Here is a 71511-nt window from a genome sequence, read left to right on the forward strand (position 1 = left end):
ATATCTGAAATCAAAAATTTTGTTAAGTGTCAGGCCAGTGGCAGTAAAAGCGAAAGACAAAGAATGAAAATAACGTAGCCGCCCTTACCCTCGGGGCGCGCCGAGCTCAGACCCACGCTCGCCAGGGCGCCCTCCCGCAGGAGCTCGGTCAGGTCGTTGCCCCTCCCGAGGGCTCGCACAGAGTCTAGGATCCTCAGCTCCCTCCCCATGGGCTCGGAGAGTCTGTTGAGGGCCTTCAGCCGTGGGTGTCCCCACCTCGGCTCAAACCCCCAAGGCGCCGCGGACGCCAGGAAGAAAAACTTCACCTTCCACTCGTGGATCGAGGAAGGGGCGCCCCGGAAGAGTGACATACCGCCCCGAAAGGCGAAATATAGCCACCCTGCGTCCGCCGGGTTCTTCTTTAACAGAAAACACCGGCGGAAAAGGCCTACCGTGATCGGGATCCCGTGCCCGAGGCACAGGGACAAAAACCCGATTATGGTCCTCCATGAGTTCGGAGCCAATTGCGCCGGGACGAGCTGGTACTCGGCCAGCAAGCTGCTCACGAACTCATGGGTGGGAAAACGCAGGCCCGCCCAGAGTGTCTCGCGGTAAACCGCGATCCGACCTGGGGGCGGCTGCGTCACCCTGTCCCCCGGCCCTGCGGTTTCAAGACGAAACCCGGGCTGGAAGAAGAAACGGGAGCGGATTGTCTCCAGTTCCTCCTCTGACATATTCGACCCAACTTCTTCGGGACCGAGACTCATTCTCACAGAAGAATGGAGTAAAAATTAAGAGCAGAAAATGGAAGTTGGCAAGGAGAAGAAAAGAGGAAACTCTAGAGAAAACAGGAAGAAAACCTACTGGACATTGCCAGAAATTGCTCCGAGCACCGCCGGCAAAATTCGGTTGAGGGAGAAAACAAGGGAAAAAAGACGACGAAAATGAGGGGAAGCCAAACAAGACCTTTAGGGCAGACTCGTGGGGTTTATATAGACCCCCCTGACGGCCCAGATCGATGGGGTCGGTTCCCATCCCCCGATCGGGCTGCGCCACGTGGCGACCTCTGAGGCCGAGGCACTGCATCCACTCCGGATCAATAAATCGAACACGAAATCAAGGTGTTGTCCCATCGGATCTCGGGACCTCATTATGGGTCCACAGAACCCCATCGCCTCGAAGAATGAGCGGACGGCACCCCCGCTCCCCTCGTTTAATAAAATCTGGGACACGTGGAGCCCCGGTGTGGCCTCCACCCCTCCGAAATTATGACCCGGTAACACGAAATCGGAAGCGTCCGACCCCTGGTCATGCCGCGTGTCCGTTTTGAAACCCAAAATGGCACGCTCATTGATGAGCGGGAATTCTCGATTGTGGGGCCGAGGCGCCACCCCGTCGAACCCGAGGACCCTCATCCTGGGTCCGCCTCACAAACCAACCTCGGTAATCCAAGAGACACCGCCCCCGCTATAGTCGCCTCGAAAGACGTAGGGATATGGACCCCATCATTAATTCGCCGAACAAAGTAACCTCGAAACGCCCAAGGGCGCAGGTCCTACCACGAAAATTCCAAGAAACATGAGGGTGCGGACGAAGTTTGCCCCCCAACTTTAACGATGGACTTTACTTCCTACGTCCGAGCCCACAAGCCGCTCGAACTCGGAAGTCGGGGGGTAGTGTTGGGGGAATAAGGTTTTTCCCCCAAATGACACGAATGCCCCAAAGAAGCCGCACAATCGTCGACCCTGGAAGGCCGAAGTCGGCACCCGAACTCGGAACCTCCGACCTAAGAGAAACCCCAATGCCCGAGGCCTACTTTTGTCAGCCACCTACTACGGCTATACGTCTCCGAGGTCCGGCCAGAGACCGTACTATGACGCCCCTCCGGCATTTATTGCGCATGACCGCTGTGATCCTCCGGCACACTCCACAATAAATATGGATCTCCAGCTTACTCCACAATAAATATGGATCTCCGGCTTACTCCACAATGAATGCGGATCTCCGGCTTACTCCACAATAAATGCGGATCTCCGGCTCACTCAACAATTAATGCACGTGACTCCTGTCATCTACGGACTCCCAGCTCTCCACGGCAAATAAGCCCAGCAGAGTCTAGTCAACTGTGATAAGTCTCTGATCTCGGCCATACCTCCGACACTGATGCAATAAATTCGCCTGGTAGCGTGCTAGTTCGGGTTGTACAACGCCCTCATCGCCGACATCAGTGCAATTATTCGCCTGACCAAGCGCCGACCTGAACGACATGCCGAGCCGTACTACGGCTTCGCCCCGTTACATCGCAGGTAAACCGACCCCCGGTCTATAAAAGGGGGTTGGAAAATCGATACTGAACACAGGCACCGTTTACCTCTACTCTACACGATTTGCCCCCTCCCTGACTTGAGCGTCGGAGGGCCGGCGCCGGGAGACCCGGCCACCGGCTCGTGTGCAGGCACCCAGACGGAGGACGCCGCCCACTGTTGGATCGTCGCCCAGCCGCGGGAACCAGCCGCTCCTTCTCGCCGATCGCCCCAGACGGAGGACGCCGTCCGTCGACGAACCACCGCCCCGCCGTGAGTAACCACCTCCCGCTCCCTCTCCTCGACCGAAGATTGCCCCCGGGTCCAATTTCCAGCAACAGTATAATTAATATAATATTATAATTAAGGGTATTTTCGTTGAGAGATGACAATTTGAAATTATTTTTATTTGGTAATCCAACATTGAAAAAAATAAATACCAATATATAATAATAATTGTTTTATATTTTTTTTAAAAAATAAATATGAGGTCTATAATTTATTTTATCATCTATTTTACGTACCAAGTATGATAATCGGATAAGTGAATTATTTTTCATATCTCCGATCGGATGGGTCCAAAAGCTAATCGGATTCTTATTTGACGTTTCTCGACCAAGGGGGAAAAAGACTGTTGCGCTCCCAGATGCATTGCATCGGTCGCCAGGACAGCCGAGACGAGGATTCCTCCGCCCAACACGCTATCATTCAACCGTACACGACCTGCTGTCATCCTCCACCGTTGAATTTGTGGCCAACACTGATCAGGAGACTACGTCACGTGCTAATATTCAGGCCCATCGTTGATAGGTATTGTGCATGACGGGTGATTTAATAGGTGAAGCGAAAGTGTGCAAACATAAACAAAAAGCGGGCATTCGAAAATAGAATTTGCTCGCGGACAAAATAGAAGTCAAAGAGGAGAGCAACACGTGGCGACATTTTTTTGTGTGAAGGGTGTCAAATGCTACAAGGATTTTCTAAAGCTTTATTGAAATCATACAATGAAGATTTTCGATGAATTCCCCAAATATTTTTAAAACACAGTAAATTTGTACACGAATATATCTTTTTTCTATCCTTTTTTTGGAAAGAATACAACCTCAACGTCTTAAGTTTGGATGGTTCCCCCGCATACACTTTTTTTATACCTAAAAAATTTTAAAGACTCCCTTCAAATTTCCAAAACAAAATGATCCTACCTTCATCTTCATTAATAAAATGATGTCACATGATCATCATATAATATCATAAATCTATTATTTGACCAAAATACCCTTATTATCATTTCTTAAAAAAATCGAGTCCTGATGTAAGGGTCAATGAAAGTATTTTTAGAAATTCTTTTGCTTCCCAAACAGAAAAACAAAAGTTTAATTATTTTTTTTCTATAGTTTAATCTTTCTTTGGAGCTAAGAATGACTTTTATTGAATCCTAGTATTCTATTTTATCGAAAAAGGCTGAAGAGGATGATGGTATTTTTGTTATTTAAAATGGTTGTTTAATGGCCGTGGATGGTTGACGAGCAGGAGAATCACTTTTAAATACTTTAAAAACTTCAAAAATTATTTAAAAATTTTTAAAAGATGAAAAGATATATGTAAAAATTGCCGAGTTCAAAAAGAGAAAATGGTAATTTTTATTTTTATTTAATATATTATTTTTTATTTATTTATTTTGCGCCTTCTGTCTGTATATGCACCTTATCCGATTAATTAGATACGTGTAAGACATACTTTTTTTTCTCTAATATCTTTTCATAAAAAAATAAGAAAAAAGTAAACAAGAAAAATAAACATAACTTAGACGCCGACATGCAATAAAGATTCTTGGCTATCTTGTATAATTGACGTATGATGCCACTTATCACACAAAAACTGTTGACTCACGTTGTCATATGGTTTCTCATACCAAATAAATTTTATAAATTCCAAGGATAAATATCGGCGCACCACTGATCCGTTCATTCTTTGATATGCTTGCTTGTTTCTTCTCGATGCTTTCCGCGATGCACAAGCATAAGCAAGAGACATTTATTTGCTGAAAAAAAAACAGCGGCCGAACTAAATACACTAAATATCACATGTCTTCGATGGCACGTGTCCGTACAGCATCAAAGAAAGACTGTGTCCGAGGTCCGACATCTTGGATGAGACCGCCGCTCTCAGAAGCGCCATTGGATGGCACGACCGCTCTCCCCCGTCGGCACCCGCGGATTCGCAGGAAGCCGCATGAGACGGCACGTGCGTGCGGTGCCACGCGGGGAGTGCTGCGCTGTGGACCCCTGTGACCACGTGACGAGCGGCCTGCTCGGGGAGCTAGAGCAACGCGGGAAGGCGACGACGCCGAGGAAATGGAACCGCCGCCCTTGTATTAATTAAATTATGATACGGCGGTGAATCCTTGGACCCCACCGGCTATAGCCGGTTGCCCGAAATCCGAGGGTTATAAAGTCGCCTACGCAGGCGAAGGTGCTCGCGGAGTTCATCCTTATTTTTATTTTTATATTTTTCCCTCTCTGTTTTTCTCTTTTTCATGTTCTAATCTGTATCTCCGAGGGAACGGGGGGCAGTCTCGTCGCTGCCCCAGAGGAGCTCTGGAGTCTGGACCCTCCCCCTTGTCGTCCCTCTCCTCATCTCATTCTCCCCACTGTCAGCCAGGGTTTCGATACGGTACGCTTCGCTCTTTCCCCTTCTGTTCTTCTCTTCATAGATCTGGGCCGCCGAACCCTGAATTTCCTTCGATTTTTAGGGTTCTTGGCTGTTCTCTTCTGTTAGCGTGGTGGTGGGATTCGGTTGCATGCTTATTTGTCTGGCACCTTTTAGGAATTCATGATCTTTTTCATTTGCTTCTGCTTTAATTGGAAGGAAAGTTATGAGCTGTGTTTATGATCTGTTTAGGGTTCTTTTGGGGTCAAATTCGTGTTGGTGTTGCAGGATCCAAATTAAATTGCTGATTTGCTGAGATTTTAGGGTCTCTTCTTCTCATCTTGAACGGTGTTCATTTCGATTTTGGTGAAGTTACAACTTCGCATGCTATTATGCTAGTTTTTTCAGAGGTTCTTGATGCATTAGAAGGGTTTTAGCGAACCATATATCTATCTATCTATCTATCTATATATATATCTATATATCAATTTTCAGGTTTTGGGCTGTTTTAGATGTGCATATAAGGAGAATTTCGAGGGGAAGTTGATATTATTAGTGGTTGGGTTAATTAGACGGCCGGAGGTGACCTCGAAACTAGGTTGGAGTAGAAGTTCTTACAGGTCCAGGGTTATGGATCGTCGTGTTAGAGAGTTGTCCGGCATGATGAATGGGTTGACGTATGGTGATTCTTGCTTCAGTCAGAACACCACAAATGGTTCTAGATTAGAACAGTTGCAGCCCTTCTTGTATCATAGTAGCCATATGAACTTCCCCCAAATGTTATCTGGTACCACCAACCCTATAAACCCAAATGACAATCCTTCATCTGCTCATCATACAACTCCCGGGGGGGATAGTCCAGAAGATTGTGAGATCTTCTCGGATGTAGCCCTCAACTACATAAGTCGGATGCTCATGGAAGAGGACATAGATGAGAAGGTCAATAGCTATCAGGAAGAGTCGGCCCTTCAAGCTGCAGAGAAACCCTTCTATGAGATCCTTGGTCAGACGTATCCACCTTCACCTGATCAGCCGCCGCTCGATTCGCAACGCAGCATAGAGAGCCCTGACGAGAGCAGCAACAGTAACTACGGGAACTCCAGCAGCGGTGGTAATAGCAGCAGGGTGGTGGATAATGGCTGGGCCCCTGATTTTCATGGGTACCAGCAATCACAATCTTTCACTGTCTCCCTCGATCACACTTCCCAATCTCCATTGAGCTCCTCCAGTAGTGTTGGTAATGCTGTTGAAGCAGTGGAAGAGGCCCTGATCAGCGGTAGTAGGCTTCCTGATCTGCTGATCGAAAGCCTGCCCGCCTGGCAGTTCAGGAGAGGAGTTGAAGAGGCACGCAAGTTCCTTCCTAGCAATGCTCGGCTGAAGATCGACAGAGAAGCCGATGGGGTTTCATTACCTCAAAAGCCGAGAAATGCTGGTAGATTGGTCGATGTCAAGGCAGAGGAGGAGGAGACAGAATATCCCGTTTACGGGTCCAGAGGTCGAAAGAATCTGCACCGTGAAGACTTGGATCTGGAGGAGGGGAGGAGCAACAAACAGTCGGCTGTTTATTCTGAGGACACTATTCGGTCTGAAATGTTTGACATGGTTTTGCTTTGTCAAGGGGACAAGAGTTTGAAAAAGATATCGGATCTACGAGAAGCAATGCAGAACGAAGCAAACAAGAATTCGCAGAATGGTCATGCTAAAGGATCAGGTGGTGGGAAGGCACGAGGGAAGAAGCAAAGTAAGAAAGAAGTGGTTGATCTTAGAACCATACTGATACATTGTTCTCAAGCAGTGGCAACTGATGACCGCCGGACTGCCGGCGAACTACTAAAACAGATTAGACAGCACTCTTCACCAAATGGAGATGGAACTCAAAGGTTGGCATATTGCTTTGCAGATGGACTTGAGGCCCGCTTGGCTGGCACCGGTAGTCAGATCTATCATACCCTTGTAGCAAAGCGAACAACTGCTACCGATATATTGAAAGCTTACCATCTCTATCTTGCAGCATGCCCTTTCAAGATGGTTTCGCACTTCTTTTCTCATCAGACAATCCTGAATGTTGCAGAGAAGGCATCGAGGGTGCACATCATAGATTTCGGCATTTATTTTGGCTTCCAGTGGCCGTGCCTCATCCAACGCCTTGCTGCCAGGGCTCAAGGCCCCCCAAAGCTTCGGATCACCGGCATCGATTCGCCTCAGCCTGGGTTTCGCCCTACAGAACGAATCGAAGAGTCGGGGAGGCGGCTATCAGATTATGCCAAAAGCTTTAACGTTCCTTTTGAGTACCAAGGCATTGCATCAAAATGGGAGAACATTCGTGTGGAGGATCTCAAAATTGACAGAGATGAGGTGCTTATTGTCAACTGCTTTTACCGCTTCAGGAATCTCGTGGACGAGACCGTCGTCGTCGACAGCCCAAGGAATAAAGTCATCAACACTATAAGAAAGATGAGCCCGGATGTTTTCATCCATGGAGTCGTGAATGGATCCTACAGTGCTCCCTTCTTTGTAACACGCTTCCGCGAGGCTCTGTTTCACTACTCTGCGTTGTTCGACATGCTTGAAACCAATGTGCCGCGGGAGAATGAACAGAGGTTGCTGATTGAAAGGGATCTCTTTGGACGGGAGGCTCTTAATGTGATAGCATGTGAGGGCTCAGAAAGGGTAGAGAGACCAGAGACTTACAAGCAGTGGCAGGTGAGGAATCTGAGGGCCGGGTTCATGCAGCTTCCCCTGAATCCGGACATCATGAAGAAAGCAAAGGATAAAGTGAAAACCAGTTATCACAAGGATTTTCTTATAGATGAAGACAGCCGATGGCTGCTGCAGGGCTGGAAGGGGAGAATCATCTATGCACTGTCCACATGGAGGCCTAACGAATCCTAGTCTATTGCCTGAAAATCCTCCAACCCCTACATGCATTAAGCAATGGTGCCTTGCTTTCTCCTGCCTTGGGACCTTGATTTGTCTCAACTGATTATAAGGTGCGTTACCTTTTTTTTTTCCCCAAGGTTCGGGGCCTTCATAACTTCTATTTTTAAATGTGATTATCGACTGACTCCATGATGAATGACTTGTGGTGGTGCAGATGTCGCGGACCTGACGTTTTTGAAGGAAGGAGGTATACAAGGTCCGTGTATATTGGCAGCTGGAACTCGTCAAGACTGCACTGGTTAAGGTTGACCAAGGTCTTGTGAAGGACCCAAAGTAGGAGCCATAGAATATCAGAGAAGCAATAGGAAAAAATAATGCGTTCTCTGCTGCGGTCTTCCAACGCAGGGAGAATATGCTTTATCTTGTAGTAGTAGGTCGGGTTTGTAAGAAGTTACGTTAATAGCTTTGACAAGTGGTAGCAAGAAATATAGGTGCTCAAGAGTCTATGTTTCTTTCTCATCAGGCTTTTCTCAACATGTATCATCTTCTTTCAACTTTCTAGCTGGTGCAACCCTCATTTATTCAAGCGTGCAATGTATGATGTATCCCGGCCTGTCTATATAAACCACTCTAGTTGATGTCCTCTAAGCTCAACCCTCTGCATTATTCTTTTACAGATTAAATCTTCGTCCCGCTAATGCTTGACCTGTGTGTATGTTGGCATCTTCGTGTCAAACTCTCCAGCATATTCTGGTACAGTTGGTTGAAACAAATAATGACAGACCTTGACATTTCAGCATGGGCTTTCAGATTGATTTCTTAATGTAATCTTATTAAGGTCCTTAAACATGATAGACTTCATTGATTAGAAAAAATTTTACTGTCCTGCTACGAGCCTGGGTTTTGGATTTTCCTTGGAGCAAGAAGCTTGCCGTCGCACTCTTCTTGTGCCTCAGCTAGAGGTCTTCCCACCTGCCATTTTAGCTTCGGCGAGTACCACCCGCAATGGTGCTGCGGATTGCCCACCAAATGTGAGCAGTTATGTAGAGATGGTTCAGTTCAGTCACCATCATCATCTAGTGATGCAGAGAATGGAAGCCAGATGAGTGTCACCAACATCTACATGAGCAACTGCACCGCAGAAAAGATATTGGTGTCCACCTCGCCTAATTCTTTAATGCAAGGTTCAAGTGTACAATTACCTTATCCCTCCCATAATCTGCTGTCTAAATAGTAGCCAATCATTAACCTCTTTGCTCAGCCATTTGTCGCATCGGGAAACTTTTCAACTTGCGTGTTGGATGGAGATGCTTGTTGTCTTCTAGAATCGGGCAAAAGGGAAAAATTCCGGAAAAAAAAGGAAACAAAATAAACAACGATGGGAGTCATCATCCACTACAACAATGACAGCACTCTCGTAGTCCTTTACAACCAAAAACAGATTGAGATATTATCATGTCTGAGGCAATCCTGAAAGCGCGCACGAGGAAGATGACATAAACCGGGGTGGACATGCTCGCGGCTCACCACTTACATGCATGCTACAGCACAAAGGCATTTCACGTTGGCAATTTTTCAAGCAAGCGACGTACATATCATGACAACACCAAAAAGGAAAGAATAGCAAAACGAAAATGTACGCATCATGATAATGAAGCAAGCACTGGGGGATTATTTAATTGTGAACCAAGGAGGCTGCTATCTAGAAATATGCTCGGCATCTCAGTTGGTTTTAATGGTAGTCCTTGGTTCACGTTCCTTGCAAGCCTCTGGCGTCGTGTCGCCTGATCATGATCTCTTTAGCCAACTAAGGACAGATCTTCACTAAGTTTAGACACAAGTCACAAGATAGATACCAAGTGCGGCATGATTCACAAATAAGCATTCAATTGTTACCTGATCTCCCAACTTTAGGTTCATAAAAATATAAGCGTGATAATGTTTCATCGCCTTATCCGTGCATTATGCAGTCGACAAGAAGTTTGTTTGCATGCGGAAAGAGCTAAGCTACCTTATCCAAACCTGCTGTAATGAATGGATGAGAAACAGGGGGTAATGTCATATTTGATCAAAAAGAAATATTCGCATGCAAGTAACTTTGGCACAAACGACAGGCCTGAAATGTTATGTCAATATTCTCAGGCCAAATTCAAATCCCTGATTTAACCCATATTTATTTTGTATCTATTTCTTCTGTTTCTCTACATGGCAAGATGCGGACTAAGAAATCTTAGAATCAATACCGTTGAAAAACATTTTTCCGAAAATACAATAAGAAAAAGACCTTCCAGAGTCGCAGAAATTTTTGGAACCATCAGCGAGAAAAGAACCAAGTCCGCAACAGAAGGATCTTGGTGCGAGTGGAAGATTACTTCATAGCATTTATTGAGATATGGCCATTTGTAGAACAGATTTTGGTAAGCAAGTTACAACCATCTATACGGTATACAGCAGTATGAGAACACAAACCTGCTTTCCTTTTGGCACCTATGTGTACTGGTTTTCAGATGGACCTCCCTTGCCAAACTGGTTTTCAGATGGACCTCCCTTGCCAAATACTATGGGTTGCCTCCAGAACCACCTGCAACTTGAGAAACAAGACAAAAGTTTAGGTATATGACTAACATCATGATGCATACTCAATCCATCTACTGGGATTAACAAGTAGCAGTTTTCAGACCTTTAACAGAGAAAATCATAACCACAAAAGCAGTTGCAACATGAAAGATTTTAACCTTCTTTTTTTAAAAAAATGCTTGGCCTGAAAATCAGCCTTCTGGCTTTTCACCATCTCATAATTATTGTCAATTTAATCACATGTTGATAAGAAGCTTCTAACAGGCAATATGCTGATTTACATTTGTGAAATTTGCAAAACCAGAGATATGTTAAAGAAAAGCCCTCCAATTCTAGCATATACCTTCCTTTTACATTTTTCACTTTTAAATAAAAATACGAGATTGAATGAAAAGATCAACTATCAAAACAACAATTTAATTATATTTCCAAGCATGCAGTTACCCATGACTAATACTAAATAAATGACAGGTTATTTATGCTAATGTTCCAAGCATGCAGTCAAACTTGAAATGAGGAAATTACCAGCAGGATTGCAACATCATAGAAACCAAACTATCAAGATCATACCCTCAATGGTACTGTATTATTTGCATGACTCCATTGAATCTCAGCCCATATTGCGATGTACCAATCCCATTAACAAAGTATACAATAACAGGCAAATGAGGATTAAGCATGAATGTAGTAATTGGTGAAGGCATAATATTCTAGCTTATATCATGTTCTAGGAAAATTAAAATGATAAAAAAGGATATTACCCAGTTATGGTCCTAGCAATCCGGGGTCAGGGGCAAAATGCGGACAGTCTTAACCTTTAGCATTTGTTTGCACAAACTGGCTATCTCAAGACTGAACTTGCACCATTGCGCTTGTCGGCCCAAACTTTTTACCATTGCACCCAGCAATGACCCTGAAATATAAAGAAAAGAAATATAACATAGCTGTGCAGGATTTCAGCACATAGAAATGTAGCTCCCACACTCGAATATCTCACTTTTCTCTTTTCATAAAATGTTTGATAAATGGGGCCTTCAGCAGAAGATCAAAACGCCAGGACTTTTATAGGAAAAGAATAATAAAAAAAAGAATAGGTGAATAGCAGCAAAACAGAATAACAGGGAAAATTCATCTGAGAAAAGAGTTAAGAGTAGGAGAAATTGACCTTAAGTTTCTCAGAAGTAGCATGGATCTATGAGCAGAAGTGCAATCTGGGTTTCAAATAGAAACAAAAAAGTCCTCTTTGCTTAGTTGTTCAGAGACTTCAGAGATAAAATTTGGGAGAGGGAGAAGGTCCCTTGATCTGGCATGACAGAGATGACAGCTGGATGGCAGGAGCAGAAATAGGCCTTGAGATAGAGACTTTGGAACTGTATATTATACTGCATTGAGAAATGGTTTTTATGGATTCTGTCTCATCTGGGGCTATGTTTAAAGCCGGAGGACTGAGAAGCTCATATTTGTGACTCATGAGTACAATTGTGTATACACCAAAACCAAAGACACTATCGAAGAATAGAAGAACCTTTTAACAATTCAACTCCAACAAACATTTTCCTAGTTCATCTCCTCAGGCTTTGCCAGATAATGGACCATGAGATATAGCAAACTGAATTTACCTAAAGAATAAGTCAAACCCAGCTCTATGTGGAATGAGCCCTCACAATATTGATCTACTCAGATAAAGTTATGAAATCCTACCTACTACTTATCCAAGCGAAAAAGAAAAGTGCAGAAAAACGCCAACTATGCACAGCTCTAGAGAACATTTACAACCAAATCAGATAGAAGAGAGCTCTCAGGCATAGATGAAGTCTAAGCATCAAAGAGTAGCCAAGAGCACCTCAACTGAACCATCTGAATTTTTCAACAAATTGTAACCATCACATGAAACAACTTCAAGATATAGACTGCCAACCCACCAAGGATTATGTATGCAATAGATCCCATCCCGAGGGCTTGATTGCAGAAGGATATATTGCTGAATAGTGTTGGACATTTTATTCAAGATATCTTGAAGATGTTTGGGTGGAGGGGGGGGGGGGGGGGGGGGGGGAATAAGGAAAGAAAAATACATTGAACTAAATCCAACCATATAGGAGGTGAAAAGGGTCCTTTTGAAGCTTAGCTTAACCACCCTGCAAAAGAAGAAAAAGTGGAGGAAGAAGCTGTGGAGATTCTGCTGGCTATGGAACTCCCGTGATGGAGTACAAGAAAGTTTCAAGACTTACCAAAGGGGTCAATAAAGGAATGCATGCTTAAGAACGCAAGATCATTAGATTTTAGATTATATTATAGAAACAAATTTGTCATTATTTAGTCTTTCGCTTTGTTTCTTTTGGTTTTATTTTAGTGGGAGCTATCTATGAATTCTAGGCTTGAGGGACTTGATTAAAATTTCAGAGACTTTATTGCAATTGTTTTTGTTAGAAGAGCTTTTTTAACAAAAGCACCACTTTTATGTTATAAATAGTGGTCAACCCTAGTGTTTTTTATTATGATGGTTGAAAAAGACCGCTGTTCCTTTTTTCTTCTTCTTGCGTATGTTGCAAGGCCTCCTCCACAGCAAGTCTGGTAGCTATCCCTTCTCCATCTCTCCTTCTTCTACTTCTTCCTACATTAGATCTGCATCTCTCCTTTATTCTCTACGGTCTATTTGTTCCTCTATTGCTGCTGTGATTTAATCTGAAGCAAAAACTCCAATAGTTCCTCGCATCTTGAAGCTCTAAAAATAGCTACAACTTCCCTTCCACATCTGGTAATTCTAGGAACCCTCACAGACTTTCATTGCATCCAGATCTTGGCTCTCGAATGCTTGCCCCTGCAGAGCGTACAAATTTCTGAAACACATTTGATAGCATCAGAAAATGATTTTGCTGCTATTCTTTGGTTATATCTTTTCATAGATTTGTCCAGAAACTCTGATCCAAACCAATCCCTTGCAGCCTTAATCACAATATATTGTTTTGCTGTGATATCAACCCTAAGCCAGTCTTCCATCTATATTGTTACAACACTACCGCTCTCCTATTGCCTAAGGAAAGTCACGGCATAGTTGATTACTAAGTCTTCAGCATGAGGTTGTTTGGGAATGCGGGATTGTTGCGTAGACTCATATCAGGGTACATAGGAGCATTAAAGGAAGTGGATACGCTCATAGCATAGCAACTAGCTTGAAACTTGTGCAAACATTCTGAAATCTGTATAGTTATACCCTCTTATAAGTTTTAATTTCTGATTTGATCGCAGCTGAATGCCATATTTGTTGCGTACATACTTTACATCATTCCTAGGTTTAGTTTAGAAGACTATTTACATCCTGCTGCATTCATATTTCTGTTCTTAACTAGATCGTGCATTTTTTCACAAGGAATATACAGTCTCTTATATTTAAAGTTTGTCCTAGGTTTAGCTTTCAGATTTATTCATATTGCTTGGTGTTTTACATTGGAATCATATTAGGACAAACTTTTAGAGCCTTTCTTATGTGGCCCTGCTGTCATCCCATATGTCAGAATTCATGCCTCCTGCTTCAGACCAGCATTAGGTTCAAGCATCACATTCCACCACTTGGTTGCAGTCTAATCCCTAAGACACCAGCTAGTATCTAAGTTGTCTGCAATATTCCAATCTGGACCGAGAAGTCAAGTTACCATATTCTTAAATTATTTGAAATGCTATTATTAAGCTTCCTCATCAGCTTCATATATTATACATCCATTTCATACACATAGATCAAGCATTGTCTCGCAAACATATCCATGGAATATAACCCTCCTCAATGCTACCCAAGCAACCCCCCCTCCCCCTTCCTAACCCCATCAAATCCCACACACACATAAAAGAGAAAGGGTAATTATATCTTACTCATGGAGTGAAGACTTGAACATAAGTAAGCAACTGTCTTGGAACCATCCAGCACAGAGAATGTCTTTAATCTGGAAAAAAAGTTTTTTGACTATGAAAATTGTTAACCAAAATCATTAGAATTAAACATCCATGATAAACGAGTGTCACATCAGCTGTAACTAAGCACTGATTTTAGCTAAAGAACAGGCAACGCAATGGGAGAGAACCAACACTGGTTATAAAGTACACGTCAGATACAAGAAGCAACTTACATTGTGCCAACCCTTATTTGTAGCTTTTGGTGGTCTGAGAACATTCCGGTCCAGCATTTCATGCTTCTGCTGCTTATGAGAACCTTTCCTACTGATGATCTGGGAGGATGCTTGTCCATCACCATCCCCAGTTACACTTTTCAGCATCTTATGAGGTGATGATGTTTCCATTTCTATTTCTCGCATCTTCCTTTTGATGTCTACATCAGAAAAGTTTTCTTGGCTAGTTACAGTTGAATCCCAAATCTGATTGCAGAGACTCCATCCACTCTGTGTTGTAAAAAAGAGACCCTAGAAGTTCATGATTTATGGGCGATCTGCTTGTATCCAAGTTTCAAATGCAGACATGTGAAGTGTAAACGTGCTTTTTATATCAAAACTTAAGTACATCAAACTAGAGCTAACTTATAGAGAACATTCATTTGCTTATGCTTGTGATTATAGGCTTATTAAAGCTGAGCAGAATTGCAAATTTGTCATCCTGGATATGGCAGATGTCTGTGAAACTATCAGATGAAAGAAAAAAAATTTACAGCCAATTTGGCTCGAACTCCAGTGAAACCAAAAATAATTTTGACAGATTAAATAAACTTGAGATTTTTTTCCTGCATTAGATTTTTTCCCCCTCTTACAATTGGATATGCCAGGAAATTAGAGACAGATTCCTTGGCAAATTTATGTTGCTGATCTTATTACTGGTTCTAATCTCTGAAGAAGTCTTGATATTATTTAGAAAATATATTCTTCAAATTAAAATTTTAATTTAAAAAACCACCAGTAAATACCACCTTTGCTTGGCTCATTCTCAGGTTCATATCATCACCCATTAATGTGTTGTAAAAAATGGTAGGTAGAACATCAATGAACTGAGGCTTCTAGTTGATTTAAGTGCAACGCATGGATAATATTGCCATTCAGGGAGACCCAAGAATCTCTATACTAACACTTCCTGTCTGGTATTGGATTGGTGTCCTTTAGATTTTTCATTCTAGTTGCTTTCAGTTACATTTTTCTTAATAAAAGACAAGTTCTATAGAAAAAGATAAAAACAAAGAGCACTTTTCATAGAAGATACGATCAAGTTTTTGAGGATGAATTATATGAATATGCTAAATGCTGACCAACCCAATCAATTATCTCATCACAAACACAACTGAAGGCTGTGTTTTTCCCCCTCATATTTATATTTATACTTCCAAGTCCTTTTTTATTTTTGTGCTTATAACTCCTATAGTGTTGTCAAGAGCAACTATGTTGAGAAGACAATTACTAAGCAAGCTAATTACAGCATGATAAAAGAAAGGATTTTGGATTATTTCAAAAAAATACTAGCTTCCCCTGAAAAATTTTGGACATGTAACTTAAACTCCATTGCTTGCTTTATGTTTTTCCTGGATGGTTTATAGCAAGAAACCTAACTCAAAATCATAAGTCCGTTGTAGATACATTTTAAACTTTACACTAAATTGCCAAAGCAGCATCTGATATCTCTTACTATTATGGTCCAAACTAGTTCCAAAATAACTTATCCATTTGTCAATAGCAGGGGCACCTCACCATAAAAACATGAACCTCCCCAATACCAAACATGGATCCATATATTCTATTCCACCCAGCACCAATCTTGCTCCCATCTTCCCTCATCCTCTAAATTCCTCGCTAAGGTTAAATTGGTATTAGAGCCATTAAATATCGATGGATGCATTTAACACAAGGCAAAGGCTGCGTCTGAGCCGATGCCTTGCATATTCATTCTATATTTCTAGAAACTCGGTATCCTATTAATTTTTGCAGCAAAAGAAAGAGAAGCTCAGCTGGTTGGTGCAAATGGGATAAGCTCCACTTCGTCAAGCTCTTCATCATCTCAGCCTTCAAGAAAACTTGTGGTGTTCGGCAAACAGCAAGGATTCAAATTTCGAAGGAGAGAAAAAAGTAAATTTTGTTGATGAAAGTTCATCAACAGATAAGAACGTGAGATCTTACTAATGATGTTTAGCATGTGGTTTCTATATTATGTGGCCGTGCGGTGCTGAAGATTCTTGTTCATGGCCTCGTTCTTCAACATCCAGACCAATGTGGTTCACAGCATTTTCTAAATCCATGAATAACTCGTGACAGCTCTTAAATTTTGGGTGAATGATGCCATATTTGCGATTGTTCTCCACTGGTCTTTTTAATTATGCTGCTACACAAGGATGAATAACCAAAGTTCGATTCGGTGCGTTCGCTTGGAGGAGACATTTATTAGAAGGACGATCCTAAAGTTACAGCACTTTGCCATCATCTATATATCTCATCCTCCGGTGGCATTCTCTGGGACCTCCATGCTCTTAGAACTTCAGTGTCAAGAAACTCATGGCTGAAAGCTGGTGAAAGTCCCTCCTGTAGACCTTATTTCGTGTTCTTGTCAGTTAATTTATTCGCTCACTGTGCATAACGTTCTTAACTCAGTTGCCCTCTAGGAGGTATGTCTAGCTAGTCTTAGCCTTAAATATCTATATCTATATCTATGTTTATCTGTTGATGAAGAGGGAGGCCAGTGCCTCCCGAACTAGATTGGAAGGAAAAAACCTAGAAGAGTAGCTTAAGTAATTGGATCAAGAAGCTTACAGCAGTAGAGAAAACAACAGATGAAGCATAGAACATGAGAAGAGGAAGTTCTAAAAGTACAGACGGAGCAATTCTTATGGAGGGCCAGAGTTGAGAGGAGTGAAGACCTCGAGTGGCCCAATACATTTAAGGGCCCAAGGCGAATTCACTAAGAGAGGCATTTTTTATTTCTGTTTTGTCTTTGAGGCATTTTCTGCAGTGGGCCGGCCTAAGGTGAACGTCGACTCACTAAGAGGGCTTTTTTTCTTTCTGTTTTATTTTTGAGGCATTCCCTACGGTGGGTCTTCTTTGGGTCGGAGTCTGGGTGACCGTCTCAGTCGCTTAAAGGTTGGGCCGGCTCTGCCTAGCGGCTCAATACATATGAGGGCCTAAGGTGAACTCACTAAGAGAGGTCTTTTTCATTTTCGTTTTGTCTTTGAGGTCTTTTCTGCTTTGGGCTGGCCTAAGGCAAACTCATTAAGATTTTTTTCTGTTTTGTCTTTGAGGCTTTTCCTATGGTGAGCCTTCTTTGGGCCGGAGCCTTAGACGACCACCTTAGTCGCCTAAAGATAGGGCCTGCATTGGTGAAGACCTTCCTGCCAGTTATTGCTCTTTTTGCCATTCAAATGCTGTGTTTGATTTAACAGTGTTTCAAAAGGGTCAACTTTTTAAGTGTTGATATCGACGAGTAGCCTCTTAAAAAAATTGAGACCAGGATGTCTCTTCCCTTCCCCTCCCCAGTCATCTTATGGAATAAATTTGATGGTATCAAGGACCAATTTAGAAAGGATATCTCTCGGGTATTTCTATAGTTTTTGTTAGCATAATTTTAAAAATTACATAACAATCTGCATCTTTCATAATATTTTTTTTATTAACGTAATTTTGTATCAATTTATATTATTTTTTTGTTAGTATGATTTTGTTAGAGTGATTTTAAGGATGACGTATCAACCTGTATCATCCATAATATTTTCTTTTGCTAATATGATGATTCATTGGCCTATATTATTTTTTTTTAATATAGAGTCGAGTATATGTAACTTCTAAGATAAACTGAATATGATGAAATAAAAAAATAAAATTACTTTTTTCTTTCTATTTTTGTATATTTTTTCTTTTATAAATATTTTAATAGTTTTCAGTATTTTGCTGGCCACAAGATAAAAACAAAGTCTTCACAATAGGCTACTCGAGCCTATCTTTGGAATGCGACCTAATAGATGTTGGAGTTTTAATTAAGAAAAAATATAAATTTTTCTTATCCCCTAACTTGTAGTTGTTTTAGGTTCTTTAAAATATCTTTTGTGAGACATCTCATTATCTATCTCGGTCTTCGGATCGAGTCTATAAATAGATTCTTTTAGGATTAATCCTAATCCAATCTAATCTCTCTCACTGTCTTCCAAAAATTTCATCTACAAACATAGTTCTTTTATTTTTCAACTTTCTACTTTCTATATTATTTTATTTTCTGAACAACTGAAGAAGTCGATCGAGTCAAGTCTTTCCAAAGATCGTGCTCATTAGAGAAGGATCAGGCTAAGCCGGATTATTGTACCTCAGAGATGAGATCGCTGCAAATCCGCACATAGGGGACGAATCACGTTCTTTGATTCAGTCAGGCTCTTTTCAATTTTCTAAATTTATTTTAATAAATTATTTGTTTATAAAATCATAATATAGTCATTTTTAGATAAATAATTTTTTTCAATAATAAAAGCATCTCTTTAGGCCGCGGCATAGCTCAAAACACTCTCTTTTTTTTTTTTAAAAAAAAAAAAAATCAAACCGGAGGCAAGGGAGTTTCCCCTAGGACTTATTGCTATTTATTATTGGTGATATGACTACGCACATAACAGAGCATTGTCCCCATTGTCATTAGAAGCGTGCGAATGCCTGCAAATATATGCCGGACCGACCTCCCTTTTTGACGTCTGTCATTCCAACGTGCATGCCTTTTAACAATGAGTTGCATGCACGCCTTCCACTTTGAGCGGTGGAGTTTGGTTGAAGTTTTTTTTTTAGATGGAACGGGTTCTCTCAAGTCAACTGCATCTTGGAGCCTCTCATGAAGTAGAAAATATCTTGGCGCACGATGTAGGATGCTAGCTGGTCCCTGTTCTTCACGTTTTCTTTTTAGTACTTAACAAATCTTGAGAGCTTTTGATTGAATTCATACTTCTAGCCCCTAGCTAAGTAACTTCTCTCCAAAGTTGATCCGATTGGAAGGATGATGAGGCAAATTCTTTTAATTTGCTTAACTTTGATTTCTCAAAAACAACATATAGTAGCGAATTGTGAAAGTGGAGTTCTTCGTCCTCTTTTTTTTTTATTATTATTATTAACTTGATTGTAAGATCTGCCCTTATAAGTCCAGTCGAATTTCTTTTTTAGTTGAAAGATATTACAACCTTACTAGAACGGTCATGGCTAGTAAAAATAATTAGAAAAAAGTAAAAATCTTCTTAGAGTTGGATTTTGTGTGTTAAATCAACTTGCTCTCTTTGCCTAACTATTTCTGGATTGATGGTTACACCGAATCAAAATCTCTTTTGAAAAGAACATGTCCAAACCCAAATATCATTGTATGCTCCTGAATGCTATTGCATCCAATCTTTAGAGGTTGTCCCACGCCTACAGTACTCACCGAAAGCTTCATTTTGGTGCTTCAGATATCAAAAACGAATGTCACATGAAAAAATTATGATCTTCAAAAATTCACGTTTGTAATTGAGTTCTAGATATGATGGAGATTGTTTAAGTTATCACAATGAGTTTAGTGGTCCTCTTGAATCAATTTATAAAAATTAATAGGCAGAAAAAGTTAAGAAATTGCACAATTATATCTAAGTAGATGTCTATAGTAAAATAATAAATTAATATAGTGGGAGATATTAATTTTTTTGGTTCGTCAATTACTATCATGTTATAAGTTGGAGACACATTCATAAATTTATAAAATGAGGCATGTAAATAAATGATCTTATTTTGCCATCACATGCTTCATTCTTTGCTACATATTTCTACAAATGCTATTGTCCAAGGTGCTTACTAGCACCTGCTCAGGACGTGATAATGTAGTCATCAATTATAATGCATCACCTATGCACGCATTCTTAAGTACTAGTTAAATAGATTTTTTTTTTGTTTTTTTTTTTTACGTGAAGGAAGGATTCACCTTCTTTGCACAAATCTACTATTTGAATCACCCACCACACAAATCTCAAAGTACTCCAAATATTGTTATTTATCCACCTGCATAGATTTCAAAGCAACTAGTGGATGATCCAATGGTAGATTCATGCAAAATATACACCCCTCAGCCTTCTAAGGAAGGTGATCTTAAGGTGACCTTCCTCACAAGCAACGCCTCATATATTAGAGTGACCATGAGATCCATTGCCTAGGTGGCAATGTGCTCCCATTGCCCAAAAGCTTGCTATTGAAAATGATGGAACTTTATTTTCAAAAAAGTGGTAAATAGCTTTATATAAGTGATCATGAGTATGTACATAATTAGACCCAAACATCCTAAACCAAGAAAACATGTAGAAATACCTAGAGGAAAGAAAAATTGTGAGGATGCGTGCAAGCATGTATTCAGTCATATATCTATTATTGACAAGATAGATCAAGGATATTTATACAAAGATAAGATATCCAAATCATACTTTCTGTCTAACTTTAGGTAAGGTCCTAAATAAATTAAAAATAGCATCATAGCGAACCCGACCCATGACCCATATTCCCTAGTAGATATTGCAACATGGATCTATTTGGGCTTACCACTAGCTGATCTTAGTATTTATGATTAGATTTATGGAACTTGTGATTGAATTTGAATGAAATCGGATCCTTAGTCTGCCAAGAACACCACAACTTAAATAAAAAGAGTATACGAGGATCCGTGCAGATATGTATATAATCCGATATCGGTTATGCACTAAGTAGATCTTACGAAGAAATTCTAATAATATTTTTCGATTACTTTTTTTGGATTGTCGTTATAGAAATCAAGATACTAGAACCTAAAAATGATACACTAATACTAAATCAATCTACCGGCTATAGAACCCAGCATGTGCAAAGCTCATGGCCTCACGAGTCACGAGAGAGGGGAATCAACCGTGAGCACCACTTTGGTGTTTAGATGCTTATAGTAAGTTGCTCGTTTGCAGTCGCCGACATGAGCTTTTTGGCTAACTATGATTTACTACTTACGCGCTACGTGTTGGGTACGGCAGTTTTTTATATGCAAAAAGGACACGCTTGCTTTAGTTATCAAGTGTTCTGCTGACGGTAAGTTTGGATTTTGAGCTCTCTCTCTCTCTCGGTTTGTGCAATTTACCATCTTGCAGGAATTGTGAAATTTTTTGCTGGATGCCTTCGAGGAGAGTAATGTGATTAAGAAAAGCCATCATGTTAAGGCTGTAGAACAATTTAAACCCAAAGCTATTGCCGCAAGAAAAGTAATGGATTTTTTGGATGGTTGTGGTGTCTGTTACTGAGAAGGACGGCCGCGTCCATTCGAACGCACTAAGCAAAAGGAGTGTGGCATCAAGCGTTATGGACTTTTCCATGGAAGCATACGACTTATTACCATTAGAATCACATGCATCACGCCTGCTGTAATCTATTCTAGCCTTTTATTTACGACCGTCCACATCGGAGTTAGCAGCATGCACTTCGCCTCACATAGTCACATGCCAAAGGTCTCGCTAACCATGTGGTTGAGTGTATTTAATTATAAAGTAATGACAATATCGCCTTTCTTGTTCAGAGGTCATTGTTTATGAGGCTCGTGAATGAGATTGATGCCGGGAGAAAGGAACGGTAATAATTACGCGCAGAAGATTCAATGTTTCCCTCTCTTTGTCCATATCAGAGATGGCAATAGGATCTAACAAGATATAGGCCGGATTCGATACATAATAGATAAAAGAATCTGTCAATCCAAACTTGATATGCTTAAACATATCAAGAATTCACATCCAAATCTGATCAGCTTGTTAAACAGATAATTTAGCTTAAAACAAAATTTGAAAACGACAAATTGGTATCCCCATCATCTTTTTCAATTATTTTTGAAATGTAATATAACAATGTGTCAAATTATAATGAATAGAAGGCTTCAATAGCTAAAATTCTCATGCATGTCAAGTAATACATTTTAATAATGACCGAGTAGAAACTTCTGTTATTGATATCTATATTATTACTACCAATGTCTATACGGTGAATGGAGAATTTTGCACAAGACCACTCGCATCATCATCAATAATGGCATAATTATTATCAGTCTTGCATGGGTATGATTTTTTTAACTGTTTTCTTTTTTTTAAAAAAAAAATCAATATAACAACTCTCTCTTCTATCCTTATCTAAAGTGAAGTAGGGTAGTTCGCTTGAGTTGCTTAACCACCCCCGGTGCTCGTGGCACACTATAAAACTTCCACTATGCAGAGGGATTGAGCAGCGCATAACTAGCGATGTAGGAGTCTACTCAGCATCAGTAGCTTCATGTTGCACTCGAGTGATCCAATAGGTGGTTCCACATGTTCCACCATTTTTCCGTTCATTTTCAATATTAATCGTAAAACACCATGAGCAGCAGGATGTTGGGTACGGAATTTAAAGTGAAATTCTTAATTTGTTTATTCCTAGTTGTCATGGGAAAGAAAGAAGGAAAGAAATAAAAGAGATTATTCTCCATAGAGCTTATCCAGCACCATCAATACTCAAAATACATCTCTTTCACCCATGCACATCTAGCTAACACAGCGCCTTACATGCAAGCGAAGCACTATTGGGGGCAATGAATAGCTCATTGAGTGATTATTCATGCAATTAGTCTATACCCTCAATTGTTCCAGTTAGAAGGATCAAGGCACCTCGGAACCATGACATCCAGCAGCAGCAGCATCTCCTCGCATGCTAGAGATTTCTATGTCGGCCATTATTTCCATGTTGAGAGGATATAGCAGCTAAAGCAAATCTAAAACTTAGTGTATATCAAGTAACGAACTTCAATAACATCCACACATATTAATACTTGCATCTCTATGAACAATGGATATAAACCGAATTTTTTATTTTTTTCCCAACATGGTCTTCTCCTTTTTCTGAATGAGTGCAGTGAATTAACGGGGCCAAGGCCATCAGGCATGTCAAGAAGTGCATCTCTTGAACTGCTACTGATGGGACGCTCCAATGGTCCTCAATCCTCTGGGAGACAGCTCATGATTCCCACCTATGGACGGAGAAAATTTGCACCGGAACAGGGTATCTCACTGTAATTTATGGAATATTTGGCTGTGAGGATCCAGAAAGTAGTTGAAGGGAAGGAGCAGTGCCTTGGTGATCGCTAAACAGTAGTGTTGTGGAAGCCAAATTTGACTTGAGCAGCAGGGTCCATAGATGACCTTAGTGCTTAACCTCAAACATATGGAACCGGTCGAAACTGACCAAGTGGTACATAGTATATTATAATGGACTGCGGGACCAAACTGAAGGGACCCATTCAAAAATCCTGGAATCCTTTTTCATGTGTTTTCTTTTTTTCATGATTTAGCTTTAGTGCATAGCATTTTTCATAAAAAAAAAAAGACTCCATGGTCACCAACCCCAGTGCACAACAAATTACCATAGCGTTACATGCGGATTGGAAACTGAGAGTTTTTTGTCCTTTTTTTAAGAGGGAAAACTGATCCATCCTAAATTCTCACAAACAAAGGAGAACATGTAGTATAGGACAATGACCCAACTTGTATGATGAAAGATACTAACCCAAGCAACTACCACGATAAGACAAGAAGCCATCCTTGACCCTTGTTCATATTTCTTTAATCAGAATATGATCTAATTTTGTGTGAAGATTGATGACAACGTAACGTTAAATCCCTATCACCACCCAGCCAGCCACATGCATGGTAGAGAAAATAAGAATATTTGTTATTTCTCAACAATCATACGCAGAGAAAATAAAAATTTTTATTTCTGAATAACGATAACAATACATACATCCTGTGAGGATGGAAACCTGCCCATTCCCAACCATAATTTCACAAGGATGAACCAAGCAGAGCTAGATTGCGAGGATGAGTCCTCGACATCTGAGACTAATTACATGGAAGAAGCATCAAACATTAAGCGGTCACATATGTCTCGATTGCAACCTTGCCCTTGTATCGGACATCCTCTGATTTCTCAGCATCCTCCCACAGCTCGGGCAACGCTTCCCTGATGTTGTGGATGCTTTCCAGTGCATGGTCTGCACCTTTGACTCTATGTGAAGTGCCCACCTGAATCAAACAAATTAAGGTTCAAATTATATAACCATGCCCAACATCAAGCCAATCTTCAGGTTCAGGTTTTGACTGCGATCCAGAGAACAAAACTTGCATCAAAGAAACAATGGGGGGTAGTGAAGGGACTCACCCGCACTGTATGGAGACCAATGCGTTTGCCTGACTGGATATTGCGAAGGCTGTCATCAAAGAAAATCTGGAAAACAATTTGCACCCATGCACAATATCAGTATTCAGTACAATTCACCAAGAATACTTTGAGCAGCAATGCCTATGATTATCTTGGCGATTCCATGTTAGGCTGATATGCAGCGATCAGATTGAGGAGTCTCACCGTTCTCTGGGGGTTAATGTTGGCGATTTTGAGAGCATGCTCCATGGCATCGATGGATGGTTTGCATCGAATTGGCGTCTTCGGGAGTTCGAAACCAGCACCAGCATCTGGCTGAGCGAAGTACTCGAGGATGTCGAAGACATCTGCTGTGGCTGGTAGACCGCATGGCGAAGGCGAATCACCTGGTGGATTCAGAGTCTCAAAGCATATAATTCCTTCAAAACAGTCTTCCAACCCCAGCTTACTAAGTACTTTGGCCGCATGCACCTTATCAGCATTTGTGAAAATCTGTTTTATGATAGCAAAGGCACATGCATCAGATTACAGTAAATCTCAACAGGAACATTTACATCTACCATTCTATGCAAGAGTGTTTGAGAGAAACTTACCACTTTGCGAATTGGCAGGCTCAGGAGAAGATGTCTGAGGACAGGATCTGGCTTCAGCTTGTCATAAGGCAATCTTCCATGAACAAAACTGTTGAATACCGAAATAGTTGGTGATTAATATAACAGAGAGGGACCATCACAAAATTATCGGCATGGAAACAAGGTGACTGACAAGGAGGGAAGATGTGGCATTCAATACCTGTGGTAATCCTCATAATCAAAATTGTAGCCAATGGCCTGGGCAACATACAGCAGAAGACAGATTAGGAAACAAGCAGAACAGTAGTTTCAGATATTGGGAACAAAGAAAACGTTATCTATCATACCCTTAGACCGGCCATGGTTGTCCCGTAGTACTTGTACAGTAAATTACACAAGTCTGGCATCTTGCTCTCCTCAATCCCGAGCTTCTCGACCATATAATCTGAACATGATAGCAATAGTTGTGAGCCAGACGTGCCCACTGCAAACACTCTAAACATGATGCGGAGCAATCATGAACAAAATCTAGAGAAGTGAATGCGCACCTCCAATGTTTTTGCAGCACTCGGTTGCCAGGCCAGAGCTATAGGGGTACAGAGTATCGTCGAGATCTACATGTTGTCACGAAGAAATAAAGTTGGTAAATACTTGCTCTGCTCAACCAATATGACTCAGAACAAACCTCCAAAGCAGAATGCATACCAAAGAGAAGGCAGTCGTATTTAGGCCTCTGAGCCGGTCGGTATCGGTCCTCGAATTCCATTTCGATCTGTTAGAACTTCAAAAGAAGAACAGAAGAGTCTTACTAATACCGAACAAAATCAGCAAAATGAAGATGGGAAGGATATATAACATCCGATCATCCAAGAAGACGCATTATTAGTTTATTCTGGCAACTGGATTAAATGAATGCACGCACTTTCTTCCCCCAAAATCTTTAAAACATATGGCCGTATTAAAACCTCCCACCTTTCAGTAAGGGCAAAAAAACAATTTTTCGAAAATCAGGCCATCAAAGTTTCAACTCCCCGATGAATCGAGAAGGTCATCTTAAAGCCTTTCTCGAAATCAATTATTAAAAAAGATTCATCTTTTAAGTCTCCATCACCAGAGGCCCAGGGAATGCAACCCTCCAAAACAGAATGCATTTGATTAACTAGCGAAATAAATCGAATGATCAACAAGAAGTTAGAAACTTTTCCACGAAAACAAGTCTCCGTCCAGATTTATTTCTCGGGACAACAAGCAAGATAAGTCGGAGGACAGGGATGGGAAAAATACCGGATTCAAACGTCCAAATATCCAATACGCAATGCGGAAGAGATCAATAGAGACGGAAAGAAAAAATCAAAGATGAGATCGAAGGAGGGCAAAAGCTAGGGTTTTTCTTCGAGGAGAGGAATGGCGAAATCGAAGGCGGAGGGGGAAGAAGAGAGGTCGGGGTTCCTGGGTTTAAATAGGCGAACCGTTGCGCCTTCTAATCGCGTTTAGTACTAATTAAGATTTTTCTTAAAAAATGACGAACAGAAGAACAAACGGGAGGAGAAGGTGCCTCGCTTCCGCGCCCGCCAGCTGTCACTTAATAATTGGTGGAATGGTAGCTTCTCGATCCCAACTAACGCGGTTCACGGTTTAATCGTCTTCGCAGTCAAATTATTTACGAAACTATCTCGTTCTAGATACGTGGATCATTCAAAGACATCGGTCTAGGAACGTCCTTTGGACGTCGGACGGCGAACGTAACGGCGTCATCCGTGACGCTTGAGAAGACGCGTCGGAGAGGGTATTCGCACCGGGTAGTGGTCGTAGTCATACGTCTCGCATGGGGGCTTTTCTTAGCCGTAAAATAATAACGCCACAAAGAGTACCGACCAAGGTTTCAATTCCCTAGCTCGTGGGTCAGTGAGAATGAGCTCAAAGGTGGAGGGGTTTCATAACTTCACGGAAAAAAATGGTTTGGTGTAGAAAAAGCATTCTATTCACCGGCCAAATGATGCACGCCGCTCGTTGTTAGGCTGCGGAGGATGCAAACCAACTTATTCTCTCGAATATCTGTGGAATTTTGGCATATGATCCCAAATAAATTTTCATAGCATAAATTGATTTTGCACTTCATAGCTGAGGCTTATGTTATAGAGTGCACGCAATCTAGCTACCTATCAATTCGTTTGACTAGCATGATTGTTGTTTGGCATGTGGTGATTTGATTAATCTGTCATGGATGGTGCTGTGAATTTTTATGAATTATCTTTTATTTTTCTGTCATATTGATAAAAAATCTCATGATATTATTAAGTAAAGAATAATTGCAGTATTTGCCGATAGTTATTATCTACTATAAATAGAAAAAATAGTATATCAATAAATTCTCCCTGAGTATGGATTCTCTCCATATGAGTGCCATACTATGGAATGCTGTGCAACCCTTAACGATCATCATTCTGAAGATAGTTGGTCATCAAACAACAAATACCGTCACCGTCTAATATGTGTATTATTTGATGGCCGTCGAAAATAGATTCTGGTTCAATACCCTTGCATGAGAAAAGCATGGGGTGCATATAATTTTTTTTTTTTTTTTGAAGTGGGTGCGGTTAATATTTTTTTATTTAACTCCAAAAGGTTAGGTTAGGTTCATGTGATGGACCAAGCAAAATAACTTGGGAAAGCTAGGCATGAGTTATTGCGAGAAGAGACAGGTGTGTAGTCCATTAAAGACCAACGTGTCTCACGTAGGGGGCCATCGGACCAAAAGGATCTTGGAGAAGACCCATGTCGTCGAATTTAGTGAAGCTCTGGGGAAGGCCAGTGCAGTTAGTTTAGGAGGCAATTATTGGAGCACATACTCTCCGGATTTTGACCTCCAGCTGGTGGATACACGTGGCAACCGGATGCCCATCGACCCTCCAATAGTGCTTACAGGTTGGCAAAGAGTGGACACGTGGCGTAAAACTGCTAATGGAGATGTGATGAGCCAACGATGCAATGATTCGTTGGCATTCTTCCAGCTTTCAATCCATAGATTCGTTTTGGTGTCCAAAACTATCATCCCTCTCTCTTTTTTTTGTTGTCAAATTTATGCTCGAGCGTTCCACTGGCGTAGGTTTCTCTGGGCTGGCAGAAAGGAGAGCCGTCCATTCGAAGGCGACCACTGAATCGTGCTAGCTGGAATGCAGTGTATGTGACACCAACATTGGTGGTCCAAACTTTGATTGGGCGTCCTGAGTTACGAGTGCAGTACCCGGAGGAGTACGATTCTTGACAGTAAAGAAGTGCTCAGATGGAAGGACAAGTTTGGGTTCACATGTCCCCCTACAATAATTGCAGCCTTGCTGTTTCTGTGCCAAAATATGCTTCTGCCCCCAAGATATTTGGGTGTCATGCTCTCTCTCTCTCTCTCACGCACATACATGCAGAAAACAAAGGTCTGTAACATCAATTACACATGAGAGTTGGATTTCAAGACTCCTTTATCTTTTTTTATTTCAAGACTCTTTGATGGGTATCGACTGCACTGGTCGTAGTTAGTAGCATTGCTTATTAAAGAGGAATCGCTCTGATTTCACACGATATTTTCATTCGGGAACATGGAACGCCGAGTAGGGCTGACCATGGAATTTGGTGGTGACAGATGGAGCAAGTAGGAGAGTCGGAAGAATAAAAAAAATCAAAAAAGTATCCGGTATAAAAGCACGGAGACCGGATTGCTCTATTAAATTTTTGTTCCCAGTGCCACCAATTATTCATGCGTATCCTGATGGTCATGTTCCAGGATATAAAAAGTGATACGGTCCAATTTCGGCTAGAAGTATATTATCTTATTTTTTTCTATTTTTTTTATGATTGACAACCTCTACATGGATGATAAAGACTCCTCAACGAGCCTACTCTTCCTGCAACGTTCAACTTCCTTGCAAACATTGAAACGCAATATGATGGAGCAATATATATATATATGTAGGTATGTATGTATGTAGTTTATAGTTTCCTGTTGGAGTTATAGTTGATTAATGCAACTTGTCATGAAACGAAATGATTGACAATTGGGAGTATTTCATTTTTTATTCACAATGTAGTTTTTATTCAGTCTTAAATAATGAATGGGCAAGAACTAGTGTTTTGTATAGCTTATAGGCCTCGGAATAGGCTACAGTCTCTGACGCTTAGATCTAGTTTTGTCTAAAATGTAATCTCAACTCTTACGTGAATGAAAGATTCAGTCAAAAGAAGCAAACTTTTTTTTTAAACAGATAGATGCATTCTTTTATGCTTTTCTTTAATCTTGCGTCGATACTGTGGAACTTGAAAAAATTTGATTTTGGAATTAAATATTCCTACCTCTGTAGCGTGTCGAAATAATCCGCTGTTCTTATCTCGGAGGTTTCCTATAAAAATAGGTTAATTTGTATTTTTCAAAATAAAATTAAAGATAGGACAGAAGCATGCATCTCTTTAACTACGTGATCAAGTTATGGCCATATAAACCTCCGGTTAAACTTGGCTCCACTAATAATTTTGAAAGGACCGGCCTGACGTCGCGCATACAATTGTCATGCTTGTGATTGTTTCTGTTAAAAAATATGGCCTTTGGACCGTGAAACCACTCGAGTCACCCCCGGAGCCGCGTAGCGGCCAAGGAACATAACAAGAGAAAAAAACGCAACCTTCCAATGGAGCAGGTAATGAACCACCGCTGCAAGGAAGACCGCGGAGAGGACGCTCCATGGTTTCCCGTCCATAGGAACATTATTAAGAGTTGAGCAAGCGAAAGCTCCACCACTTTTAACTCTTTCCACTTCCTCAAATTTTCTACTGGGTGATCCATCTCCAGGACCGTTCCAGTTTGTCTCATTGCAGAAGCTTTTGATACCATTGGCCAACAGACTCGACCCACAGGCCTGTTAACATCATGCATGCTTATGATTTGAATGACACAGACAGACAGAAGAACAATTATTTACCTCTAACCAATTTGCCGGGCCAATCAGGCCTCGAGAATACATTCGAAGAAAGCTGGAATTGCACCAAAATATTAGGATGTTAAGCAATAAATCCAAGATTAGAGGATTTCTGAACTCATTGGAAGTGGCTCGAGTACAGGCTCAAAGGGTGAGAGTAAAACAAGAGACCAAAACGAGCATGGCAAATGAACCAAGAAACGCACAGCAATGATAAGGATGCAGCTGTTTTTGAGTTCAACAGACATAAAATAATTTTCTGATATCCCAATTAGTTGTTCTAATCTCCCTGATCATCCACTCCAAAGGTGAGAAAATGGATGAGATCCCCTCCTCTTCGATGACCCACCACGCAAACCAGAATAATTGATTGGGGACACTCCAGTTTTTAGAAAACCATACCAACATCCAACACAACAAAAACACTTCAAATAATTAAAGCCTAAAAACACAAACAATGCCTGCTTTGCTGTATTGGACCACAATAGCAGGGAGAATTCCCAGCTCAATTTTGTCAAATATATAAATATCTATGACAAATGAATAGAGAAAATGAACTAAGCTTACCCGCCAAGGCGTTTGTCTGATGCAGATGCTGATCTGTACAGTTTCTCAAATACAAGGAAAAACAAATGTGGAAATTGATATGTTAAGCAGCCATTGCCAAAACACCCTGGCTATGTGGGCACAACTTCCCCACTGAGTGATGATGACCTGTCATCTTCCTCCATGACCTTTGAAGGTTCTCTACCCTCATCGTCCACTTCCTCTTGGAACCCTTGTTTAAACCTATCATAATTTGTTGGTTCACCTAGTTTGAAGGGGCGCTCACCAAGGACCCTGACCAAGTCGTCTTGGCGCAGGACCTCCTTTTCCAAGAGCAGCTCAGCAATCTGGATGACATGATCCGTGTGTTCCTTTATCAGTTCCACCGTTCTCTGATAGGCCTTGCTAACCCATTCCCTCACCTCAGCATCAATAATCGCTGCGGTCTTGCTGCTGTAAGGCATGATCATTGCGGAAGTATCATCCCTCTGCGGAAATGAAAGGAGCCCAACCTTGTCACTGAAACCATATACTGCGACTTGAGCATAAGTCATCTTGGTCACTTTCTCCAAATCATCTTGAGCTCCGGTAGAAATCTTCCCCAACAAAACCTAGGAACCCATAAAAAATGACTTTTAAGTTATTGTCATGGACTCATGGTTAAACCATCCATCAGTCATCGCGCAAAACATTAATTTAAATGCATTGAATGATGGTGATCCAATACACTTTTGTGCTTTCATTTATGCCTTGGGATTTTCATATATCTTCACTTTGCAAGGAGTTAAAGTTTGTAATCAGTCAGATTATACTCCAGGACTGAAGTACAGGAGGCCACTAATAGAATTGGCATGACATTAATACAGAAATCCACCATTTCGGTTTTACGATCATCAACCAGCAACACACAGTATGGCAAAACCTTTTGAAAGGTGTGAACAGTCTTGGTTATAATTGGAACTTCAACCCAAATGGCATGTCCATAAACAGTCACATGTTCTGTTAACCAAGCTAAAAGTCAACGGCTTACTGCTTTATAAAAGGTTCTAAAAAACACATGGATCAGCAGAAGCAGATACACCTAGGACATCATGCTTTCAAGAAACAGCGGATTCCAAAACACAAGACCAGAGCATTCAATTCAAACATTTTAACCTTGTTAAGATGGACATTTGATTGACAGGGAAAGAAAAAACAGAAAGATACTCATAATTTATTTGAAATTACATGCATAAACAATGATATTCATTTCCCACCTAATACTTAATCCAGTAAAGATTCTTAGCAAAAACTCCAACTGTTAAAACAATCTAATTAAAGAGAAAAATATCACAAAAAAAAATCCCTGCATGACATACCATAATATACACTGATGCCGTTTTACTGAGATGTATTGGTTTAGGCAGTATATGCAAATTATGAAAGGAACTATCAAATACTACTTTCAATTATTATAGTTTAATGGTATCAAGTGCAATATCACACTATCAGGGAAAAGAGAGATATATAATCTACTTTGAAAATTTTCATAATAACATATCTAAGTTTTATTTTCCTATCCTTTTTCCCTTTTTTTTTTTAAACTTCTTGCATGGAACCTGATTATTTAATAGATGAAAGCAAAGGGAGACAATTTTTTACCTCTTCAGATGCACGCCCACCTAGTGTCCTGCATGTCATGTCAAAAAGCTGCTCCTTGGTCAGTAGGAGGTTTTCATTTGGCACGTACTGGGCAAAGCCCAATGCCGCAGTTCCACGTGGAACTATGGTAACTTTAAGTAAAGGCTCTGCATGCTCCAAAAACCATCCAGCAACAGCATGACCTGATTCATGGTAAGCAACAGTTCGACGTTCCAGCTTGCTGATCACCTACCAACAAGATAACGGCATCAGCTTTGCCAGTTACAGCGACAAAGTCAGGATAAAAAATCTTTGTAGCACTAGCAGGAGAATTTGAAGCATAATAAGCTTCAGTCTGGAATTTTGGTTTCAAAAATGTTGATATTAATATAATTGAAAAACTTAGTACAGAGTTTTAATTGGCTATCAGTGGTACAGGCTAATACATTTTTCCTGATATTTCTACTGCTAAATTTTCAGGAAATCCACGAATGCTTTTGAGCCACTTATATACATGTAATATGCCTTGCAGAGTGTAAATGTACTCAGCAGCTCTGTCGATGCATAAGGATGCCAAAAGATAGCAAGACAAGGTTTAACATTATTGACTAAACCCTGATATTATTCATGTCTCATGGAGCACAAAATGTCTGGCAACGTTGGACTTTTACTCCAAACAACCTGTTCCATGTTGTAAATAATTTTAAACAGCAGGATTGCCTGATAACTGAAGATGTATCTTTCTTCAATTTAGACCACAAATTGCCAAGACTGCAAATGGAACGTGTTTAATCTATTTTCTTTTAATTGGTCAACAAAAGTTGGAGAATAAGTATTTGCAATACATCAGTTACAAGAAAATGCACAAGGGACATAAACAAACCTGAAATAAAAGTGAAAGCACATCACTCAAATAGTTTACAAACTCTACAACCACCAGTAAGACCAAGAAAAGCCCATATGCTTGTCAGCTCAGCTAAGCATATAAAAGAAAGCTTGCCAGTTTGTTGGATAACCTAAGCATATGGAAGAAAGATGTAACTTCTCCTGACCTATGTCCCTCCTTCCATGACGGCCTTCCCCTGTGAGCCCAACGAAAAACATTGCCCAGATCCACTTCCACTAGGGCAGTGTTTGGTTAAGCGAGTGGCAGAACCAAAGTGGGGTTCTGATGAAAGTTGTCAAATCCATGTGTCCAGGTCCATAAAAATGAAGACCAAACTGCTAATTTTAAGCCTTAGACTTTCAGAGAAGGTTTCGGAAAGTGGGCACCCTTCACTTTCAAGCATTTACTTCCAACCAAATACAACCCAGGAGAGGTGCATGAATCTATGGCCTACTTGTCTCAAGAATACAACAAGGTCTTTTGCCTCCATTAGAGGTATCACTCTATATAGCATAAAAAACACTGGACCACCAAAGTAGGAAGGGCCCAGCTTTTTCAAAAATTAATTCCATCAAAACTGACATCAGGAACAGCACATGCAGACAGTTACAGGTGTTAAAACAGGAACTCTGTGGGCTCCAATCAAACACCAATTAATCGCTTCCCAAGCTGAACAGGTCCTCTTTGTTCATGAACCCTAAAAACTAAAAAAAGATGTCAATTTTACGTGTCTACATGAGAAGTTTAATGAAGGAGAACTTTTCCTCACAATGTTTCCCACTCCCCACTTTCAAATAATCCACACTGAATTTGCAAATCCAACCAAAACAAAGACCTTAATTTTTTATCATCCTACAAAACGTCAACAGTATCACTTGAAGAATACCTAGTGCACATCCAGCAAGACTAGGAAGCATGACCAGCAATGCATATAATAGCGGAGGAGACAATTTGCTGAAACATCCATTGCTAAGCAAATAAGACAACAATTGAGCATCTCAAAGAGCTTAAACTCATATTGGTAGTTTGCTGGCCAACCATTTAAACAGAGGAGGATAGAATGGGAGAAGAGGGAGCTGGAAAAGCAAATAGATCCAGCAAGGTGCAAGGGATGATAAAGGCTGAAAGAATTTATCTTGAAAACAAAAGTTCTTTGAAGAAAACACGAGAAAAATCTAAAAATAGATGGGAGTTTTTCTAATCTCAATTGTCATGCATGGATTATGTTTACATGTTTAAGAATGTCTAATGGCATAAGCTTAGCTGATTAACTTAAATAGCAGCCAAAAAAAAAAAAATAGAATGAGCACAATGTCACTCACAGGAAATTACCAAATATAAATCATTGAAAATGATAAAGTTCTCGCAACAGAAGAGAAGTGTGTATATTAAAGCATCCTAATAACTTAAAGTCTTAAACAATAGCTTAAATGACAATACTCGAGGAAGGTTCATGGTAATAACAGCAACACAAATGAAGAGGGACCGCAAAATAATTAAGATGACAATATTCAAAAAGAGGTTAAGAAAAATAGTACGAATAATAACTCAACAACTATCAATATAAAATAGGAAATGAAATAAACATTGAAGTAAAGTTACCTTGTTTTTCTTCTCCAAACCACCAATTATACGATCAATAGCAGCTTCAAAATGCTGCATTGTAACTTGTGTTTCCTCACTTCTCACAGCTATAAGAGCAGCCTCATTGCAAATATTGGCAATGTCAGCTCCGGCAAATCCAGGCGTAAGGGCAGCCAGCCTTTGAGAGTAATATGATGGATCTTTATCCATCTTGATCTTCTTAAGATATATACGGAATATCTGATCACGTCCTTTTATGTCAGGTTTGTCAATTGTAATTTGACGATCAAACCGACCTGGCCTTAACAGGGCCTTATCCAAGATATCAGGCCGATTGGTGCCAGCAAGTACAACAACCCCAGAAGTTGTCCCAAATCCATCCATCTCCACGAGTAATTGATTTAGTGTGCTTTCACGCTCATCATTGGAACCCGAGAAGCCTCCACGGCCTCTTGCTCGACCAATTGCATCAATCTCATCAATAAAAATTATGCTAGGTGCACACTGTCGGGCTTCTGCAAACAAGTTCCTCACTCTGGAAGGTCCAACACCAACAAACATTTCCATAAAATCTGAACCAGAAATAGACAAGAAAGGTACACCAGATTCCCCAGCTGTTGCCTTTGCAAGATGTGTTTTCCCTGTACCAGGAGGGCCTACAAGAAGGGCACCTCTGGGAATTTTTGCTCCTAGGTCCTCATATTTCTTGGGATTTTTTAAGAAGTGCACAAATTCCATAATTTCTTGTTTGGCCTCATCACAGCCAGCTACATCTTTAAAGAATACCTGGGGCAGGCATTCAGGTAGAAAATTATCACTACCAATTCGACTAAAACGATATAGTGAAAGTCAGTCTAGAAAGCAACGAAAAGATGGAACTGATTAGTGATGAATATGCTCTCCAATGCTACTATTGGTAGTATCATAATTCAATATCCTTATCCTGTAATCAACCCAGAATAGTTAAAGGCGAACATTATAGATGGGAAGAAAGGGCTAGTGCACAAGTGAGATGCTGACCTTATCTTTCGAATTCTTATCCATCTTTGTCACTTGAGCTTTTCCAATGTTAAATATCCCACCATTTCCCCTTCCTGCACCACCACGTATGTTAAATCCACCTTGTACTCTTCGCCCCATTACGTAGAGAAGCCCCACAAGAAACAATGTTGGGGCAAACCTAAGCAATTCCTGGTACCAAATTACTTCAGATGTATATCTGACAGGGACATAATCATGAGGATCTATCCCCAAGGCTTCCTGAGCTTCCTCCAATTTTTCTTCAAATGATTCCACGCTTCCAATGTTGAAGTAATACTTATACTGGCTGCTAGTATGCCTGGGAGGCATATTTGTTGGGGATCCTTGGATCTCACTGTCCTCGGTTTGCTTGCTTATCTTTGGAGAATTTCTGACATACACTTTTGCAACTGATTTATTCGACACAACAATGTGATCCACTAAACCAGGTTCCAACAGCTTATTCTTAAACTGCTGGAAGCTAATCTGTAAGAAATAACATTAAAATCATTTGACATCAAAAAAATGAAAAAGCAAGAAATTACATTAATATCTAGGCACAAACTACTATTACTGAAAAACTACAAATTCAGTCTTCTCAGGACAACAGCACAGCTTTAGTTTTCTGTATAGAACAAGTTACTGGTAGCATGTGACTGAATAAAAATATCAAGGAATCCTATAATTTAAAAGTGACAACAAATAGATGAAATGTAAAATCACTTAATTGGTCATAAATGCAGGACTCACCTCTTTTTGGTCAGAAGAGCCAAACGAAAAGGATGAAAGCAACAGTCCAATAAACAGTAAAGGAGTGAGGTAACTCTGCAACTGCTTCATAAATTCTCCGGAAAATATCCCTGATCTTCCGTATTGGAATTCTCTAAAGGAAACAAAAAATAAATAAATAAATTTGCAAAAAGATACCAAGTACCATGGTATTGAAAAAGATACCATGGACCTCAACATCTATTTACCCTAAATCCATCTCAAACACAGTACAAAGACTTTACTTTCATGCAACACAAATGAGGGCTATAAGGGACCAAGTACCCATCCATAATGAGTATAAAGGCACTCTGCCTTAGCTCAAATTTAATTTAAGGGTCCAAGTTCGAGATTGGATGGGACTAATTTGATCAGTTTCACTTTGAATTTGACTAGAGCAATCCCTCTAACAATCTAAGCCACAAAAGTAAGATACTCTGAAACCATGATACACTTTCTTTTCCAGGTTTTAAATACAGATGTTAAGTCTTCTCTAAAATGCAAGTAAACTTTGCAAAACTATTATACTCTTTTGTAACATCAAGTAATAACCATAGAGAAACTATAAGGAATGGTCCAGGCGCCTTACGACTAGTCCTTGCCTTGTAGCTTGTCAAGATAGGGCCATTAGGTGCACCCCTTGCTCAATTTCGACACATAAATTTGGTTCATGAAAACTAGAATAGCTAAAATTATTGTTCTCAAGCAAGTTTATATCAATTTTGATCTCATTGATCCTAACCAAGTTTTGCATAGATTGAAGAAATTTTCGATGGTGAAGATCTTCATATATTTTGGAAATGATCATGATCATCAAAATTTCATATCTTGTCAATTATCTGGATTGGATAACTACGCATAGGATCTCTAATATTTGGATACTCAAAATGATTGGAGATCTCTTCTACCATATCATTATTTAGTAGATCATCAATCTTGTTGTTTACTTGGTTTGAGATCCGGTTTGAATCTTGGCAAGATGCTTTTATGATCCTATGTCCAACAACCTCATTAACTATATATAAATGAGCTTGAAACATGTCATTGATTTGATGGAGAACTTAAAGAAGCTTAAATAACAAACCATTGCTCAACAATTGTAAATCGATAGGTACCATCGTGATCGAAAGTTTTGCCACTACAATAATAATTTGTCAAGAGTCTACAAGATGCCAGCAGATGGACCCAAGAAAAAAGGTGAAAAGACATGGGAAAAAAAAGAAGAAAAATAGAACCTTGGAATTCGTCAGGAAAAATACCACTTACGAATTCATTATGCAAATAAGGTCACCATAAGACATTCAAAAGCTCATTTATAAAGACACCAAGGACCTAAATCTAATAGAGATAGCATTATAAGTTTCCAAAGCACAAAAGGAATATGTTTGTATGAAGCAACCAACATATCTTGGATGCTGACAAAACATCCAAAAACAAACAAGATAACAGAAGAAACTAATTCGAACACTTCTGACTCTAACTGATGTAAACACTGTTTATAAAACAACCCACCACTCAGAAGATAATTGCATATTCTTTACAATTCCACTAGCAGTATTGTCAAATACCACATTCCATAATTCCATTTGAACTGTTTTGTTACAGATTGTTATTAAACTCCTTTTTTCTTCTTCTATTGGAATAAATACTAAAGAAGATGGAATAATACCACATACCTTTCGATTCCGATTTGTTGTTCTCATTTCCATTCGGAGTTTCCTTCTTAGACTTCGGGTAGTAGTTCTTCATAATCTAGCAATTAACGAAACAGAAAAATTCCAAAGTTAACAGAGCTTCCAAAGAAAGAGAGAGAGAGAGAACAGGGGAAAAAACAGAGATTGGAAGATCCAAACTTTAAACGCCTACTTACTCTTCTTGTTCGGTGATTCAGTAGAAAAAGAACCGCCTAAAGCTAGGATTCGCCAGCAAGAATCTCCAATCCTGCTGGTAATTATTGGCTCCAAAAGCCTTATTCGCTCCAATGGAAGTCAAATAACTCCTCAGAAACCCTAACCCTCCACTGTCACCACGGAAAACCGGTGATTGCAGAAGGGCTTCTTTCGAAAACACAGACCTCGCCCCGTAACCACCCAAGAAAGCGCCCTTCAGAAGGAAACCGATACATAAGAACAGCAGAAAACGGAAGATGATCGAAGAAAACATCGAGGGTATGAGAAACGAACTTACGGTTTCGAATCGGGAACGCGAGGATCGCGCGAGAGAGCGTCCGAGCCTGGTAAGGATCATTTTTTTTCCGCGAGCTAGCGCATGAAATGGCGAGGAGAGGGCGGGGAAGAACACTAGAACGAGGGTTTCGAATCCGATTAACGGGGAGTAAGGGGACAATTGAGGGGGTGCCGTGGTGGGAACGCAAGGAAGAAGGGCTTATATGGTTTTCACGGTCGTCAGCCAGGGAGGATGTCCCAGTTCGGTCTCCGCGCGCCTACGATAAGTTCAGCGGACCCAAGTGCAACATTACCGACGGTGATCGTAACCAGGTTCCGGACGACACGCTGGTTTCGCTTAGCCGGAACGGGGCCCACTTTTGATTTTGGAGGGCTCTCGTCACCGTCAACCTTAACGGTCCGGGTCTCCCTCGGTTTGCAACTTAAAAGGCCCGGATATTTGTATCGTAAAGTGGGACCCACCAAAATATCATCAAATCATATGTGTCGATGCACTAAGTTATTGTAAGAGTAAAGTGTCCGACGAGCGTTGCAGGCAATATGAAACGGAGCGTTGGTGGTCAGATCCCAAGTGAAGGGGGAGGACCTTCTAGAAACTTAAGCAAGTCTTCTCCGCTCCCCCAAGGCTATCGCTTGGGGACCAAGACTCGATGTGCTTGGGCGGGTTAACGGATTGCATGCAAGGAGGTGACAGGATCTCAGATAGCTGATGCAATGGAACTCTTTAAGGGCTCGTTTGGTTCGCGGGGAAGCATTTTCCTTCCTAGGAATATGATTCCTGGGAAAACAAATCCTAGGAAGAGGATGCCTAGGAAAGTATTTTTGGCATGTTTGGTTGACCATGGGAAAGTGACAAATTTCCAAGGTGCTTATGTTTGGTTGGCCATCCACTTTCCTAGGAAAGTTATATATAATTCCTATTATGCCCTTAATAAAAATTAGGTTTTTAATGCCTCTTTAATGCTTCTTTAATACTGAAGGGACTTTTTGGAAAAAAGTAAAAATGAAGTGATTCCCGCCTCATGGGAAAGTAACTTTCCCATGTTTCTCATGGGAAAGTAACTTTCCCCATGTTTCTCATGGGAAAGACTTTCCCATGAAATGTGGGAATCACATTCTCATGGGAATACAACTTTCCCTTCTCTCTCCTTTGAAAACTCCAACCAAACAAGAGCATCTCATTACTTTCCCGTTGACCACACTTTCCCCCCTTCTTTTCCCGCGAACCAAACGAGCCCTAAAGACTTCTTTTTTTTTCGAAAATTGCTTTTCAAAAATATATATTTTTCGTAAACCAAGAATAGTAAATTGATTGGAACATCGAATGGTAAAGATCTTGTACCATTCTATTTAAAATGTTAAAAAATTTTTAGAAAAAAAAGTTATCACACATTTCACTCGTGGAAATTCAACTTTTTATATCTTATATAAATTTTTTTCTTCTAAAATACGAGAATATTATCCTTAAAAAAAAAATTATTTTTTTATCTCTCTATTTAAAAATTTCAATCAAGCGTCAAATATATTTTTTTTTATTTTTTGACTAATTTTTTTTTTTTAAATTTTCCCTACCAAACAAACACATGGAGTCGAGCAGCTACTACCACCTTGAAAATAATAATAACAATAATAAACAATAATAATAAAAAAGAGAGTGCAGCAATGGAGGACTTCTTGGTCCTTCCTCGCGCTCTTCCCGCGCTCTCCTTTCTCCACCCCAGTTCCACCTTCCTCCTCTTTCCCCTTAAAAATTCCACCAATCTCTCCCTCCCAGAACCAACCACAAACATCTGAGCCCATCCGAGCCTCCTCCCGGTCGTAACCTGACCTCCCAAAACCCTTCTCCCTTCCTCCCCCTCCCCTCTATGGATCTCTCCCGTCTCACCCCTCTCGCCGTCTGGAAATGGTCCGCCGCCCTCTCCTCGCCCGCGCCCTCTCCCTGGCCACTGCCAAGAAGACGATGCCCTCCTCCTCAACCCATTCTTCTGGACCTACTTCAGCATGACCTACGTCTTCTTGCCCTGGCTCGTCGCCGTCCTCCTCCCCGCTCCCACGTCCCCAAGCGGGATGTCAGCCTCCCCCGCGCCCAGATTGGGTTCGCAAGTCTTCGGATTCATCGATCACCGGCTTGCTGGCCGTGAAGGGCGCCCGTGTTGCACCTGATCTTGGGGCGGGTGGGCCAGTGTGGGAATATGGCTTTTGGCTGCTACGGCGCTCTCCATGCGCTACCACTCAATAATTCTTGTCATGGCGAGATTGTCGTATGAAGGGCGAAAGGCAGAGTTGGAGGAGTCTCTGATCGTGTAGACCTTTGGGGAGAGGAACACGGAGTATATGAAAAAGTCAGGTATATGCTAATTCCTCTTTTCTATTGATCGATCAGTGTGTGGGTTTAGCATCTTTGCTCTTTTTCTTGTTAGCAGGAATCTTTCTCTCAGAAAGATGAGCTTGAGAAAATGACATGTAGGTTTTTTTTTTTTTTTTTTTTTTGATGTAAAAGAACGCGTACCATATTGTTTTTACCATCAATTTGCGCCACATTTTATATTCTTTTGGTGAATTATAGAATAGCTACAAGTTGTAATGTTTTCACGATCATGCTACCTTCTATGGTTCCAATTTTTGAAATTTCCTATGTTTTTGAATGTGTTGAACGTAACAAAATGAAAAATGCAATGAACGAAGAAGTATAATCTACTTGGCCTTATCCGTTTGTGGTTTGTTGCTAGCTTTATGAATTATCTTCGCTGGTGGTTCCTAGCAAGGCCTATCTTGCTATTTTTTGTCAACAGTCGACACATGCATCTTTGAATCCTCGTGCAAACTCCATCTAATAACATTTCATAGCGATGTTAGTGCAAAGGGTAAGAGGCCTTCTTCAATATTATCAATATAGCCTACTATCATTTTGGTATGACATTGAAAATAAATTGTAGCGGGAAAAAGGTTAATCTCAAGAGGCATGAGTGATGTTTGAAGTAGTCCATTTGGGATATCAAGGAAAAATGTCCCTGATCTTGTCATATGCCTAAGTGCACCTTTTCTTCAATTTGATACAAGGATGAGAAAGAAGCAGAGAATCTGTTTATTCTAGTTTACGTGGAGGGAAGATGTTTTTTTGTTGAACCTTCAGGCATGGAGACAGTCAAGCAAACTTAAGGAGAGAGGAAGTTATGGAAATAAGTTCCAGATGTCCGCTAACATTCAAATATTGAGATTATAGATTCTAGAGTTGAGACCAAGATGGTATGTATATTGTAATACAAGCTCATCAGAAACAACTTAACCTTTGTCGGCCAATTGCCTCTATAAAGATTTTGTGGCTCAAGGAAACACACCTATCTTGCCTTTAAGAAAGAGACCAGAAAATACAGCACATGTGTCCAGTTTACATATATCAAAAAAACAATATTGGATCCAGATGGGACAAAAGTCATCCATCCTTCTATTCATTCCTCTGCTCTAAAATGTTGACTTTCTTCTTCTCCACTTCGAGAAAACAAAGAGGGAAAAAAGAGCCTTGAAGTGTTGAGTTAAGCAATAACTTTTGCAAGAGCCCACCAAGCACACCCTTTCTTGCTCGCTACATCTTTGATTTCAGAGCAAGGAGTCCTACTTAAGAGAGCAAAAGCTCCTTTGGTGTGTGGAGTCTTAAAGTATAGAGGTATCTCTAGGGCTCTAAGTCAGACATGTAAGAACAGGATGGACACAACATGGTTAGATGATACATGGTGCTATAATTGTTGCGTCATTGTTCCATACAAGAGGTTGATATATGCGATAATCAGTTAGAGTGGTAATCATAGCTTGTATTAGGTTAATTCTTGATGATACCACTAATAAATATTGTATTGTTATGATGGTAATGGAATGTAGGGATAAAAACAGATTAAATACAGATTGGATGTCAACGTACTATTATTTGTATCCATTTTTATTTGGCGCTTTTGGATATGGATGCAGAATATTAATTGGACACTGAAATTCATGTCCATGTTTGTTTTAAATGTATATGGATACATGTCAGAGTTGATAGTTACTCATACACATGTATATTTAAATCACAGTGATGAAATCTTATGAACAATCAAATCAAAGATACACTCTATGAAAGTAAATTAAAACTAAAGATGTGAGTATTGTCTCTCTTCCATTTGAAGTCCATGAGCGAAATATAAACTAAATAGGATTACCAAATATCGGATATTCCGATATGGATTAGATATATGTATTTCTATGTTCGTTTCCGCTTTTTTTTGATAGATTGGATACAGATATGGATATTAGTCCACGAGCGACATATAAACTAAATAGGATTACCAACATAATTGGATATTCCGATATGTTTAGATATATGGATTTCTATGTTCATATCCACTTTTCTTTGGTAGATTGGATACAGAAATGGATATTAGTTAGCTGTTGGAGTTTGTATCCCTTTCCGGATAGATTCGGATATAGAAATAGATATGGAATGGATATTATCTTGTCCATTTTCACCCCCAATGGAGTGTTGATGAAGGTTTATTTGGCAAAGTAGAAACCAGTAATTTATTTATAGTCAGAACAATCCCATTGGAAAGTCTGGATTATCAACAATTCTAGATTATATTGTATAGTCTATCAGGTGTGGTCAGAACAACCTAAGATACATTCTCTATCTCTTAATCTCTGTGTGTGTGTCTAGAAGTGTTAATGAGGAATCCACTCTCATGAAATGTTAATAGATGTGACAAGCAACTATAGTGGCATTCAGAAGTTTTATTGGGGCTGATGATACCAGTAGCATAGATAAAGAACTTACTGGTGTTCATACTTCTCTATAAGCTCTTTTTTCCTGATTTTGTTTGAACCTTGCATCTCTGTTGTACAAGTTTCGTTGTTTAGTGTATAAAAGTCATAAACTCATGTCATCTGAGAAGGTTAGCATAAGTCTGGAATTCACCAAAAGGCTTTTATATCTATGTTACATAAGCCAATATGGATTAAATATGGCAATGCTGGTGCAAGGTGTGTGTGCAACTGGGATCGGAGCCTCGTCCCAGCATCAATGCATGTAATGGTTGGTAGTCCTGTTCTATATTAGATATGGACTAAGTAGGCGTCAAAAGCTTTCCTTTTCTAATGAATATCTTCATATGTGGTACTTCTGATGCACCTTGTATTTTTGGCTAGTATCCTTCTATTCAGCGCACTGAAACCCACTCGTGACAATACATCTTTGCAATATGACCATCTTAACATGGTGTATTAACTGTAGCACCACCAGACCAAAATGATAGGATAACTTACATGATAAAACATTATTGGAATAGGGAGATATAAGAGCTGCCTTCCTAAATTGACTAATGGAAAGCATTCGCTTAACAACCAACCACCAACATAATTCTTATAGGACCTGCTGGTTACTGAAACTGCCTTTTCTTTCATCCTGTCCATCCATGGGAAAAAGATACTTTGGAAACTTAGAACTGAATGCACCATTCGTATACTCAATCTGCACTCTCTTCATAAATGAAAAAATTTCGATAAAGGGCTACTCAAGGTTATTGAATGGTGATTTTTACAAAGGTATGCAGTTTGCTGTTAGCTCTGTGAGGCTCCACTAATTGGAATATGGCTAGAAGTACTGATATTTGCTGACAAATCTATATAAGAGTTCAGATTAGCCAATGATTTATGCACCACTTGCATACGTACAGACTAAGTTAAGCTGTTTTTTTGCAAGTTTGCAACAGAAAAAATGCATGTGTATCAACATTTATTCATCTCATCTTAATTAGGGAAATGGGCAGGCATGTTTTGCAATTCAGTGGTGCATTTTCTAAGTAAGTGTCTAGATTGCCTGTATCATTAATTATTTTTAACTGGTGAGAATACATCAGCTTGTTGGCATTGGGCTAAAAGTGAACTTGATTAGGTATCTATTTGCTTACCAAGCGCAACAAATAATTTGTTTGTTTACCGTACCGTGCTTGAGTGACTATCAATCTCCTTGCCTTTGTCATCATCTAAGAGTGGCTTTATCCATAACTTTAACTTCTACCTCGTAGTGATAAAAAGTCTTAGATTCATAAAGTTGGGTCTCAAGCTGACCAACCTGGTTCTCAGTATAAATTTCGACTCGAACCTTGCATTAACATTATTAGGTTAGGGTGTGTTCGGGTCCATGTTTGCATCGATCGATAAAAGTTGGGCTGGTGTTTCATTTTCCCCTTTGACCTGGATCTACTTTGCAAAGTTCCGCGATGCATTATATTTAGGTATCATTGTTCTGGAACATTTTGGCTAGAACCGACCTCATCACTTTATGGTAAAGCTTCAGGTTTTGATTCTGTAAACTGGCTGGATGAGTCGGATCCTGGTTCATGTCATAAGTGGGAGTGATCTAATTTTGGCTAATGTCAAAGTGTTATATTCACGTCCTTTCTGTAATCTGAAATTTTCTCCCTTTTCAGCCTTCATGCATTTTACAATAACATGCCAGTTGAGAGGATCATAAATTCCCTACGTTGAGTTTGATCTTTATGGAAAATCTTTATCACAGATAGTAGAAATTTTGATCCATCATCTAAACCTTCTGAACTATTGAATTCCGAACTTGGCCTTGCTCACCAAGGAGGGGAAAAAGAAAAGAAATTAGTGATGGGAATCCTTTTGGTATAATATAAAAAAGTTATGAAGAATTAAAAAGGGAAAGATAAGCAGAGATCCCTGCAGCAACAAAATACACAATACTTATAATGTACATAAACTTATGGTTACATATTGTTCGTTGAGTTTGCAGTATTCCTCATTATGCTCTCATATGCAATCGCTGAAGCATTACATGGTGTAAAGAGGGGACTGGAATGACTACGTTTTACCATGCAGTTCCAAGTCAAAGTGTATATCTTCTAGCTACCTAATTACCACGTGCATGATGTTATCTTTGTCCTTTTGACTACCAGTTTCCATTCAGATAATGCTAGAGAGTACTCCCACATCAAGGTAAGAAGAAATGGGCGCCCAAGAAAGGGAGGAATAGGAAGGGAGAAGAGGCTGGGGATGAGAAGCGAGGATCATATGAAGAGGAGGTCGAATGGGATGGTTTTCTCACCAACAATGGCACTACATCTTCCAACAGCCCTTGCGGGCTCTGCATGAGATCATCAAGAAACCCCTGCTGCAAAGTGTCCTCTCCGACCGGACACTGCACAGCTTCTTCCAGAAGCCCTCCTTGGTGGGCTTTGACCTCCGCCGCCCCCAGGCTGCAGTTGCTGCTGCTCCATTATCAATGAGCTCCATGCTGCGCTCTCTGTAAACCGGCAAATCAGCTACTTGGTTCTGCATGCTCATGGATTGGACCTTGGGTTTCTTAGACACATGAAGGTCAGCAGCTGAATAATCCTGCATCTGGGATAAGAAGAAATGCGAGTGGTGTAGTGAAGGTGGAGGCCTTCATAGGTGACAATGAGTGTCTCTGGATCGTCCATCGACCTCTCCACCTGCTTCTTGGCATTGCATTCTTGGGTTGGTGCACCTGTAGTAGCTCCTGGCCGCAAACAAACAATGTTGAGATCATGACAGTGGTAAAAAATTCTGGGTTATTGACAGCATTTTTTGTGGATGCTTGGATGCAAAAGGTTTCAATCAGGGGGCCCTAAGCAAGTTCTGGTGCATTTTTATTTCGTCCAGGTTTATATTTGTCACATTTGGAAGCAGGTCACTGGAACGCAGCCCTTAATTTGGCGCGTAATTTTTTTTTCTTTTTTCTGAAGTGGATACATCATACATGACAGGTATGAATACACCCAAAAAAGGCACGTAAGTTGGCATGGAAGGATCCCAAAATAGAGCAGAGCATGTATTCAGAATGGGACTGGCGTCCAATTCCTGGGGTGAGTGGGTGTGGCCTATTTATGAGTTTTACCCCGAAAGGGGAGGATCTCAGAAGGAGATAAAGCATCCAAGCACGGCAAGTGATGGCTCTGCACCTTTTCTCATTTATGGAAATTGAGTGCACATTTTCTTTTGGTGTTTTCGGATTGCTGAAAAATTGCTTCTTGGAAGAATACTCATCCTACTGGTAAAGAAATTTTGCACATTTAGGTGGTAGGGCCATGTCTGTCATTATCTCTAGGAGCTGGGCTGTTCCTGTCAAACTCTGGTGGAGGGTTTGTCTGTGACCTTGAATGGTGGGATGTAGGTGCTCAAATTCAGAGACTGATTGCACATACGTACTTGCAAATTGGAAATGGAAAATTACTTGGAAGGGTAATAATGATGTGAACATTAGCAGGAGGGGGAATAATATTCTTTGTTTCTGAAAAAAACTAGTTAAACGTTATTGTTCTACATTTTTTTTCTACTTCTTTTTTTTTTCCTCTTTTTCCCTATTTACCCAATGATGGAAGTGGAAAAATTCCTACATTGAAAGAAACTCAATGGGATCGACATCGTTGGATTGGAAAATTGAATCGGGAGGAGAATTGCATGGCAACAGGGGGAGAAAAGAAGCACCAGCAAGGACAGTATGGAAGAATGAAGTAAAACAGAGTGCTCCTTGAAGACAACCCTAGTCCTCGAGTTCTAGGGAAATAACTAATGTAATATCAGCATTTTTATCAGGCACAAGAACGAACCTTGGATGTAGGACTGTTCTTGATGGATTTCTGCCCATACTTCCTCCACCTGTAGCCGTCATCAGCAAGCCCAGTTCCGCGAGGTCTTTATCTTCAGGGGTATACTTGCTCTCCATCTTACCTAATCCTTCTCTGGTAACGAAATACTGCAAGAAGAGTAAGCAAATAGATAGCTAAACAAACGCAAAAAAAATTCAAAGCCTTTAACGTGCCAAGAGAAGAAACAAGAGTACTTTCGAACGAAGAAGGAAAGGCTTCATGAACGTACAATGGGTCGGGAACCGCCATGTCCATCTGACTCACCACTCTGAAAGGTTACAGATTGTGCGCTCTCGGTATCGCCAATTTTCGCGCCGGAGTGGACTGTTGAGATAAGGTTGTTGATAATGGATTCGCGGCTTGTATCCGGTTCAGGTTCTTTGACCCTGGGCAAGACGAGAGAGGGATATTGTCATCAAAGAGCTCTCTCACAAGCTCCTCGCCCAAACTATCAAGCCAGTTGGCCTCTGATTCGTCTCCTAGTTCCATTGGATTTCAAGTGTAGCAAGACTGGTTTGAAGGGTTAGATAGGTTTATAGGAGTGAGGAAGAGATCGGAGCAGAGGAAGGGAGAAACAGGGAGGCTTTAACCGTGCATTGGCTTCATGCAAATGCTGAGCCTTATAAAGGACGAAGCACGCAGAATTTACCATCTTCCAACACCCTTGATTCCGTACTTCAATCTTTTCCACCTACGTGTTTTTTATTGGTTGCGGATTTAATGTGGGTTAAGATTACGGACCATACGTTAACCAAAACAACCTGACCCACGATTCCCGTTTTCAACTAATGCGAAGGTCAACCACTAAAGTATGATGAATGGACCATCTAACTAATGCATGCGCTCTCTCATGTTAGTTTTCTCATCAAAATATTTCGGTGGAATCCAAATCAGAGCCGTTGACATAATGGAAAACAGTCGGTTGGATCAAGAGAGTGGTCTGGGAATGCATGGTTAAGTGCGTGTAGCTGGGGTCGCTATATCGCTTTCCCTGCCGTGCACGAATTGCATTCCTGTGAACATCACCCTAAAATACAGTCGTGGGGGCATGGCATGCATCCATTTTCCTATCTATTCAACTACCACACTACACCAAGAGACCCCCAAATAATTTAGTTCTCCTACCTAACCTCCCTCCCTTTCTAACTACATGCATCAATTCCCCCTAAATTACTCCCCAAATAGAAACCATATAAGACTTTGCATCCCAAGCATCAACATATGAAGGCATGAGGACAAGAGTTTCCATCAACAGCTCCATAAATGACCACCATGTGCTCATCTCTTCAATGACTCTCCATAGAGCTAACAAACTGATCCATGTCGCTCAATGAACAGCTTATTGATTCTAAAACCTGTTCGAGTTAAAATTAATTATAAATAATTCCCACTCAGTTCCATACAGTCATAAATACACATGTACAAATACTTTCGAACCTTTTGACTTGTCCCAAGCTCAATCAAACCTGGCAGGCTGACAAATTAACCATGCCCCTCTCGGTCATCTCTCCATCTCTTGAGTAAGAGGAGCTTAGCCAGTAGATGTTCTGAGTATAATAATTCACGCAAATATCTGTGCGAGCTCTGAGATCCACCGCATCGAACCGGTGAAGGCAATTGCATGAGAGCGAGGGAACGATGGAGCGTCTCATTACCATTTTTTTTTTTATTTCTCTTTGTTTTTTAACATAGGGTTGACTCTGGAGAACAAGATTAGCCATGCTGTTGGAATAGTTTGAAGCAAAGAAACAAAAGAAAATTAAAGCCATGAGTGGAAGGAGACAAGACGTTGACCGGCAGGGAGGGGGCGGGGATCAGCGAGCCAGCTGGTTGTGCCGGGCGAGAGGACGAGGGGGGACTGGGGGGCGTTTAGCCAGGAGTCGGCGCGCACGTTGAGGTACACGTCAACAGTAGCGTGATTATGGAGACGATAGGGGGAAGAGTCAACGACCCATGGGGCCCAGCCTGGCGTTTACGTTAGTTGGAGGCTGCTTGGATTTTTGTCCGCTCTTGTCACGTGCAGCCTGCGAAGCGGTTGGGTCGGATGCGTCTGCTCCGACATCGATCCCGCGTAGTACGGGTGGGAGGGGATCCTACAGCCGAGATCTACAGAGAGGATGTAAGGGGTGGTAACAAAGAAGTTGACTCGCGTAAGTTGACCCCGGCCTATGAGGGGGCCCCAGGAGGGCGGCAGCAACTCGTCCTGGCGTCACATGCACGATTGATCCATGGCAGGGACCACCGTACGTGCACGGCTCGTGGCCGTTGCTCGTCGCCAAGTGTCCCTCCCACTCGGGCCTCACCAGTCAAATGTATTAATCTTGCGCCATGTCATAAACAAATAAGTGAAAATTTTGCCACCCTGCGTTGTCTTAACATCATCTAATGATCCTGAAATAGTAGGTATTGCTGAAAATTGGACCCGGGGGCGATCGTCCGTCGAGGAGGGGGAGCTGTCGGCGGGCGTGAGGGAGTGGTGATCCGTCGGCGGGCGGCGTCCTCCGTCAGGGTGGCCTGCAGAAAAGCCGGTGGCCGGGTCTTCCGGTGCCGGCCCTCCGATGCTTAAGTCAGAGGGGGCCCAAAACAGTGTTCAGAGGAAAATGAGAGCAGCAATGTTTTTTTTTCTCCGTCCCCCCTCGCCCTTGAGAAGCATGGTTCCCTTTTATGGGGGCGGGCGGTTTACCTGCGATAATGACTGGGCAAGGCCGTCGTACAGCTCGGCACGTTGCCTTGATCTGGTGCACGAATAAGTAAATAATTGCACTGATGTCGGAGTGAGGCCGGGTCAGACTTATCATGGCTGACAGGACTCTACCGAGCCTGACTTGCCGTGGAGAACTGGGGATCCGTAGATGATAGGAGCCATGCGCATTAATTGTTGAGTAAGCCGGAGGGCGCATTAATTGTTGTGTAGGCCGGAAATTCACATTAATTGTTGAGTGAATTGGGGTTTGCAGGATCATGCGTAATAAATGCTGGGGCTAGTGGCAGGATATGGCCCTTGGCCGGACCTCGGAGAGGTACGGCCGTAGTAGGTGGTCGACAAAGACAGGCCTTTGAGGTCGGAAGTCCTCTAGGTCGGATGATCCGAGGTCGGATGTTCTGGGGTCGGGCGCCGACCTCAGTCGTCCGAGGTCGTCGGTTGCGTAGCCTTCCGGTGGCGGGGTTACTGTATTACTGGGGGAAAACCGTAATTCCCCCAACACTACCCCACCGACTTCCGAGTTCGAGCTGCAGGCTCGGACGTGGGAAGTAGAAGTTGTTATCGTGGTTATCGAGGCCGAAGGGGATCACGCCCGCACCCTTACGCGGCTTTAAAGCTTCTGTAACGAAGTCCGCACCCTTTGAACCTTCGAGGTCGCTTCATATGGTGGATTTATGAGGAGGTCTGCGCCCTTAGGCATTTCGAGGTAGTTGTGGCGAGGATTGCGCCCTTTGGCCCGTCGAGATCGCTTTATACAGCGAACTTATGACGGGGTCTGCGTCCTTACGCATCTCGAAGCAGCCATGATGATGATTACGCCCTTTAGATCTCCGAGATCACTTTGTATGGCGGGCTCATAATGTGGCTCCCTGGGCCCGATGAGGTGGCGCCTCGATCTCATAGCCGAAGCCGCCTCCTTAAATAGGTACGCCGTTTCGCGCTCCAAAATGAGCACGTGGCATGATCTGAGGTCGGACGTTTCCGATCTCGTATTAGCGGAATAACGATCCGGGAAGGCTGGGGTTATCTCGGCGCTCCACATGTTCTTGAGGCTTATTAAATGAAGGGAGCGGGGGTGACGTCCGCTCGTCTTTCAAGGTGATCCGGTTTAGCGGGCCCATGATGAGGCCGTGAGATCCGATGGGACGGCGCCCCGGTTGCGTACCCGAGATATCAATCTGGAATGAATGCGGTGCTTCGGGTTCCGGGGTCGACACCTGGCGCTATCTGGACGGGGGATGGAAACTAAGCCCGCCAATCCGGGCCGTTGTGGGGGTCTATATAAACCCCACGAGTCTGCCCTAACAGTCCTATTTGGTTGCCTTTTGCTTTTGCCGTCTCTACCTCCATTCTCCCTCCCAACGAAACTTTGCCGACGGTCCCCGGAGCGATTTCCGGCGACTCTTTCCGTAGGTTCTTGCCCCGTGTTATTTTAGGGTTCCCCTTCTTCTCCTACCTACTCCCTTCATCTTTTAGTTTACTTCAATTTTCTGTAAAAATGGGTCTCGGTCCGGAGGAAGTAGGGTCAAGTTTATCGGGGGAGGAGCTGGAGTTAATCCGCTCCCAGGTTCTTCTTCCAGCCCGGGTTTCATCTCGAAATTGCAGGGCCGGAAGACAGGGTGACGCGGCCGCCCCTAGGTCGGATCGCGATTTACCGCGAGACGCTCTGGGCCGGCCTGCGGTTCCCTGTTCACGAGTTCGTGAACAACTTGCTGGTGGAGTATCAACTCGTCCCAGCACAGCTTGCTCCGAACTCGTGGAGAACCATCATCGGGTTCTTGTCCTTGTGCCTCGCGCACGGGGATTCCGATCTCGGTGAGCATTTTCCGCCGGTGTTTCTTATTAAAGAAAAACCCGGCGGATGCAGAGTGGCTATACTTCGCCTTTCGGGGCGGTATGTCACTCTTCCAGGGCGCCCCTTCCTCTATTCATGAGTGGAAGGGGAAATTTTTCTTTCTTGCATCTGAGGTGCCGTGGGGGTTCAACCCGAGGTGGGGGCACCCTCGGTTGAAGACTCTCAATAGGCTCTCCGAGCCCTCGGGGAGGGAGCTGAGGGTCTTGGATTCCCTACGGGCCCTCGAGAAGGGATTCAACCTAACCGAGCTCCTACGGGAGGAGGCCTTGGTGAGCGTGGGCTTGAGCTCGGCGTGCCTCGAGGGTAAGAATAGTTGCCTCGTCTTGTTTTTATCTATTTCTTCTTTTCGCTAACACTGGTCTGACACTTAAGGAAAATTTTTTGGTTTCAGACATCCCCCACATGCCGACCAGCAACACATCCCTCTTCTCTAGGCTGAAGAGGCGGGAGGCCGAGGCTGGGGGGGCTGTTCCTCAGCCTCGAAGAAGTCCAAGTCGGCCGGCGCGTCTACCTCAGGAGGCCTAGAGGTGGGGGCCTCCGCAGTCGACCAGGGGCGGACAGCGGTCGTCGATACCTCGGCGGCGCCTCTTCGTCCTGCCCCCGTCTCCCAACGGGGGCCAGCTGTGATTCTGCCGCAGCGGTCGGGGTCCGAGCTGAGAAGAGGCCCCGAGGTCCCAGCTCGGGGGGAGCCAAGCTCTTCGAGGGGGCCGAGGGAGGAATCGGCCGAGCCGGGGTCCCCGCTCCTTGAGGATAGCTCGGCCTTCCATGATGCCGACGTGGCACGCGCCCATCTTTCGGCGTGTAATGCTTCCAGCAGACCGGGCCGAGTTTCGGAGGCAGTCGCTGGAAGAAATCGTCGACGGGTACCTACCGCAATACCGCTCGGGTAAGCGGTTCTTCTGGTTTCCCTTAGGCTATTGGCGCATATACTATGTTTTTCAACTCGTAATCGCTTTCTCTCTTGCAGCACGTTCACGAGATCGACACCCTGGTGTATATTGCCCAAGAGTGTCAAGAAGAGACTCGGCGATTCAGCCGGCAGTTGGAGCCGGCCAAGAAGAGAATCGCCGAGCTGGAGGCGGCGCTGGTCGAGGCCGAAGCGCGAAGGGAAGCCACCGAGGCCGGGCGACTCGCCATGGTCGAGGCGCTCGAAGAGGAGAGGGCCGCCCATTCGTTGGCGAAGTCGGCCCTGCGTGCCTCGGAGGCACGCCTGGGGGAGGCCCAGTCTGAGGTCGCGGGTCTGAAGTACGAGGCCGGGGTCTTCCGCCTCAAGATCGAGCAGCTCGAGGCCCGGGAGAAGAGGGCGCTCGAGCGGGCCGAGAACGCCGTGGAACTCTTCAAGGAGTCAGAAGAGTTCCGCGATATGTTAGAGGAGGAAACTGTGGACGGGTTCCTCTGGGGCTTCGACAACTTTCGGAGGCAGATGTTCCGGTATTGCCCCCAGCTTGACCTTTCTACAATCCGTCCGAGGATGAAGTTCGGGTATGGCTCCGACGACGACGACGATGTCCCCGCTGCCCTTGTGTCCGAGGAAGACCTTGCTGAGGTCGAGGCCGAGGCAGTCGAACCGGCGATGGCGGAGGCTCTACCTCGCGAAACCAGCGAGGTTGTTCCCGCGGCGCCAGCCGAGGCCCCCGCCGCAGACCCTGAGCCCGCGCCTACTGAAGACCCGCAGGTCATTCCCGTAGACGACGAGGGTGATGCCAATGGAGCCGCCGCCCCTTAGGACTTTGGTTTTTTCTCTCTTTATTGTAAACGAGGTCGGCCTTCAACTTTGTAGAAGGTCGGCCTCTAGTTTTGTACTTAGCCTTTTGGCATTTTATTAATGAAAGCTTTTTCTTTCACTTCTGCATTTATTCTTCTTCCCTTTGTCTTTTTCGCTTGCAAACGAGGTCGGTACTTCCGCCGACTCTCGACTTTGTATCCGAGCCTTCGGATAGTATTAATAAAGACATGTTCTTTGACTATGTCTTACCTTTCTTCCAGCGTGTATAAGTGTCCGAACTCTGATTACGCTAACTAGGGGGGGCTCCGAGCTTAGACTTTAGGAAATTTCGCCAAGTCTTGTAGCTCGGATTCGAAGGTCGCCAAGGTTGCCAAGTTTGGCTTTTAGGTTCTCGTGGCACCGGGTTCGGGCCTCAGGCCCCCAAGTGGGGCCGCGCTAGACCTACATAGGTCGCTACCGAGGTGCTCGGCCAAGCTTTTGAGCTTGGCTCCTGGGGCGTAGGTTCGTAAGAAAGTTGCCCCCTAAAAGGAGAGCTTAGGCCAATAGTCACATCGTCGTCAGGGTTTTCATAGTCATTGCCCTCGGACTCTGCCGAGATTCAGGCGAGCGGAGTCGGGGCCTGTAAGGAACACCTCGGCCTTTGAGGTCATCTTCGCAGGTTGACATTGGAGTCTGGGCATGGGGGCTGAATTTGGCCCTTGCCCATAAGGGTTTACATGAGTTGTGGTGGAGATTGTCGGTAGACGGAGCATGCACAAGGTCAGCGGGAGATTAATCTTACACCGACTTGTAGAAACAATCCGACCTTGGCCAGATTAAGGTCCCGATTTTAATCGGAGTTTCACTGTCAATACGTAGGTAAATATAACAAGGCGAGCATCAAGTAGGATGTACCTTTTGTGTTTCCAAAATTGCGCCCCTCGTATCGGAGTAGGTGGCCTTATCTCCTCACCAACTTCCGGAGTCATTCTTTGACTTTCGGGGAGCTCGGGCTTCTCATGAGCCCTATGGCGCCCGCCGAGGTTGAGGGGGTTTGGGGATGCTCCATTGATCTGCGACTCTTCCCGAGGTCGAGGGAGTTTGAGATTCTACGGTCGAACCTCGAGGCACCCGATGTTAGTCGGGAGGTCGTGTGCCAGGTCGATGGGTCTGGGAACGCGCTATCGACCTGCAACGCTTCCCGAGGTCGAGGGAGTTTGAGACTCTACGGTCGACCCTCGAGGCATCCCGACCTTAGTCGAGGGATCGTGCGCCAGGTTGGTGGGTCTGGGAATGCGCTACTGACCTGCGACGCTTTCCGGGGTCGAGGGAGTTTGGGACTCTACGGTCGACCCTCGGGGCATTCCGACCTTAGTCGAGGGATCGTGCGCCAGGTCGGTGGGTCTGGGAACGCGCTACCGACCTGCGACGCTTCCCGGGGTCGAGGGAGTTTGGGACTCTACGGTCGACCCTCGGGGCATCCCGACCTTAGTCGAGGGATCGTGCGCCAGGTCGGTGGGTCTGGGAACGCGCTACCGACCTGCGACGCTTCCCGAGGTCGAGGGAGTTTGGGACTCTACGGTCGACCCCCGGGGCATCCCGACCTTAGTCGAGGGATCGTGCGCCAGGTCGGTGGGTCTGGGAACGCGCTACCGACCTGCGATGCTTCCCGGGGTCGAGGGAGTTTGGGACTCTACGGTCGACCCTCGGGGCATCCCGACCTTAGTCGAGGGATCGTGCGCCAGGTCGGTGGGTCTGGGAACGCGCTACCGACCTGCGACGCTTCCCGAGGTCGAGGGAGTTTGGGACTCTACGGTCGACCCCCGGGGCATCCCGACCTTAGTCGAGGGATCGTGCGCCAGGTCGGTGGGTCTGGGAACGCGCTACCGACCTGCGACGCTTCCCGAGGTCGAGGGAATTTGGGACTCTACGGTCGACCCTCGGGGCATCCCGACCTTAGTCGAGGGATCGTGCGCCAGGTCAATGCTCCACTGTCCTGCTACACTTTCCGAGGCCGAGGGAGTTTGGGACTCTACGGTCGAGCCTCGAGGCATCCCGACCTTGGCCGAGGAATCTGAGAATCACAAACGACCCGACGTTAGAAGAAATAATCATAATTATTGGAAGGGTCGGATCATATGTAAAAAAGGAGACCGAGTCCGTGTTTTTGATTGTCTTGAGCCCCTAGGGGTTTCATTGGTAGTACATTCGTAGATTCTCGGAATTCCAGCTTCGCGGAATGGGAGTCCCTTCGAGGGATTTCAACTTATATGCCCCGGGTCGTTGTACTCGGGCGATTTGATACGGCCCTTCCCAATTTGGGGCGAGCTTTCCTTGCTCAGTTGGCTGGGAGGCCTCGGCCCTCCTGAGGACGAGGTCCCCTACTTTGAAGAGCTTGGGCTTGACCCGAGAGTTGTAGTATTGAGCCGTTTTCTGTTGGTATCTTGCCATACGGACCCGGGTGACCTCTCATGTCTCTTCAACGAGATCTAGGTTGTTTCTGAGCCGAGAAGAGTTGGAGTCAGGATCATAATGCTCCACTCTTGGGGAGGGGAGGCCGATTTCCAGTGGGATGACAGCCTCCATGCCGTATGCCAGGTTAAAGGGGGTCTCGTCGGTGGGCAATCGGAACGTAGTCCGATAAGCCCAGAGGACGTTGTACAGGTCCTCAACCCACTGTCCTTTGGACCGATCAAGCCTGGCCTTGAGTCCCTGCAAAATGGTACGATTTGTTAACTCAGTTTCCCCGTTTGTCTGGGGATGGGCGACCGAGGTGAAGCGGTGGTCGATGCCGAGCTCAGAGCAAAATTCTCTGAAGTGGACGTTGTCGAACTGCCGGCCGTTGTCGGATATAAGGATACGGGGGAGTCCAAATCTACAAATAATGGACTTCCACACGAAGTCCCGCATCTTATGCTCGGTGATCCGGGCCACAGGTTCAGCTTCGACCCATTTGGTGAAGTAGTCGATGGAGACGACCAGAAATTTCCTTTGTCCGGTGGCCAGAGGGAAGGGTCCCAGAATGTCGATTTCCCACTGGGCAAACGGCCAGGGGGCGGTGACTGAGGTTAGCAGGGCCGAAGGTCGGCGTTGGATGTTGGCGTTCCGTTGGCACCGGTCGCACCTCCGAACGAAATCCGTCGCATCCTTCTGGAGTGTGGGCCAGTAATATCCTTGTCGCAGGATCTTATGGGCTAACGCCCGACCTCCCAGGTGATTTCCGCAAATTCCTTCATGGACCTCTCGAAGGGCATAGTCCGCCTCAGAGGGGCGGAGACATCTGAGGAGGGGAGAAGTGAATGATCGACGATAAAGCCTATTTTCGTATAGGACATACCGTGGAGCTTGACGCCTGATCCGGCGAGCCTCAATCTCATCTTGAGGGAGGGCTCCGTCCCGGAGATAACGGACGAGCCCGTCGATCCAGCTCGGCTTGAAGTCGATGCACATGGTGGGTTCGGGTTCCTCCGTGCTGGGTGTCTGAAGATATTCGAGCATCGTCTCCTTGGAAAGCTCGCTCATGCGGGAGGTCGCTAGTTTGGATAACTGGTCCGCCCTGAGATTCTCCGCTCTGGGAATGTGCTGGATGTTGAAAGAGCCTAGGGCGGATGTAAGTTCCCACACTCTTTGAAGATACTTTTGCATTGATGGCTCTTTCGCTTCAAAGTCTCCCTGGACTTGGCTCACTATCAGCTGGAAATCGCTGAAGGCCTTCAAATCTTCCACTTTCAGTTCTTTTGCCAATTTGAGCCCAGCAATAAGCGCCTCGTACTCCGCCTCGTTGTTTGAGGCCGGAAACTCGAGGCGTAAGGCTTGCTCGGCCACCACTCCATCTGGGCTGGTGAGGATTAATCCAGCCCCGCTACCCCCCAAAGTTGAAGACCCGTCTGAATATAGGACCCACGGTTGCTTCGGGGTTCCGTCTATAGGCGCAGATGGTGGCTCGGGGTCGTCCGACGAGGTACATTCCACAAGGAAGTCGGCGAGTACTTGAGCTTTGATGGCCGGCCTGGGCCGATATTCGAGGTCGAATTCTCCGAGCTCTACCGCCCACTTGGCGATCCTCCCTGCACGATCTGACCTTTGCAATATTTGCTTCATAGGCTGGTCGGTCAGTATGACTATTGTATGTGCTTGAAAATAAGGGCGGAGTCTCCGAGCCGAGATGATAAGGGCAAAAATTGTCTTCTCAAGTTTAGAATATCGGGTCTCAAGATCCCTGAGGACCCGGCTGATGTAGTAAACTGGGTTTTGGAGCTTGTCCTCTTCCCGGACCAGGACTGAGCTTACTGCGATCGGGGAGATGGCCAAGTATAAGTAGAGAACCTCGCCCCGCTGAGGCTTGGTGAGCAGCGGGGGAGAGGCCAGAAGGCGTCTGAGCTCCTCAAAGGCCTGCTGGCATTCTTCTGTCCACAGGAAGTCCTTTGGCCGCTTAAGGATCTTGAAGAAGGGGAGACAGCGCTCGGCCGATCGGGAGACGAATCTCCCCAAGGCGGCGACCCGTCCGGTAAGTCGCTGCACTTCTTTGACTGTCTTTGGAGGCGTCATCTCCTGCAGCGCCCGGATTTTCTCGGGGTTGGCTTCAACTCCACGCTGGGTCACTATGAAGCCCAGGAATTTGCCAGAGGTGACTCCGAAGGCGCATTTTGCTGGGTTGAGTTTCATTCGGTACCTCCTGAGCCTGGAGAATGTTTCGTTGAGATCGGCTACATGGTGCTCCGCCACTTGGCTCTTCACCAGCATGTCGTCCACGTAGACTTCCATATTTCGGCCGATCTGGTCCTCAAATATTTGGCTGACCAGCCTCTGATACGTGGCTCCAGCATTCTTCAAATCGAAAGGCATCACCTTGTAGCAATAGGTGCCCTTGTCGGTGATGAAGGCCGTCTTCTCCTCATCTTCTGGCACCATCCGGATCTGATTGTATTCGGAGAAGGCGTCCATGAATGTCAGCAGTTGATGTCCTGAGGTAGAGTCCACGAGCTGGTCGATGCTTGGAAGGGGAAAGCTATCCTACGGGCAGGCCTTGTTCAGGTCAGTGTAGTCCACGCACATGCGCCATTTTCCATTGGCCTTCTTTACGAGGACTATGTTGGCGAGCCAATCCGGGTAGGAGACTTTCCGGATGAAGCCGGCTTCGAGGAGTTTGTCTACTTCCTCGGTTGCAGCTCGTTGTCGTTCCGGGGCGGAGCCCCTCTTTTTCTGCTTCACAGGTCTGCTGGTCGGCTTCACCTGGAGTCGATGGACCATGACCTCAGGGTCAATTCCTGGTATGTCAGCGGGCGACCAGGCGAAGACATCAGCGTTGTCCCGCAGGAAGCTGACGAGGTGATCCCTTTCGCGGACGCCAAGGCCGGAGCCGACCTGCACAGTTAGCTCGGGAAAATTTTTTCGTAGGGGGACTTGAACAAGAAGCTCACCAGGCTCTACTTGCTTCTTCCAGGGATTATCCCTTGCGTCCAGGGTTTCTATGGGTAACGACGGACCCGTTGCCTGAGCCGGCGCCTCAGTTGGCTGCTTCACTCTGTGAGCCACCATGTAGCACTGCTTGGCGACCAGCTGATCCTCGCGGGCCTCGCCTACTCCTCGGTCGGTGGGGAATCGCATGAGTAGATGTCGGGTCGAGACCACAGCTCGGAGGGCATTTAGCCCCGGTCGCCCCAGGATGGCGTTGTAGGCCGAGGATAGACGGACCACAAGAAAGTCCGTCCTCACAGTGCTTTCTCGAGGAGCGAGGCCGACCGTAACAAGAAAGCTGACCTCGCCCTCGACCGGGACCGAGTCTCCGGTAAACCCGACTAGTGGGGCATTAATTTTTCGGAGTTGTCCTTTTGGTAACCCCATTTTTTGGTAGGCATGGTAGTACAAAACGTTGGCTGAACTTCCATTGTCAACTAGGATACGTTTTACATCGAATTTATTTACAATCATGGAGATGACCCCAGCGTCATCGTGAGGGTCTCAACCTCTTCCAAATCCTCGTCCGAGAACGAAATGACTTCAGCAGTACGCGGGCGCTTCGGGGAGATTCCTTGGGCTGATCCTCCTGCCGAGGCTTCTCCGATTACATTGATAGTGCCGGCGATAGGCCTGTTGTCATCCGGATTCTCGGACGGTGCTGCGTTTTTCGCTGGCCTCCTTTCTTCGCGTCGGTTCCGAACGAACCGATTGAGCACCCCACGGCGAATAAGCGTCTCGATCTCGTCTCGGAGCTGAATACAGTCCTCCGTGTCGTGCCCGCGGTCTCGGTGGAAGCGGCAGTACTTCCTGGGGTTGCGTGGGAATTCCATATCCCGCATGGGAGGTGGAGGTCGGAAGAAGTCCCAGCCTTCGATTTCCATCAAAATTTCGGCCCGGGGAGCGTTGACAGGGGTATAATTTTCGTACCTCCCTGGGTATGCTCGAGGCCGTGGTGGGGACCTTGGTCGTAGTGAGGTCCTTCGCTGGGGTTGTCCCCGCTGCCGAGGTGGGCTTCTCAGTCGGGGGAGGTTCTTCTCTCGGGGGGATCGGCTTCTTTGACGGCCGCGCTCCTCGCGGCGTTTCTTCTGCTTTCTTGAGGCGGGCTCGATTGCGCCCCGCCTGGAGGCGATCGCCTCCTCGGCCTTAGCATACTTCCGAGCTCGGGTCAGCATCTCGGTGAAGTCGGCCGGGAAGCTCTTCTCGATAGAGAAGAGGAATCGATAAGAGCGGGCCCCAGTCTTTAGAGCCGACATGGCTATGGACTGGTCCAGCTCGCGGACTTCCCATGTGGTGGCGATAAAGCGGTCCAGATATTCCTTGAGGGACTCCCCTTCCTTCTGCTTGATATCTAGGAGGGAATCTGACGTCCGCCGTTGGCGTCGGCTGGCCGCGAAATTGGTGGCAAACTGTCTACCGAGTTGCTCGAAGGAAGATACGGTGCTCGATTTCAGCCCGGAAAACCAGAGTCGAGCTGTCCCTCGAAGAGTCGCCGGGAAGGCCTTACAAAGCACAGCCTCCGAGGATCCTTGTAGGGCCATGAGAGCTTGGTAGCTCTCCAAGTGATCGAGGGGGTCGGTGATTCCACTGTAGGGCTCCACTTAAGGCATTTTGAACCTCAAGGGGACCGGCTCATCTTCGATCTGGCGGGAGAAGGGGGACTTGGTGGCGAACTCAAAATCCCCCTCCTGTCTTGCCTTCTTGCTGTGGAGCGCCTCAATCTGGCGCTCCAAGTGCTCGACTTTCCTGTCGAGCTCCCCAACCCGAGGAATCGTCACCGTGGTTTGCTCCGGCTCACGGTGGTTTGGGGCTGATTCGACTTCAGAGGGTTGGGGTCTTCTGTTGAGACCTTCCCCCGGCAGCTCTCTCTGGGGGGAGGTCCGTCCTTCGTTGTTGGCTCTTGAAGAGCCATGAAGATTCTGGCCCTGGGGGATCGGACCGTCGGGAGGGGACTCCGGGAAGATCTGGGCCTGCGGGGGGAGCGTCGGTAGGGCCTCCTCACGCCGCAGGCCTTGGACGGCAGTCGTCAGGGCCTGGACTTGCTGCACCAGGGCATTGAATTGCTCCGGCTGGACCTGAGGAACCGGGTCAGCCGGAGTAGGTGAATTCTGGACGGAATGTCCAGGACTCTGTGGGGGCCGCCGGGAGATGTTGGAGGCTCCCTTACTTCTCAATTTCATGATCGCGACTCGGGCCCTTCTTCTAGCGCCAACTGTTGCTGGAAATTGGACCCGGGGGCGATCGTCCGTCGAGGAGGGGGAGCTGTCGGCGGGCGCGAGGGAGTGGTGATCCGTCGGCGGGCGGCGTCCTCCGTCAGGGTGCCTGCAGAAAAGCCGGTGGCCGGGTCTTCCGGCGCCGGCCCTCCGATGCTTAAGTCAGAGGGGGCAAAACAGTGTTCAGAGGAAAATGAGAGCAGCAATGTTTTTTTTTCTCCGTCCCCCCTCGCCCTTGAGAAGCATGGTTCCCTTTTATAGGGGGCGGCGGTTTACCTGCGATGTGACTGGGCAAGGCCGTCGTACAGCTCGGCACGTTGCTTGATCTGGTGCACGAACAAGTAAATAATTGCATAGATGTCGGAGGTGAGGCCGGGGTCAGACTTATCATGGCTGACAGGACTCTGCCGAGCTGACTTGCCGTGGAGAACTGGGGATCCGTAGATGATAGGAGCCATGCGCATTAATTGTTGAGTAAGCCGGAGGTGCGCATTAATTGTTGTGTAGGCCGGAGATTCACATTAATTGTTGAGTGAATTGGGGGTTTGCAGGGATCATGCGTAATAAATGCTGGGGCAGTGGCAGGATATGGCCCTTGGCCGGACCTCGGAGAGGTACGGCCGTAGTAGGTGGTCGACAAAGACAGGCCTTTGAGGTCGGAAGTCCTCTAGGTCGGATGATCCGAGGTCGGATGTTCTGGGGTCGGGCGCCGACCTCAGTCGTCCGAGGTCGTCGGTTGCGTAGCCTTCCGGTGGCGGGGTTACTGTATTACTGGGGGAAAACCGTATTCCCCCAACAGTAGGCACAAACCCAGTTCCAGCCTATTGCCGGCTATAAACTCTTGAACAGAGAGGAGTAGAGAAGAGTTTCAGAGAGAGAGATAGAGAGAGAGATAGAGTTTCAGAGAGAGAACAAATTGCATTCCTTCTCATTACGATACAGCCAATATAAATACACAGTGAGATATACTCTGCTTCGTTGGGAGATCAGGATACAAGCTTGGTTTGTTACTCAGATGGTTAAGTAACAGAACCAGTTGGTAATCGCAACGACTCCGGATGAGAGGGAGAAGTAGTCGACTGTGACTCCGAAGGGATAGCGGAAACAGTTGAGTCAATACGCCCCCGCAAACTCAACGGGAGAGGACGAACGTTGAGTTTGGAACGCAGAAGCTGAAATCTTGAGGTGGAGAGAGGCTTGGTAAGAGCATCGGCAAGCTGATCTTTGCTTGAGAGAAAACGTACAAGAAGACGATGCTGAGCAACCTTTTCACGAACAAAGTGGAAATCCAACTCAATATGTTTGGTGCGAGCATGAAAAACCGGATTGGAAGAAAGATATGTGGCACCAATGTTATCACACCAGAGTTGCGGAGCTGGAAGATTAGTAAAACCCAACTTATGAAGCAAGGAACCAAGCCATTGAAGTTCAGCAGCACCATTAGCAAGAGCTTTGTACTCCGCCTCCGTAGAACTGCGAGCAACAGTCGGTTGCTTTTTGCAGCTCCATGAAACCAAATTAGTGCCAAAGAAAATGCAATAGGCACTGATGGAACGGCGATCATCCTTCTCACCAGCCCAGTCGGCATCAGTGAATGCTTGCAACCGATAAGATGAAGACGGCGAGAGCCAGAGACCATAGGTGATGGAAGCTTTCAAGTACCGAAGAATCCGTTTGACAGCTTGCCAGTGAGGAAGTAAGGGACGATGCATATAGCGGCAAACAGAGTTGACGGCAAAGGCAATGTCAGGGCGTGTGATGGAGAGATACTGAAGACCACCAACAATGCTTCGGTAGAGAGAGGGATCATCAAAGGCCTCACCGTCAGAAGCCGAGAGGGAGCAAGTGGATGCCATAGGCGACGAGCAAGGTTTGGCAAACACCATCTTGCTGCGATGAAGAAGATCAGCAATATATTGTTACTGAGAGAGAAATATACCAGCACCAGATCGAATAACTTCAATGCCAAGGAAGAAGCTGAGAGCACCAAGGTCCTTGACTGCGAACTCCTTGTGAAGAGAATTAATAAGAGAAGCAATCACGTCCGGAGTAGAACCAGTGATTAGAATATCATCAACATATACCAAGACATAAAGAATGCTAGTAGCCCGACGAAGAACAAACAAGGAGCTATCAGCCCGTGATGCCACAAAGCCAAGAGCAAGCAGACGAGTACTCAACCGAGAGAACCAGGCACGCGGGGCTTGCTTGAGGCCATAGAGAGACTTACGCAGGCGACAGACATGGTGGGGATACTGAGGATGAAGAAAACCAGGCGGCTGAGCCATGTAGACCTCCTCAGCAAGGTGTCCATGAAGGAAAGCGTTTTGAACATCAATTTGGCGAATGCACCAATTCCGGCTGATGGCTATAGATAAGACCAAGCGAATCGTTGATGGTTTAACAACAGGGCTAAAAGTCTCTGAAAAATCAACACCTTCTTGCTGGTGAAAGCCCTTAGCAACCAGACGCGCCTTGCAACGTTCAAGACCCCCATCAGCCCGGCGTTTAATCCTGAAGACCCATTTACAACCGACAACATTCTGATGAGACTGCCGGGGAACCAAGGCCCAAGTGCCATTGCGAAGGAGAGCATCAAACTCAAGATTCATCGCCTCTCGCCAATGATGATGTTTAGCGGCCTCAGAATAACAGGATGGTTCAAAAATGGATAGAGTACTCAGAAGTGCCTTGGGCAAAGGATAGCGAATAGTGCCATCTGTGGGAATCCTCGGTTTGAAGACATGGTTCTTAGCCCGTGTAATCATCCCATGAGAGCCAACCGCTGTAGTCAGGGGAAGTGGAACCGGCGCGGCCAAGGAGGAATCAGCGGAACCAGTTGGAGAAGACAGTGGGCTATCGCCAGACACGGCAACGGAAGAGGGTGCTCCCAGAGACACACAACCAGGTGCAGGAGATGACGAAGCAGAGGGAGAACCAGAAGGCATAGATGGGAGAGCAGGCGGCAGGTCCGGGGAAGAAGTAGCTGGGGAACGAAGATAGGAAGGCAGAAGAACCGAGGAAGAGGACGGGAGCGCTCCAGAGGAAGAAGGAGATGGAGCGAAAGGAAAGATGGATTCGTTGAAGATAACATGGCGAGACACATAAACTCGGCCGGTTTTTAAATCCTTACACTTGTAACCGTGATGCTGAGGACTGTACCCAAGAAATAGGCATAGCTGGGAACGATACGCAAGCTTATGGATATTATAAGGACGAAGATAAGGCCAACAAGCACAACCAAAAATGCGGAAGAAGGAATAGTCCGGAGACGTGTGAAACAGACGCACATGAGGAGAGGTATGACGTAGAACGGGAGTGGGAAGACGATTAATAATATATACAGCAGCAAGAAACGCATCTTCCCAATAAGAAAAGGGAAGAGAGGCATGAGCAAGGAGAGTCAAGCCCATGTCCACCACATGGCGATGACGCCGTTCAACAGAGCCCATCTGATGATGAGTGTGAGGACAAGCAATACGGTGTTGAATACCACAAGAAAGAAAGTACTGATGTAATTTTCGGTATTCACCGCCCCAATCAGTTTGAACAGTTTTAATTTTTCGACCAAGCTGGCGTTCAACAAAGGATTGAAAACGAAGGAAGACGTGTTCAACATCAGAGCGGAGTTTGATAGGAAAAAGCCAAATATATTTGGTGCAATCATCAACAAAGCTTACATAGTAGCGAGAACCATAGGTAGACAGCACAGAAGATGGTCCCCAGACATCGCTAAAGACAAGATCTAAAGGTTCCAAAGAGTGATTCATAGTAGTTTTAAAGGGCAATCGATGACTTTTAGCCATTTGACATTCATTGCAAACAGAAGAGGAGTTGGTCGAGGCCACAGGCAGAGGAAATTTGGAGAGGATCTGACGAATAACTGGGTAAGCTGCATGGCCAAGACGTCGATGCCAATCAGTGAAGGATGCCCGGACACCAGTGAACGCCAATTTATTGGAAGACGGAAGGGAAGGAGAAAGACAGTAGAGGCCGTCAAATAGAGGGCCGCGATGCAGGGTGTTCCCCGAGTAATCCTTAATCACAAATTGAGAGCCATGAAATTCAAAATAAACATTATTATCCTGAGCAAACTTTTGAACAGATAAAAGATTTTTTTGGATGTCAGGAACTAAGAGAATATTATCAAGAAGAAAGGACTTGTGAGACATGGAAATAGTGGAAGAACCAACACGAGAAATAGGCAAACCTGCGCCATCTCCTATGTGAATCTGGTCAGTCCCTGAATACTCGTCATTCCGAATGGTGAGGTTGTTCATGTCAGCAGTGAGATGATGGGTGGCACCAGCGTCCGGATGCCAATCTGGAGAAGTAGAGGAGTTGGAGGCAGCGACCATGGCCTGGGCAGAGCTGTTCGAGGTATCCTGCAAGGAACAATCAAAGCGCCGAAAGCATCGTAATGCTGTATGCCCTGTTTTGTTACAAATTTGACACACAGGATGATAAGAGGGTTGGGTTCCTTGCTGTGACTGAGAGGGGCGTCCACCATGGCCCCGATTATTACCACGCCCCCGAGGACGATAGGAGGAAGCAGCGCCACGGGGACCACTTCCATGATTGCGAGAGGAAATGGGATAACTCCGGGTGGCAATGTTGGCGGAAGAACCAGCAGTATCAGCCAGGGAGGTAGGTTGATTGTTGATTGTCAAGCGCGACTCATGGGTGAGAAGATGACAATAAAGTTCCTCAAGAGACAGAGGGTCAAGTCGAGTGGTTACAGAAGTAACAAAAGGATCGTAATCAGATCCAATACCAGCAAGTAGATAACTTTGAAGGTCATCACTACTTAGGGAGTGACCGGCAGACGCAAGTTCATCGGAAAGTTTCTTCAAATTCAGGAAGTATTCAGCAATAGAGAGGCTTCCTTTCTTCATACCAGCCAGTTAAGTACGTAATTGCACTACTCGTGCACGGGAATGGGAGGCAAAACTTCTTTCCAACGCTTGCCAAACCTCATGGGAAGTAGTAAAACCAATGATGTGGGCAAGAATACCTTCAGAGAGGGAAGACATGAGAGTACTCAGGATAAGCTGGTCCTGTTTGACCCATTGGTGATAAGCAGGATTGGGGAGCAGTGAGCTTTCAACTTCATCCGTTGAGGAGGATCGTAGCAGAGGAGGTGGGGCTTTGATGGAGCCATCAAGAAATCCAAACACATCTTGTCCGCGGAAGTATGGAACGAGTTGTGCTTTCCAGAGAAGGAAGTTGTTGCGGGTGAGTTTCACGGTGAGCATATGTGGAATTGCAGTGAAGACAGGATAAGAGGGAATGGTGTTTGCAGCAGAGGACTCAGAGGGGGATTGTCCAGAGATTGACATTGTGACGTTTGTCACTTTTTGCGCTCTGATACCATATAAACTCTTGAACAGAGAGGAGTAGAGAAGAGTTTCAGAGAGAGAGATAGAGAGAGAGATAGAGTTTCAGAGAGAGAACAAATTGCATTCCTTCTCATTACGATACAGCCAATATAAATACACAGTGAGATATACTCTGTTTCGTTGGGAGATCAGGATACAAGCTTGGTTTGTTACTCAGATGGTTAAGTAACAGAACCAGTTGGTAATTGCAACGACTCCGGATGAGAGGGAGAAGTAGTCGACTGTGACTCCGAAGGGATAGCGGAAACAGTTGAGTCAATACCGGCCAGTCCACTTGAAATGGATTTGAACTTCGCATCCTCTCAGTCTGACCCAGCATTGGATGAAACCATTTCTACTCCAGATTTCAACTGTCAGACAGTCGGGAACTGAATGATAGCATGCATCCTTTTCAGCTTTGACACATCAGAACATATTTTGCAATTTCGCTCAAGAGTTCGCCATTTTGGCTCTGCACGCTTGATGTTCTAGCTTGCAGCACGTGAAAACAGATAACGTCGAACATTATGCCAATAATTTACAACAATTAGCAGGACAAGCCATGATCGATGCTAGGGAATTTTGGGAACTGCATGCAGCAGTCAAATATAATATCAAACTCACAATCAAACATATCATCAAACTTACGAGCTAATTATGAAATATTTTTATTTCTGCAGGTACTCTGAGAAAATATTTCTTTCCTTGGAAAAGCATACACTCTGGCAAAGCTAACACTGATTCATATACATCTGTTACATGATAACTTGGAGGCCTTTGGACCGGCATGCTAGCGGCAATGAGCTTTCAAAACACTTGCAGCACGCTTTAAAGACTTTACTGCAAAATTCAAGATTACTTCCGTCCTTAAAAGTTTACACAAAAATTGTCACCCAAATCCATCCTGGACGCCAGTATCATTTGATACATCTGGTTAATTATCAGAAATCCTCTAGGATGGTTTATATGTAATTTATCAGAAAAGTCTATAATGACGACGACCTTGCATCTAGTGCTGCTGCTCTGACATGGTGACCTTGTTATGGCCACAGAAGCCACAACCTTCATGTGAATACATATTAGAATATCTCTGCATTTTATTAAAGAAAAAGATTATGATATAGAAGTTAGACATGGGAAAACCACCCGATGGCGATAACTTTATCGTTAATGGAGATAATACTATCAACTCCGCATGCTTGTCATAGAAACATACATGCAGAGCATCTACAAGACTACAATTTTACCTGGAAGAGTGAAGGAGATGCAGGTAACCAAATAGCTGGAATGGAGGGACAAGGGCTTCCCGAAAATTACCCGACAGCCTCGTTTCTTTCATGTAATATTGCTAAGACCATTATAGAGTGTACTTGATGTGGTACTGTTTAAGCCAGCTTTCACCTTTCTCATCATGATCTTGGATGCTGAATGTTTGTGTTGCAAACTGTAACGAAGCTGCGTAGGTTGCTGCACCTCTCCATGCATCTAATATTGGATCTGATGCCTTTAAAGGGTTGAAGAGGTATGGGTGAATTTGCCTGATTCCAGCTTCCAAGCGAGGCACCATACCAGGGAAGAGAGAACTGCCACCAGTAACAAGTATTGAATTACTGATGGGGCCCTTAACGGGATCATCCACCGCAGACAACCTCTGGAGATAGACTCCGGCAATCTCAGCAAGGCAAGCTTGATTGATTCCAACCATGTTGGGCTGGAATAGTATTTCAGGACACCGGAAATGCTCCACGCCAGAAACAATCTGGAATTCCTCTGCAGTAAGAGGGCAGAACTGGGGAAATCTAGGAGTTCCTTGAAGTGGCACCTAATCGGATTTAGCAACAAAAGTAGGGTCAATATCCTGCAAAAGGCTTAACAGATTGCATTTTATAGTGATACCAACTGTTCACTATAAAATGCAATCTAGACTGCTTCGAGGAGCGAAGCTTTGCTAACATATGCAGGCTAGCCAGAACTACTGTTTTAGTGCTTGTAATGGGTACCAAATAGCTTGTCCGAACATCAAATATAATTAATTAATAACTGAAGTTCAATGTAGGTATACGGTCAAACATTATAGCTCAATGGATTTCACATGCAGGAAAAGTATCCATGTCAAAGTAACCAATATCCAACAATATGTAGAAGAATGAGAATTATTGGTGCAAGGCAGCAAGAGATACCACTTTAAATAGAAGGTAATAAATAAAATATCAATTGCTAGCATTTGTCCAGTGACCTAATTATTAGCCAGATCTACATATAAGCCAAGTAAACAAACAACAGATTCTGGCCTGTGCACGGAACCTGAATTAATTATCTTAACATGAGGGATCTCAGCCTAGAAAAATTTGACCAGGATAATGACTGGTCTAACCGGGAAAAATGAAAAAAGACTAAAATGTAGATTGACATTATCCTTATTCCTTACCAATAACCTGATGTTTTATATATACAAAATGCAAGCAGGTCAGATCAGAGAACCCAAATTATAGAACCAATACCTTATCAGGTTGGTTCAATCTAAGCTGATATTTCAAAATCTAACTTATGCAACCCTGCAAGGAAATTTAAATGACAGTTATATATATATATATATATATATATATATATATATATATATATATATATATATATATATATATATATATATATATATATATATATATATATATATATATATATCCTGCAGTCACATTACTCGTAAAATATATACTAGATCCCACAAATCCCAAGAGGAACCACCTCTCAAACAGACAAAAGTGCGTGTAGATTTAGAGAAGGACATTATTTTTTAAGAAACTTCTTTTAAAAAGACCTTTTTAAGAACCTGATGGATCCTACAACCCAATCCTTTTGGATTTTTTGGAGTGTGATCCAAACCATGAAATTTGTAAGAACTCCCGTGTACAGGGAGGCTAGCAAGTCACTGACTGGTTAGCCATCCTGGCTGCAAGCAAGCATAGCACTGTCCTCTGGATCTCTGAATTCCCACGTCTGAGTTTGATTGAGCAGAAAGAGAATGGTTCTTGAATGTAATAAGACCTTCACAGGTCTTCAACTATCAATAAATAGCAAGCATACAATGAAATTTTAATAGTGTGAACTGCACTGATGTTAAGGAACAAAGACAAAGTGATTAGATAGCCATTTTGAGTTTGAGCTCTGCAGGCCTTGTATAATATTTGCAATCATACAGTATTTAGTAGGTACAGATTAACATGACTGAAGGCCAAAGTTCTAAAAGCTGGTGCCAGTGGGCTAGCCAGTCATGCACCAGCAAGGTTTGTGTCATGCCATGCTGGGTGCAAGAACAAGCTTGTCATTGTACGTGCCAGGCGGCACAGACCCTGAACTGCCAGCACCTAAACCCTTGATAAATGCTATACACAGATAGGTAATAAGCCTTGAGTTCTGCACTCCATGTCATAGTCCCTACATCATTCTCCAATGATGCATAGTGTGAAATCCCTTCTGGGGCCCCTACCCATGCTTCTTTAGTTTTGCCACTTTCCCAACCTTCCCCAACCCTGACCAGAATTCTCTGGCCTAGACTGCAAATCCAACCCATCCCAAACAGTTTTAGCACTATCAAATTTTAAACAAGAAAATGGAGTAACATATCTTATGACTGCATCTCAACATAACATCAACTGCCTATGGACAACAAATCTTTAAAAATCAATCATATTGTGTTGAGGTAAATTGTTCTCTTTGAAAGTGGGCATTTTGGTAAATTAACCAGGAATTAATACCTAAGCTGAAGACTTGGAAATTAAGTTGTCCACGAGGGCATATTATCATCTTATTCATTTATAGTAATACTCATTTTCACTATCATTAGCATATAGGATTAACTTCCATGTGATAGCAGGCTAATCTGCAACCAATAATTAGCATGCTTTTCTTCTTCGCAAGGTCAGTATCTTACGGATATAACATGGCTTGTTATCAGTCCTGAACAAACAGCAAGACCATCTTCAATGCAAATTCCAAGCTGTGGGTTGAACTTGTAACTGAATGCAGCATCAACACCAAAGGCTGCAATCCCATGGTTCAAACATAAGCAATGGAAAAAAAGAAAAAAGAAAAAAAAAAGAAAGCATAACACATTTCACATTAAAGCAAAAGGCAATAAGTTATTAACAAGGGAAAATAAAATACAGAATGATCCCTATATAGAGAATAGAATAGACTTCAAGAAGATTCGAGCAGATATTTCTACCTATAAATGGTTTACCATAAGTCTCAAAAAGGAGTTCAGCCATTTCGAGAGGAGATTGAGTTTAAAAAAAACACATTCTGTCATCAGATTAGGATGATCCACATGTCCAGGCTCAAAGTTAACTTAAGAATAGCTAGATCAACTTGTGAGCATAACAGTGAAAAAGCATAAAATGAAAACAGACATTATTCATCAAACTTCTATCTTAGTAAAGAACTGGTTTGAAATACGACATGCATAGTTAATATAGGAGAATTTAGACATTGCGAATAAAAATACCAGAAAGATAATGATGCAAGAATCTATATTGAGGGACACAAAATATAAAGAAATTATGTAACTTGACTGCAAACAAATGGATCCAAAATGAATGCAAAAGAACCTGAGGATTAGAAAATTTTTACTGATGCGTCTATAATGGTCAACTCCGGAAGAAACTTTTATAAGTCACACTAATACCAACTGTGTTGTATGTTTAATTGTTTGCATGGATCAGGAGAGAGAACAGGTGTAAATTAGGGAAATCAAATTTCTTAATCAAGGAGAAAGAGCACAAATTGGTAGCACAATAAGATTTAAGACCTAAAAACAAGAGCATCCAAAAAATTATTGTTGAACCTCGGCCTAGCTTTT

The 71511-nt window shown here is 43.8% G+C and overlaps 3 protein-coding genes, 3 long non-coding RNA genes and 1 other non-coding gene across 10 annotated transcripts; 2 read left to right on the forward strand and 5 right to left on the reverse strand.

Moving 5' to 3' along the window:
• Positions 1 to 4741: 4741 nt before the first annotated feature.
• On the forward strand, positions 4742 to 8620 carry LOC120112924. The gene is made up of 2 exons (XR_005514605.1): positions 4742 to 4955; positions 8489 to 8620. It is a non-coding gene; the product is annotated as an uncharacterized LOC120112924 (long non-coding RNA).
• Positions 4951 to 8465, forward strand: LOC103714321 (scarecrow-like protein 9). Its single transcript, XM_026807501.2, has 2 exons — positions 4951 to 7921; positions 8026 to 8465. The coding sequence occupies exon 1, from the start codon at positions 5562 to 5564 to the stop codon at positions 7821 to 7823; it is 2262 nt and encodes a 753-aa protein (XP_026663302.2). The 5' UTR covers positions 4951 to 5561; the 3' UTR covers positions 7824 to 7921; positions 8026 to 8465.
• On the reverse strand, positions 8462 to 12618 carry LOC113463219. Of its 4 annotated transcripts, none has more exons than XR_005514604.1 (5): positions 11554 to 12399; positions 11150 to 11301; positions 10281 to 10392; positions 9708 to 9833; positions 8462 to 9618 (listed from the first exon to the last, which is right to left on the reverse strand). It is a non-coding gene; the product is annotated as an uncharacterized LOC113463219 (long non-coding RNA). The 4 variants fall into 4 exon arrangements; XR_005514603.1 differs by having other exon boundaries at positions 8462 to 9630; XR_005514602.1 differs by lacking the exon at positions 11554 to 12399 and adding an exon at positions 12464 to 12618 and having other exon boundaries at positions 8462 to 9833.
• An 11451-nt stretch (positions 12619 to 24069) lies between these two features.
• LOC103714311 (uncharacterized protein C24B11.05-like) lies at positions 24070 to 26553 on the reverse strand. The gene is made up of 9 exons (XM_008801520.4): positions 26395 to 26553; positions 25816 to 25891; positions 25659 to 25724; positions 25458 to 25555; positions 25331 to 25368; positions 25132 to 25219; positions 24743 to 25030; positions 24539 to 24604; positions 24070 to 24402 (listed from the first exon to the last, which is right to left on the reverse strand). The coding sequence occupies exons 2-9, from the start codon at positions 25874 to 25876 to the stop codon at positions 24247 to 24249; spliced, it is 861 nt and encodes a 286-aa protein (XP_008799742.2). The 5' UTR covers positions 25877 to 25891; positions 26395 to 26553; the 3' UTR covers positions 24070 to 24246.
• Positions 26554 to 30514: 3961 nt separating this feature from the next.
• On the reverse strand, positions 30515 to 38904 carry LOC103714302 (ATP-dependent zinc metalloprotease FTSH 8, mitochondrial-like). The gene is given in 9 exon segments (XM_008801509.4): positions 30515 to 31228; positions 32259 to 32486; positions 34726 to 35493; positions 35728 to 36213; positions 36478 to 36569; positions 36572 to 36610; positions 38172 to 38247; positions 38366 to 38598; positions 38683 to 38904. Coding segments are annotated over 7 exon segments (2166 nt in total). The 5' UTR covers positions 38245 to 38247; positions 38366 to 38598; positions 38683 to 38904; the 3' UTR covers positions 30515 to 30748.
• Positions 38905 to 45375: 6471 nt separating this feature from the next.
• Positions 45376 to 47932, reverse strand: LOC103715885. The gene is made up of 2 exons (XR_005514606.1): positions 47306 to 47932; positions 45376 to 46215 (listed from the first exon to the last, which is right to left on the reverse strand). It is a non-coding gene; the product is annotated as an uncharacterized LOC103715885 (long non-coding RNA).
• An 18021-nt stretch (positions 47933 to 65953) lies between these two features.
• Positions 65954 to 66092, reverse strand: LOC120112972. Its single transcript, XR_005514622.1, has one exon. It is a non-coding gene; the product is annotated as a small nucleolar RNA Z247 (small nucleolar RNA).
• Between the last annotated feature and the right edge of the window lie 5419 nt (positions 66093 to 71511).

Source organism: Phoenix dactylifera, chromosome 13, assembly GCF_009389715.1.
Source record: "Phoenix dactylifera cultivar Barhee BC4 chromosome 13, palm_55x_up_171113_PBpolish2nd_filt_p, whole genome shotgun sequence".
Lineage (NCBI taxonomy): Eukaryota > Viridiplantae > Streptophyta > Magnoliopsida > Arecales > Arecaceae > Phoenix > Phoenix dactylifera.

What these genes read in the sequence shown, in the direction of transcription:
- LOC103714321 (XM_026807501.2), top strand. Translation starts at nt 5,562, where the DNA reads ATGGATCGTCGTGTTAGAGAGTTGTCCGGCATGATGAATGGGTTGACG.
- LOC103714311 (XM_008801520.4), bottom strand. Translation starts at nt 25,876, where the DNA reads ATGGAATTCGAGGACCGATACCGACCGGCTCAGAGGCCTAAATACGAC. An exon ending in GTGCTGCAAAAACATTGGAG is followed by an intron (nt 25,556 to 25,658) that starts GTGCGCATTCAC and finishes TATCATGTTCAG; the next exon opens with ATTATATGGTCGAGAAGCTC. An exon ending in GATTATGAGGATTACCACAG is followed by an intron (nt 25,220 to 25,330) that starts GTATTGAATGCC and finishes GGTATTCAACAG; the next exon opens with TTTTGTTCATGGAAGATTGC.